At 38.6% G+C, this 60,948-nt stretch overlaps 2 long non-coding RNA genes and 1 pseudogene across 4 annotated transcripts; 1 reads left to right on the top strand and 2 right to left on the bottom strand.

Annotated features, from left to right (window-relative positions):
* Nucleotides 1–23,679: 23,679 nt before the first annotated feature.
* LOC120292491 lies at nucleotides 23,680–31,586 on the top strand (annotated as a pseudogene).
* A 2,098-nt stretch (nucleotides 31,587–33,684) lies between these two features.
* Nucleotides 33,685–53,886, bottom strand: LOC120292891. The gene is made up of 2 exons (XR_005550523.1): nucleotides 53,805–53,886; nucleotides 33,685–34,207 (listed from the first exon to the last, which is right to left on the bottom strand). It is a non-coding gene; the product is annotated as an uncharacterized LOC120292891 (long non-coding RNA).
* On the bottom strand, nucleotides 35,328–40,615 carry LOC104440953. 3 transcript variants are annotated; one of them, XR_005550519.1, is made up of 8 exons: nucleotides 40,320–40,615; nucleotides 39,313–39,491; nucleotides 38,860–38,960; nucleotides 38,696–38,737; nucleotides 37,833–38,240; nucleotides 36,726–37,723; nucleotides 36,467–36,615; nucleotides 35,328–35,530 (listed from the first exon to the last, which is right to left on the bottom strand). It is a non-coding gene; the product is annotated as an uncharacterized LOC104440953 (long non-coding RNA). The 3 variants fall into 3 exon arrangements; XR_005550520.1 differs by having other exon boundaries at nucleotides 36,467–36,621; nucleotides 37,833–38,111; nucleotides 40,320–40,452; XR_005550518.1 differs by having other exon boundaries at nucleotides 37,833–38,111; nucleotides 40,320–40,452.
* Nucleotides 53,887–60,948: the final 7,062 nt, after the last annotated feature.

Genomic DNA, 60,948 nt, shown 5'->3' with positions numbered 1-60,948 from the left:
AGGGAAAAAATAATGGAAGATAAGCCTAACACTACATGTATCACCCAATGAATGGATTGGTGATTTGTTGAGTTAGCCTCCCTAGTATACCCAATATTTTCTCAAGTCAAAGGGGACTCTCAATGCATGCACATTTGAGAGGCTTGGTCAAGCCTGATTATATTTGTTTCATGGCAATTGGTAAGGATTCGAAACTTTTATTTATCTAATGGAACGGGGTTTTTGTAGTTAATCTATAAATTAGGTTTTGTATGGATTCTACGTTGCTGGGTTGATTTTAGAGGTTTTCAAGTTGTGAAATTATGTTGTAAAAAAAAATTAGGGTGTTGCATAGCAAGACTTCATGAAAGTTGATTTAGGTTTATGGTTTGGTCATGATAAATTTTTAAAATTTTGCATGCTGTTAGAAACAATTTCCCAATTACTGTGTTTAGCAATGGACTTTGCCCTTCTCGGGCCATCTTTTGGCTTTATGGTCTCTTAATAATTCGAAAGAGCTTTTTGTTGAAAGTAAGCTCGCTTGAATTAGAGTTCTAAAATGAGGTTGACTCTATTTGCAAGGCAGTTATTAAGAGCTCTTTTGTCAAGTGAACGATTTGACTTAAGAATATGGCATCACCTACTGAAGTTTTAGTCAAGGTTAGTTGACACGTAAGTTTGAATATGGCATCGCCTTCAATAGGATTTTGAAACTTTTTGATTGGTGTAACTTTCGATTTGGATTTTGGTTAAGGGTAAGTTGTGATATTCTATAAATTTGTAAAAACTCATGTTTTAAAAGTAATATATTATATGTTAAGAAAGGCATTGCATGATATGATTTTGTTAAAAAAAAAAGTACAATTTAAAACAAATTTATCGCATAAAGCCGGATGGAGTGTATACTACCCTTTTGGTATTTGAAATTTGAATGAATATTTCCAATCAGTATAAAACCGAGTTGAAGTGATATCGCTCATATTTGGATTTTACTATACATTATATATTGGATTTGGATAAATGAGTCTATGGTAGTACTTTATAATATGCATGACGGATGCCCATTTGCTTAGAAGAGATTTGTGTTAGTCACTGAATTGTGGTTGCTCACATTATCTATATCAAATCTTTTTCAAATTCTTCAACTAAGGTAGGATGTGAGATTTATCGGCAAGAAAATTTTATAGTTGGATTTTGATGTGAGTTTAGATACTCGTATATGTCTAAAATGATATTTGTGGGGTTTAATTGAGTTGTCTTTTCTTTTTTTGGACAAGGGGTTTAATTGAGTTTGGAAATACATATAGATGAAGACATATTTTGATAACATGTTTACGTTGGTTTATGTTTAAGGCTATCTTTTTCCCTATTTTTATAGAGTTGGGGATGACAAATGTCAATGACAGGTCTTATTCACAAAATCAACAAAATAAAAAAATCCAATAATATATAGTTATTGTTTCTCCATTTCAATATAATCTTATCTATTTTATACTGCAATAATAGCTGCTCATCCCTTTCTTTAAATACCCATCTATAGTGCAACATATTTAAAGCACGAACGCACCTTTTTTTGTAATTGTTGGATGTACTAAATCCTGTCAAAATACTTTCAAAACAGTTGAACATTTCCTTTTTTGGTGAAATATTACAAAAATAGGTTTCCATCTTGACAAGAGATCGCATTTTCTTCGATTTGAGATATCTTGGACTGTTGATGGAATCATGAATTTTTATGGGTTAATTCCCTAAAAAAAATTCCAACTTTACAATTTCAGTTCTATCTTGAACTTTTTTTGTCCCAACTTTCACTATGGTCCCACATATATCCATATGGTAAGGGTCATCACGTGACTCCCCATGGTCCCATTGCAATGTTAACATCGAAGCCTCTTGGAAACTTACTCAGAGAGAGAGAGATGGAATCGTTGTCATGGAAATTACCCAGTGCTTGCGTCTATATATATATATATGTATGAGAGAGAGAGAGAGAGAGAGAGAGAGAGAGAGAGAGAGGGGGTTTGGTCTGGTTTTGTCTGGTCAATAAAGGAGACTAAAGGAAACTGAGAAGTTGTTGAAGAGAGGTCTAGTGGGAGAGAATAAATATGACATAAAAAAAAAAAAAGAATTCTATCTCCTTCTTCTTTCTTCCCAAAAAAGGTATGTGACCCGGTTCAAATGAGGGTCAGACCCTGATTAGTATAATGTATTTGAATTTTAGCATAAGGAATATACAAATGTCATCTTTTTGAGAAAGAGGAAAAAAAAAGTTACTAAGGAGGAATATTTGTGGAAACTTTTAAAGAGGAGAGAGATATGGAAAAGGGCATGTGAAAGGGACAACGACTGATTGACCGATGAGAAATTAGTGAAAAAGGGAAGGAACGAGAAGGGCATAAGTGGAAACATCTGATGACTAAAAGTCTTGTTACAAATAAATTACATTAACTAGGTCATTGTCGTTACAAATTATTTCCGAATGATACTTTCCTCCATTATTTTTAAGGAAAAATATCAAAAAAATTTAAATTTATTACACTTTTACTAATTCAACCCTAAACTTTATAGGCCAAAAAAAAAATCTAAACCTTTCAATTTTACTTATTTAGTCCTCAAACTTAAGACAATTTATCAAATAATCTTTTTAGTCAATTTTGATTGGAAAACACTAGTCCCAACTAGTCGTCCTGTGGTGTACTGGCGCTAATGTTGACAACATTTTAATTTTTTTTTTGAATTTTTCATCCTTTTTTTTTTCTTTTTTTTTTCCTTTTTCTGCTTTTTTTGTTTTTTTTTGCTTTTGTTTCCTTTCACCAGTGGTGGGTCTTAGGCGATGGCTAACAAACTTGTCATGACCCAAGAAAATATGTGTCCTCACCAGTCTAGTAATGTATATTCCAATCAATATTTCGCTTTTATATATGAAAATTTTCTCGTCATTTGGACACGTCGATTGTTGCACAGCCCTATATAGCTTCATCTGCCTTGTCACAACTAAGTCTCGATGAGGACTCCCAGAGTGTGACCATCCAACAAATGCTCAAGAGTTGCACAGCCTACGAACAAGCGATCATGGGGCAAGTCTATGGATGCCATGCGTGCATATTCTTTCTCCACAAAAGCTGCATCGAGTCTGCCATAGAGATGGAACACCCGTCTCTCCATGATCACCCTCTCTCTCTCACTTTTGATTAATTGGCGGAGCTAAATGTAATGCTTACTAGGGCTGTCAAATAGGTAGGTCAGGAGTCAAAAAATGGTTCGATTCAAATCGACCCATTTAATCTGTTTTGACTCATTTATATGCAGTATAAATCCAGTGACCCAAACTTGACCTGTACCTAAATTATTAAAACACGTCTATATTTAACTAAATCTATGAAAATTCATATCCACTCATTTAAAGCTCATTAGTAGCCATTATCTACAATGCATATACGTATAACTAATTTTTGTTTTCCTATATTTGCTTTACTCTTTTTAATTTTCTACGTGGATCGCCATTTTTTGATATTTTTACGAGGTGAAGGATGACGAATCTTACTCGATGACAAGCTATATCCTTGCTCTCATCAACCAGTGCGCTTCCAAACCCATATTCAACCTCCACTAGATCCAACCCAACGTAACCCAACCCAACCCAACTCGCTTTGCTGACATATATATTTTTCTTTTTGGGGTAATTTCGGCCATATCGATAACAAGGAACAGCCCATCGGTATTTTTTATTGGGCTTAGAATTGAGGCTTGAGACAAATTGGGTCTCAAATGAACGAGCTACCTCTTTAATTCTCAATAATAGTTCGACTTCAAGGCTCTCTCTTAACACAATACAGAGAGACTGAGAAGTGAAGGAAGATCTAGAAGTGCAAAGCGTGCAGAGAAGCGGAGTAGATCTAGAAGCACAAGGACAGGAGAGAAACAAGGTGGTGTTGTTCACATTGATTGGAGGCCTGACCATCAACCAGTTACTGTGTTGAGAGCAGGAAGATGAGTACTCTACCTCGTTGCATGTCCAACTCAGTCGATACAGTCTCACCTCTGTCCCAGTCCCACAACGCCACCGTCGAGGCCCCAAATTTTGTCGTCGCGCCAAACTTTAAGTCTTTTTAAATCCATTTAGGCCTGGCCCTTAAAAGTTTGAATAAATTGTATGACCCACTTCTCAGAATATGAGTCAAAAAATGGGTGATGGACCCATTTTGACACTCTCTAATGCTTACCATGGTCTCCTACTGTAGCGATTACAAAATTCAGCCTTGACATGGACACAGCATTAACTCGATGTTCGCAAGACCTGGATGGCAAGGACTCGGTTTTCTACCACTTCGACAATCAGCATCCACTGGTCTTCATCACGAAGCTCGAAAGCAGAATCAGGTGCAAAGCTTGTGAAAAGAACATACCAGGTGAGGTCCATGGTTGGCTTGATGGCCTCTTCTTTCTCCTCTGCCCGGTCATCCTCTGCTGCTGGAACCGTCATATGAAGGATGGCGCGTGCAAGGCTCGTAGTGCGTGCATCTATCGCTGGCTGAACCAGGGCTGCTCTTTTTTGCTCCATAAATCATGTGCTGAATCGCCCTCACTCATGCAACAAACTGTTCACCCCGCACGTCCTTTTTTTTCTTGCATCAGGAAGGAGCGCTGTTGACATATGCCGTGAAGAGTGTTGACGCTCTGTCTTTCGCTTCATGGACAGTGACTATGACTTCAACATTCCATGCACTTTTGAAAGGCCCACTTTGAAACATCACCTGCACGAGCATGTACTCTTTCTTAATTTAGATCTTCCGAACTGTGCTTCCTATGCAGTGTCTGTAGTAAATTTTGCAGGTTTGACTTTTACGGTTGTGTGCATTGCAACCTTAATCATCACAGATTGCCTTCAACTACACTAAAGATTGCCATTAACTTCCATCAACTCACACTTTATGCTTCGTTCATCGAAGATGATACCAGTGAGTCTATTGTGACCTTCAAGAGAAGATAACCTGAATCTGGGTGCTTACCCTCGCCCATTGATAACTAATATCAAATGAGTTTTACCCACGGTGCACTTTCATCACAGAAGTGCTCTCTTACTAAACAGACTTATTGCCAACAAATTGAGACAAGATGCTGCCATGTAATGTGGTGAATAGCCATATTCCTTTTTAACATCATATATATAGACTCATCGTCCGCAATCAGTAATAATTAAAACAAAATGCACTAATAGCAAACATTTCTACTACAGGTTGCTGGAATAGTGGAAGTACCTGAAGACCCTGCTATTGCTGAACTAGATGAAAAAAATTGCAAATCTGCAGAAAAAGAAAATGGAAAGAATGAGTACATAGTTGCAGGTACTCAAGAAAAGACATGAAATGCTGGTCTCGAAAAGCCGCAAGTAACGTGCATGTAGTTGCAGAGTTGGGGAGGCACTTAGCAAGATGAAAAGAATTTGGGAGTCAGGAGGACACGTTTCTGTTTGATGTTTCAACTTGCGTTCTTATGCAAGTCAATTAAACTCAGAGCTACAGTTGACATCCAAGATTGTCGTTCTCTGCAGTAAAAGCAGAAAAAAACATATTTCTGAAGTGCAAGACTTGTGTGCTCCATGTTATGAATCAGAGTAGTAAAATATGGGATGCATAATTTGATGATCAATCAACCTGTCAGGAAGTTTGCTGGTCTAATTACTTCCACATATAAGCACAACAGATATGTGTTGTTTGTACAGACTTGTCTCGAGCATCAGCATACTATCTGTCTAGCTTTGCATACATAAACTGTAAATTCTTTAGCACATGAAGATGGGAAAAGTTCGGTTCTAAAATCTACAGTCAACCAAAATTCAGTTAAATTGAACTAAAGCCTGCTGACGAAAAATCTACTTTTCAGCATTCTTTTCTCACCTTGGCCCCAGCTACTTGAATGTCCGACTGAAGCAACAATTCAAGCTCCTGGCCTAAAACCAATCAGCCAGTGAGACAACTTAGTCTTACATTGCAAGTTGACACATTTGCCACAGTAAAGATCTAGTTGTCACCTCTCAGAGGTAAAATGAAGACTATGTGATGTAACAACTCTCATTCCGCAAAGACAAACTAAAACTATATTATCATTGGTGTATAGGGGATAGAGATGCAAAGGCTGACAACTTTCACTTTGATTTGGATCACTCAGTGATAGAACAAAGCTTTTGAAATTGCAGCTGTGCTCATGTATCCAAGGCATCTATTATCCCAGTTCATATGGATAAATGAGCAAAACCATAATACACCAGCAAAGAATGTAAAATGACACATATCCATCCGCTGGCCAAACTGAAAGCTACAAAGAATGTCCTTTTTTGTTAACCAATGAAATCTTATAATGTCAATTAAGAGGACAAGTGCCAGACAAGACAAGAGACAAAGAGTTGATATACAAATACAGGTTGAATCAATATCACAACCAGCTGCAGTTGAACTTCTAGTTAAAGCAATAGGCCCATCAAGAAAGAAGAAAAATATGGAGAGGAAGCAACTCCAACGTACAAGAAAAAGTAATAGGAAGTAGTGTTGTGGCTGTGTTTTTGTTTGTCGCTGATAAGTTCAATGAAGTGGCATCATCGCCCATGTTGTTTGTCGATGATAGGTTGGTTCAGTGAAGTAGTGTTGTGGGTTTGTTTTTCTTTTTTTGGCTCGATGAAGGCTCATTGGGTTGAAGGATCGATATACTGTCAGCACTAATATATTGTCATCAGCAACAAACTTAGTTGCTTTCTTTTTGTTGGGGGATCAATATACTGTTAGCACAAATATAGTGTTGTTTTTCGGGACGGATTGCTCGAGGACAAGAAATACAATTTACCATCAGTAAAGATTGCTCTAGATTTTACATAATTCTTCCTTGTGTATCTTCCACATTCGAGCTATTAAGAATACATTTGTATATCAGATTTCATGGGCGAAAAAGAAGAACAATCTTGAATGAGATTTTTTCTCTTCAGCATCAACAACAAAGCTATGAGAGGTGCAGAAAAGAATTGACTTAATTAAATCCCCAATTCCATACTTTCCATTGAGGTTGTAGAAACCTTTTTTTAAACAAGGCTATAACCCTTTGAACTATTAAAAACCCCAACATCATAAAGAACATTGCACAAACATATGTGCTTTTTAGATTGCAAAAAGCCTTCACTTCATTTATGCCACAAACAGTGTACATACATGTAAAAACATGTCGATGAATACAAAACATGTTCAATATAACACACTATGGCAAACTTCGAATGAATTATTACTATAAATATCAACACTTCCAGGTTTGCCGAATCTTGTTTCACATGTTTTAGTTGTGCCTTGAGAGATTTGACTTTAGTGTCCATCAAACAACCATCATCGTCATTATGGGTCGACATTGGCTCTTGTTCAACATTGCTCCGGTGAATTTTGGACAAACTCCTTGCCCATTGGGCATGCTGGAATTTCCTTTTTGTGATTTTACCATCTACAAGGGAAAAAGTGAGGATAGCATAAGATTAAAGAGAATCCAGAGGGACACTTCCAAAAGGCAAGACAGCAAGCAAAACCGATGAATAGACGAATAGATGCTATCAGATGAATGCTTCCAGTAGGAGCGCTTCCAATGGGAACATATGCTATAAGAGAATTCAAATGCATTCACAATAAGAAAGTGCACACTTCAAGTATTTTCCTTAGTGATTGTTGGGAGCATCTACTCACTCATAACACGGTGAAGCAAGTTCCAACACTAAAAAAAGAGAAAGCAATTAAGGCAAAAAAAGAAAAAATAAAAAATTCATCCACTCCTACACCCTTTCCCAAAACGTGACTCCTTGTTGGGGAGAACTCAGGTACAATAATTCACCATGAGCGAAACGTAATCCAGGATCAATTTCTCCTCCGAAACTAAATCAACTGAAATTCTTTTAACTCCCAGTAACAACCAGCAATATATAACCTCATAATATGCTGATAAGTAGACAAAACAAATAATGACACTAAAGATTTAATTTATAAAATTCGATGCGGGAAAAAACCACAGATTGCCAAAAACATTCACTAATCACCAAAAATAGCCGGATACATAAAGTATTCTTCTTTAGTCACACATTAAAGACACATCAACATTATAACCTCATTTCATTGTAAATGAATAAATAAATTCGTAATAAGAAAATTCTAACCATAACTGGAGAATTCGGAAGTGGTTCTCGACGAATGAAAACCATCAATTCGTAACCTTCGGTCTTATGAACAACATACTCAAATTTGAACTGATTCCGTCAATATTTGGCCTTTAAAACTGGATCACAAAAAATTTGGTGCTCTCTCCTTCATGCGCTTTCTCTCGGTGGGTCTCTCTTTTTCTACTTTTTATTTTCTCTCTCTTCTAGTCTGCACAAAGCAACACTCCTTTTCTTTTTTTCTTTCTCTCTCCTCACTTTGGGCACACGCGCACACACGCACGAAGGCACCATTTTCTTTTCAACTTCTCTCTCTCTCTCTTGTTTTTATTTTTTAATGCTAGCTGGGCCCACATGAAGGTGGACCCAGCCAACACTTCTCTACGGTAAACCTTGGGCACTTGTCAAAGTAAAATAACTAGAGTATCATCTATGATTTACACTTCTAAACCTTTAAAACCAAGCATCACTATCGTTCACTTACGCTCATTATCAATCCACCGCCAGAGTCACCAGTCACCACCACCTTCCACCACGACAGATTTCCAACCATTCAACACAACACAACAGGTCATATGTCAACACAACACACGGTGCATGAACATAAAAGAAGTCGGGGTGGTACCAGCGTGAAGTTCACCAGAAAATCACCACGCGTATCAAAGATTCCAGACCATCTCTCCGAGCGGAAACCACCATATAAGGCCACAAAACATAGCACATTAAACAGAGAAACAAACATCCTTAGGTTGTTCTCACTTCCGGATTCAAATATCATAAAACGAGAGTAAATGAATGAATCAAAAGCGTTCATTATGATTTGGATACGTGATGTACGTTCAGAAGATATCTAGATCCAGAGGGCAAATTTTTACAAAAGTTCGATTGGGCATTTTAACAGACGGCTAGCAGACCACTTCAACCAAGCGATATTACAAGTGAGAGTGAAACAACCATTTGTCCCCAACTAATGAACAAGTCGTCAAAACACAATTTACATCGGCAGCAAGGCTTCCATTGCGAATGATTCTTTAATACAAATCATGTTTAGAGCCGTTTCAAGTCCAAGCTATAAAGCAGCTTCCACTGTAATTCGCGGTTTGAGTTGAGGTTGTTCAGTAAAACAAACATCTGCGGTTTCTCTTAAATGTGGAAAATAACGATCCGGGCTTAAGCAAGAATCGTTCGATTTGATTTGAGATTGAACGAGATCTCAGTTGATTTCAGGTTAGAGTTCTTTGGACTGGGGCAGCGTTCGAGGATTTGGGCAAGACAAGAGCACAGTGACGATTTCTTTTTTTTCTTTTTTTTTTTAATTGTGAAAAATGCTGCCGTTTTGATCTTCGAAGACCACGTCAGCACGGGCTTCCGGCTGGTCTGGCCGCGCAGAACGGCACCAGCAGGTGCTAATTGTACATTCATGTAGCCAGATGGAAAAATAAAATTAGCAAATTGTTAAAAAAATTAAGATTTTTTTGGGTAATATTCCCAAGAAATTCACCAAAAAGAAGAAGGAATTCTGTAACACTCGCAATGTTTTACAAAAAGATTAGAAGCTTCGACGTCAAAAATAACATTACTTAATATAGCTACTAGAATTAACCAATCTTCTCGTAGTAATAATTGTTGAGGTTATCTCTTCGATAACAAAAGATTACAATTTCTTTTGAGGGCTTAGCCTATCTTAATCAGATTTAGTTGCTCCAAGGTGCATGACCATTCAAGGCTAGGACTTGGAAAGACACAGGTGGTTTTATACCCGTTCCCTGTTCTCTTTTCTTATTATCGTCGGGAGATAATTTGATGCAAACTCTTGGGGACTCCTTTTAGCTTCAGATAAAGAGAAGAAAGCCCCAAGCGCCTCTTCTACAAAACTAGCACAGTTTCCTGAAGTACTAATCACTTGTTTTAAAGTGGTCTAACTAGTTTTTCCAAGCAAGGAATAGCAGAACGTTTAGGGCACTCAGATTTCCCACCTGAAATGCAGATCCACGATCGCGTGCGGCAAAAGTGGCCACGCTCTTCCACCACGCCATACACGAGACCACGCCCCATGGATAATCATGAGAACGAGTTTGTGGTAAAACCACAGACAAAGTTTTTGAATGGGGCCACGCAACGATTCACAAAAAGCAACAGAATGAACAGCACAAACCAGAGGACGGAGTGAAGCAGTCGTGGAGCAGCAACCACGCGAGCGAAAACACCGATGTCGACCGTGAAGTGGAAGAGGAGGTGCACTGCTCCATCACAAGAAGGAGCACGGCCGCTGGATAGTGGTGCCCAATTAGCGACATGCCCGAAAAAGAAATGTAGGAGCAGGCTGCAGATGGCGATGCGGGTGGCAACTGGGTGGGTTTCGAAGGGTGAAATCGACTTCCCCTGGTAATCCACTTGGATGATGTTGACCAGGATAGAGACGATAGAGGTAAGATCCTTGGCGTGGTGAGGGATGAAAAGACAGGGACGTCATTTATACTTTCTATTCCCCTGGTGATCCACCCCGGACATCAATTTGATACTCTTTCTTTTGAACCTTTGGAAACCCTTTCGCAGTCTGATACTCCTTTTGAACCAATGGTTCGGAAGCTTGCTGTCCGATACTCTTTGAACCGATGGTTCGGAAGCAACCAAAGGTTCAAAAGAAAGAGTATCGGATCGATGTCAACCAAAGGTTCAAAAGGAAGAGTATCAGATTGATGTCCGTGCCACTTTCCATGAAAAAACAAATATCAAATGATGTCCCTATTCTTAACCCTCACCACGCCATGGAGTGGACGAACGCCTTGAACTGTCCGATTTATATTTTATTTGGTTATATTAGAAGGGGAGAAAAGTGTCAAAAAGAAGAAGAAGCCATAAGCCTATTGTATTTGTGCAAATTTAATCCTAAACCTTATCATTATGTCAATTTAGTCATTCTAGTTAAGTTTGGTGGATCTTGCTTCTTTGGATAGTTGTGAAAAATTTTCTAATAATTATTTAATACTTTTCGATTTTTTCTAATTTTTTTTTCCTTTCTTCTTCCTTTTGCCATACATAGACAATGGCCAAGCAGGCTGGCCTCCCCCTTGACGAGGGCGAGGGAGAGGGCGAGGTCCCTCCCTTAGTTCAAGGCAGCCTTGCTAGGGATCACTCTTGCCTAGTCGAGCCTCGCCTATGGTGGGCGATAAAGACCCTCACCCAAGTGAGGCCATCGGCTGATTATTGGCAAAAAGAAGAAGAAAGGGAAAAAAAATAAAGAAATGAAAAACAATAAAAAATGAAAAATACTAGAATATTATTGAAATATTTTATGTTATCTCGGGTTTGCCACATTGGATAGTCAATGTCTATGTCAATAATTTTCGATCAAAATTAGTCCGAAAGATTGAATTAGCAATATGTCAAAAGTTTATGACTAAATTATCACAATTAAAAGGTTTAAGATTGATTGATACAAATGTAATATATTTAAAACTTTTCTAATATTTTTCCCATTAAAGAGGCCTTGATTTGGCCAACATTTTTTTTCCCTTAGTGACCTATTATCGCCCCTAGCATAGTTTGCATCAATGCGTAATAACCCAAAAGATTTATCTCCGTGATTAATGTTGGGCAAAAGTACATCCAAGTATCAAAATTTAGCATGGATGGATATTTTAGTGCTAAAACTTTCAAAAGGTATACTTAAGTGACAATTCTAACGAGGCTCATCAGATTTTCAATGTGGCATTATTTCAATAATAAAACTAGTCTACATGGCTCGTTGGCATGTCTCAATGCTTGTCTCTAAACGACGTCATTTTGCCCCTAATATGATTTTTAATATAAATATTAATTAAATTAAATTAAAAACCTAAAAGAGAGAGAGAATAGGGGCAGCAAATTAGCGAGGGTCTTCACAGCTCTCGTCACTATTGCCCCACCATCGTCAGAAAGGGTTAGCAACAGTGGGGCGATGGTTTGCAAAGGTCATCGGGCCTTGGCCAAGGTCGCACAACCTTGGTCGACAGCAGGCGAGACCCTTGCCCCACAGTTGTCGGCCCTTTCCGACAATGGTGGGGCAGCGATGGCAAGGGCCTCCCATGTTCTCTCTTTTTTAAAAAAAAAAAAAAAAGATAATTTTGGACGGTGGCCATAATTTGACCTGTTTTAAAGGTAATTTTCATGTGTATATTCCACGTGTCCTTTTTTATTTTATATTCAATGCACTTTTCAAAGGCCCACTCTGAAACGTTGTGAGCAGATGCCGATGGGTGAAATGGTAAAGAGTTATAGCTGCGCGGTCCATGTCAAGACTGAAATTGCATTCGCTGCAGCGGGAAACCATATGGCAGGCATCACATTGGAGGTCTACCGATTGATCGAAAGCAAGAGAGGGGGTGATCATGGAGAGACGGGCATTGCATCTCTGCGGGGAGATTCGGCGCAGCTCTCATGGAGAAAGAATACACAAGTGTAGCATCGATAAACCTCCTCACAGGCTTCGCATTTGACTCTACTTTTCGTCACGAGATGATGGGATCTGAGCGGATGCTAATGAGCAAAATGTCGGATGGTCACATCCTCAGAATCCTCATCAGGCTTAGCGTTATGACTGGGCAGGCAAAGCAATATCGGGCTGTGCGGTAACACTTGACCATCCGAATGGCAAGAAGGAAGCCTGCTCACACGCATGGCAACTATGACGATCCTCCTCATCGTTCGCCTATTAGGTGTTCAAGCAGGGGGCAGCACGTGAAACGGGTGCTCTTGGGGGACAGCATGCTAAATTCGGCACATGACTCGTGAAAGAAGATTCGACACGATTCACAGCAGTAGGGATGAGCTGCAGATCGGGGACCAGCACGCGAGACATTCCAAGCAAGTACGACCTTCCACTCAGGTTCTGGAGATTCGATGCATGATCACCGAGGCAAATTAAGAAGCAAAAAGGCGTTGTGAATGGAGTTATAGTTGCTGAGTGATATCAACGCGAAGCAAATGGGGTGAAATGAGATGTACCTCACTCCCGCATTATTTGATGTTGTATTTCATTGCTAATTCTTAAACGCTAGGTTGGCGTTGCCTAGCGGTGGCCCGCGAGCTCGGCAAGCTCGGCCTCGTCGAGATTTGGGCCAGCTCGAGCTCACCCAACCTAGGCAAGGCTGACCTCACATAGCCTGAGTGAGGTCAAGCCTCGCTTGGCCACCGAGGCCACCAGGCCAGCTCGCCGGACCTCGCCCAGCCATCGCCGGCCACTGCCATGGCTGGCGACCGGCCACAAAGGAGAGAGAAGGAAAAGAAAAAGAAAAAAGAAAAAGGAAAGAAGAAAAAAAAAGGAAAAATATAATAAAAATTAAAAGAAACAACAAAATTATATAAGTTTATCAAACACATTTTTATTCCTGAAATATAAAGTTTTTACATTACTAAACTCGTTCTTATGCTCATAATTTTTCTCGGGAATAGAAATAGAAAACTATTACAATTCAAAAATTGTTCCCGGAACGGAAACATTAACAAACGCGCTCTTATCTAATAGTTGCAGCAAAACGAATTGTACCAGTTGAATTTGGTTCACAATATGACTGTTCTAGTTCCTAGTAAAGTAAAGTTAGAATAGAACGGCTTCCAAGAACCTACGATATAAGCCCTACACAGCTCTGGTTTTCCTTTTTTCAAATGTAGTTCATTCTACCATTTGGACAGGTCTACTTATAATTACTTGGAAGAGTAGCTCTCTGTTTTGTTTGTTCTTTCTAGAAATGTTCAAGTTAGTTAGAACAGAACGGCTTCCAAGAACCTATCGATATAAGCCCTACACAACTTTGATTTTCCTTTTTCCAAATGTATTTCATTCTATTATTTGGATAGGTTTACTTACAATTACTCGGAATAGTACCTCTCTCTTTTATTTGTTCTTTCTAGAAATGTTCTCCTGAGTCTTGGTCTTCATAGTTTTACCAACGCCAACTTTTTTCCTGTGGATCTAAATTCAGTTTAACTAGTTGAAGTCCTAGGTTGTACAATATGAAGTGGGTTTGTAACCACTTCAATATATATTTTGTTTTTCAAGGATAACCAATGCGGATAATTATGTAGTTTTTACAAATGAAATTGAGTTCTATTCAAAGATTTTAACAGAAATTCAGGTTTAATTACAATTATTGCTTTGGTGAACCTTGTCATCATCGCTTCTGAAGCATCATAGTATACGTAACTCTTTTTTTAATAATGTGGAATTCAAGATTGCTACAGAACATATGCATTTATAGATGAATTGATAACTAGAAAAAAGTAGATATGGCTCATACTAGTTGTACGAATTGTATTTTAATAACAAATGTAAGCGTTACTTTTACATATAAGGTGACTTTAGTTTTATAAACTATTAAGTTATGTCAAGTTACATCCACTTTAGTAATTTATAAAAAGTCATCGCAATATTGTCTTAAGTAGCATTCATAGTAAGTCGGATGAGAATTTCTAATAAATGTATAGAGTAGCTCAAGGTGACGAACCTTTATGGCCTTATACCAATGTTTGGAGTTTTATTTATTGGTTAATTTATGGAAAATTAAATTATAGTTGCAGCTGATTTTTATTTTTTGGTCGGACTGCAGCTGACTTAAAATGAGCAAGATATGAAACTTTTCCTTGGCTACTTTAGTTTCATTAACCATTGCATTAAAGCATAAAAAAAAAAAAAAAAAATCGTACAAATTAGTACTGAAACACAACATCAAATGATGCGGGAGTGGGGTAAAATTAATTTCACCACGTTTACTTCGTGTTGATAACACTCAACAACTATAACTACATACAAAACTCATTTTTATTTCCTAATTTGCCTTGGTGATCATGTATTGATATCTCCGAAACCTGAGCGAAGAAGCCTGTACTTGCTTGGAATGTCATGCGTGCTGATCTCCATTGCGCAGCTCAGCTCACCACTGTGAATCGTGTCGTTTCTTCTTGAGTCATGCCGAATTTAGCATGCTGTCCGCACTAATACACCAGTCTCACCCGCTGCCCCGACTTGACTGCCTAGCGGCCAACGATGAGGAGGATCATCGGAGTTGCCATGCGTGTGAGCAGGCTTCCTTCTTGCCATTCGGACGGTTGAGTGTTAGTGCACGGCCGGACATTGCTTCGTCTGCCTAGTCACAACTAAGCCTGATGAGGATTCTGAGAATCCATCCTGCATTTTCCACATTAGCATCTGCTCACATCCCTCCATTTTGGGACTAAAGGTAGAATCAAATGCAAAGCCTGCGAGGAGGTCTATGGATGCTACACGGCGCATGTTCCTAGTTCACGAGAGCTGCACCGAATCTACCCCAGAGAAGCGACGCCCCTCTCTCCATAATCAACCCTTTTTCTTGCTTTCGATCAATCAGTAGACCTCCAATGTAATGCCTGCCATCTGGTTTCCCCCTGCAGCGATTGCAATTTCAGCCTTGACATGGACCGCCGCGTGGCTATAACTCTATGTTCACAAGATCTGGAGGGCGAGAAAAGTCTCTTTTTTTCTTTTTTCTTTTTTTTTGACCATTTCGCCCATCAGCATCTACTGGTGTCCTTCCACGTGAAGCTTGAAACCAGAATCTGGGTGTAAAGCTGATAATAGAGCAGCATACTAGGTGGGGTCTATGCTCGTCTGGATTGCCTCTTCTATCACCAATTCACTATCATCCGCTGCCGCTGGAGCTGGGTCGAATGAAGGATGGTGCGAGCAAGGCTCATGATTAATATGTTAAAGGTTTAGCCCATGCCTGCCTGGAGCAGAGCTGCTCTTTTCTGCTCCGTAAATCATGTGCTGAATCGCCCTCAGTTATGCAACACCCTGTTCCCCCTGGCGCATCCACTTCTTCCCGTATCAGAAAGGAAGGCTCACTGACAAATGTCATGAAGAGCGTCGATGCTGTCCTTCGCTACGCAGAATGCGACTTCGACTTCAACATTCCATGCACTTTTGAAAGGCTCACTTTGAAACATCACCTCCTCGAGCATATACTCTTTCTTATATTAGATCTACCGATCCATGCTTCCGACCCATGCTTCCTATGGTGTCTGGTAAATTTTGCACATTCGACTTTCATGTTCTTGTGCAGTGCAATCTTTATGTCAACAATGATTGCCTTCCGCGGTTAACACCAACAATAAAGATCGCCATCACCTCCATCAACTCACACTCTACTCTACGTGCATTGAAGATGATGCCAGTGAGTACTATTGTAACCTTTGAGAGAAACGGACCTGAAACTGGGTGCTTCCGTCTCTGATGAATGCCCTTGTCCATTGATTTACTCATATCAAATGCGTTTTACCCAGGGTTTGGTTTCACCACAGAAATGCTCTCTCCCTCAACTGACTTTAGCCAACATATGGCCACGAGATGCTGCCACGTGATGTGGTGAATAGCCCTGTTCTTTTTTCTTTTGTTAGATCATATACAGACTCAATCTCCACAATAAGTTACAATCAACAGAAAATGTGGCAATACCAATTTTTTTTTTTTTTTAAAGTAATGGAAGTACCTGAAGCCTGGATTTTGCTGAACTAGATGCATTTCTGCAGGAAAAAGTGGACAGAATGAGCCCACAATTGGAGGTACTCAAAAGAAGACCTGGAATGCTGGTCTCAAAAAGCTGCCAGCGAAGTGCATGTAGTTGAAGAGTTGGGGAGGCTCTTATCCAGAAGGAAAGAATTGGGGAGGCGGAAGACCGCCTTTTCGATTGATGTTTCAACTTACGCTCTTACGCAAGTCAATTGGAATCCCTGCCAACACTTGATATTTGATATTGTCATCTTCTGAGCAAAAGCAGATAAATATCATATTTTTGAGTGTGAGACCTGTGTGCTCTTGTTATGAATAGGAGTATTAACATTGGGATGCATAATTTGATTATGAATAAACTTGTTAGGAAGCTTGCCGGTCTCATTAATTCCTTGAAAATGAATATAAGGTTTATGTAGTTCGTGCAGACTAGCCACGAGCTTTTGGATACTATCTACCGAGCTTTGCATTCATTAATGGTAAATTCTTTTCTAGGACATGAAGATGGGAAAAGTTTGGTTCTAAAATCTGCAGTCTACCAAAATTCAGTTATATTGAACTAAAGCCTCCCAAAAAAGAAATCAAGTGTTCCTTTCGCACCTTGGCCCTAAATTGCATCTCCCCCTGAAGCAACAATTCATCCTCCTGGCCAAAAACCAATTTAGCCAGGGAGACAACATAGTCATTGCATTATTCAGATCCAAGAGCTTCTTGATACATGCAGTATACACCACTAAAGAAGTTTGTCCTTATAAATCTTATTTGCTGAAGCAAGTTGATGCATTTGCCGTGACAAAGATCTAGTTGTCACCTCTCAGAGGTAAAATGCTGACTATATGATGTAACCACTGTGTGGTTCTGCAACGACATACTCAAAAAATGCTATCATCAGAATAGTTAGTAAGCATTACCCGTGCATACAGGATAGAGATGAAAAAACTGACATTGTTCATTTTGATTCTGCTAACTCTCTGACGATAGAAGAAAGCTGTGATATTGCAGCAGTGCTCCTGTCTCCAAGGCATCTATTTATCCTAGTTCATATGGATAAATGAGCAAAACCATTGTATAATAGCAAATAGTCTGTAAAATAACACATATAGATCCCCTGGCCAAGCAGAAAGTCACGAAGAGATTTGCCGGAAAAAGAAAAGCAAAACTGTGACGCTCGCGATATTTTCAAAGAATTCAGAAGCTTTAACCTCAAGAACAATTTTGACTTTATTTTGGCAACTAGTAACGACCATATGACAACGTCTGACATGTGGCAATGTGATAATAAGGTGCTGCTATCTGACAATGCTAGTAGAAGTGCCATTTTTCATTAACATACCTCTTTTTCTCTCTTCACTAAAGAAAAAACTTCCAAAACTTTTGGTCTAGTAGGATCTTAGGTAACCTTGAAACAACCAATGAAACATCTCCCCATTCTACTCGTCGCAATAATAGTCGAAGTACTTTTGGTCTTTTCAATAACATTTGCCCTTCCATTGATGGTAATGATTTTAAGTATCTGCCACCGAATTAGCAGAAGCATTTGATAGTGCTGCCATCTTAAGTTATTGAGCCGATCACCTACTTAGCTTCATTATTTGACTTATTATCATGATACTCTCCTGGGAATCGTTTTTACAATAAGCATTTAGGCTTGTAAATAAATAAGAAGAAAACCAACTTCCAAGGTCAAATCAAATGATGAACGAACCGCATGAAAATTAAAATAGATATAATTTGGACCACATACAGGAATCTGTAGGGATTTGTGTGTGAGACCGCTATCCACAAACTGACACATGGGACTCACCCTTGACTATGGAATGCAGAGGGGAAAGATAGCATGTCACAAAACCGAGGCAAGGTTGACCACCCTACTGTCAGTGGGATGCCAAGCCAGCGAGGCTTCTAGAGAAGAGAAGTTTTGGCGAAGCCAAGTCGATTTTGGGCAACCAAACCCTGCAACTGATGAGAAGTTCCTATGAATTAAAGGATAGCATGCACAATTGATGAAGTAGATAGAGACAATTGCCCGACAAGGAAGAATAGTCAACCAAGAAGAGAAAGATAATGTTGTCTGTGACACATGCTTTCACTGAAGATGAATCATCTATTGCTCTTTCCAGTTTCCATGGCCAACAACATTTATCACACATTTTGCTTTCATTGGAGATGACGGTACTAAATTTTTTGCTAACGTAATTTGATTTGCTTTATGATACCTGCAATCCTGCATGTCTCATACAAAATGGCTAACCTTCAGAGTCCAGAGAAGAATTTATTACCATCTGCATCTAAATCATTGGTTCAGTCCTCAAATCACATCGCATATTTCTCTTTAGCTCTTCAAATAATGACATATGTGATTATGCTCCGAGGTTATATGCTTTCTCTGATCTGTTCTTGAGAAATTGCTCGTTTTGAGCACTCTATAATCACTAAGAGGTATCTATAAATACTCATCTTGAAGCTAAGCAAACATTTTATGTCCTGACAAACTTAGTCACTCATTGTCAGGAACGCTAAGTCTAATATGGTAGAAGTAAGACGTGATCGATGGATGGACCCAAGAGGGAATGGCTTATCAAGGCTCGTCCATATTCCTAACAAACTTGGTCACAAGGAAATACGTGACGTCACTAGTCTAGTGATATATGCATTTCAATCAATATTTGGCATTTATATATGACAACCTTCCAAGATTGCTTGTCCTCTCAATGAGGACTCTCAGAATGTGGCCATCCAACAAATGCTCATGAGCATCCGCTCACATCCCATCATCTCGGGATGAAAAATAGAATCAAATGCAAAGCCTGCGAGCAAGCAATCTTGGGGGAGGTCTATGGATGCTATATGCATGCATATTGTTTCTCCACGAAAGCTGCACCGAATCTCCCCCAGAGATGCGACACCCGTCTCTCCATGATCACCCTCTCTCTCTCTTTTTCTTTCGATCAATTGGAGGAGCTAAATGTAACGCCTGCCATGATTTCCTACTGCAGTGAATGCAAATTCAGCCTCATTATGGACTGCACAGCTTTAACTCTATGTTCACAAGACCTAGAGGGCAAGAAGGACTTGGTTTTTTACAGTTTTGACCATCCGCATTCACTGGTCTTCTACATGAAACTCGAAAGCAGAATCAGGTGCAAAGCTTGTGAAGAGAACATACCGGGCGAGGTCCATGGTTGTCTTGATTGCATCTTCTTTCTTCCCTGCACGATCATCCTCTGCTGCTGGAACTGTCATATGAAGGATGGTCCATGCGAGGCTTGTGATGAATCCGTCAGATGTTTAACCTATCGCAGGCTGGAGCAGAGCTGCTCCTTTCTGCTCTATAAATCATGTGCTGAATTGCCCTCAGTTATGCAACAACCTGTTCGCGCCACACATCCTTTCTCTTCTCATATTAGGAAGGAGCGTTGTTGACATACGTCGTGAAGAGTGTTGATGCTCTGTCTTTCACTGCATGAAATTTGACTACGACTTCAACATTTCATGCACTTTTGGAAGGCCCACTTTGAAAAATCACCTACACGAGCATACACTCTTTCTTATTTTAGTCTACAGAACTGTGCTTCCTATGCAGTGTCTCTGGTAAAATTTGCAGGTTAGACTTTTATGGTTGTGTGCAGTGCAATCTTAGTGATCACAGATTGCCTTCCGCTACAGTAAAAGATTGCCATTAACTTTCATCAACCCACACTTTACGCTTCGTTCGTCAAAGAAGATACCTGTGAGTACTATTGTGACCTTTGTGAGAAGATAAGGAACCTGAATCTGGGTGCCTATGTCTGCAACGAATGCCCCTATCCATTGACAACTCATATCAAATGTGTATTGCCCACTGTGCACTCTCGTCACGAGTGCTATCTTACTAAACAGACTTTAGGCAACAAATGGAGACAATACCATGTGATGTGGTGAACAGCCATGTTCCTTTTTAACATCATATATATAGACTCATACTCCATAATAAGTAATAATCGACAGAAAATGCTCCAATACCAAACATTTTTTAAAACAGGTTGCTGGAATAGTGTAAGTACCTCTAGACCTGCTACTCTGAACTCGATGAAAATATTGCATTTCTGTAGGAAAAAGTGGAAAGAATGAAGCACACAATTGGAGGTACTCAAGAAAAGACGGGCAATGTTGGTCTCCAAAAGCCGCAAACGTAAGTGCATTTAGTTGCGGAGTTTGGGAGGCACTTACCAAGACAAGAAGAATCTCCTTTCTGTTTGATGGTTGAACTTACGCTCCCATGCAAGTCAATTGGACTCACTGCCACAGTCGACATCCAAGATTGTAGCTCTCTGCAGTAAAAGCAGACGGATATCATATTTTTTAAGTGCCAGACTTGAGTGCTCTATGTAATGAAACGAAGTGTTGACACTGGGATGCATAATTTGATTGCGAATCAACTTGGCAGGAAGCTTGCCGGTCGAATTATTTCCTCAGATACCAACATCAGATGGGTGTAGTTTATACAGACTTGTCTCGTGCATCTGCATACTATCTATCTAGCTTTGCATACATGAACTGTAAATTCTTCAGCACATGAAGAGTGGGAAAAGTTCGGTTCTAACATCTACAGTCAACCAGAAGTCAGTAATCTAGAGCTAAAGCCTGCCAGAGAAAGAAAATCTACATTTCAGCATTCTTTTCTCACCTTGGCCCCAGAAACTTGAATGTCCAACTGAAGCAACAATTCAAGCTCCTGGCCAAAAACCAATCCGCCAGCGAGACAACATAGTCTTAGATTGCGAGTTAACGCATTTGCCACAGCAAAGATCTAGTTGTCACCTCTGGGAGGTCAAATAGAGACTATGGTGTAATGATTCCCACATTCTGCAATGACAAACTACAACTATATTATCGTCGGAATAGCTAGAACGCAGTAATGGTGTATATGGAACAGAGATGAAAAAGCTGAGATCTTTCATTTTGATTTGGATCACTCAATGATGTTAGTATTAGATCAAAGCTTTTGAAATTGTAGCTGTGCCCACGTTGCCAAGGGCATCTATTTGCCCAGTTCATATGGATAAATGAGCAAAACCATAGTACACCGACAAAGAATGTAAAATGACATGTATGGATCCACTGGCCAAACAGAAAGGTACAAAGACATTCACCAAAAAAAGAAGGAAATCTGCAAGCAACGCTTTCAAAGAGGTCAGAAGCTATAACCTCAAGAACAATTAGTACCCTTCATATGGCCACTACAAAAGACCATTCTACTTGCCATAACAATTGTTGACGTATCTTCAATCTCTTCGATAGCAATAGATCAGAATTTCTTTTGAGGGCTAGCTTAGCTTAAACAGATCTAGTCGCTACAAGGTCCATCTGTTCATGGCTAGGAATAGGAAAGATACATAGGTGGTTTTTACTTGTTCCCTGCTCTCCTTTCTTATGGTCCGGAGATAATTCGATGCCAAAGGCTTGCGATTTTCTTATGGACTCAGATATAGTGGCAAGAAGCCCCAAGCGCCTCCTAAACAAAATTGGTTAGCTTCCTAAAGTACTTATTCTTTCGTTTTAAAGTGGTCGAACAACTATGCCCTTCAGACTTCCGGCTGGGAAGGCGTCTCCCCGACCCGGGGCTGCGAACGTGGCTGGCCTCCTCCAAGCAACACGAGAGACTGCGCCGCCGGACAGTTGATCATGCCGACGTATTTGCGACATAGCCACAACCAAAATTTTTGGATGATGTCGCTGTCGCTGTCGCTGTAAAGCCACAGCCAAAATTTTTGAATGAGGCGGCGCAACAAACTCACCGAAAGCAACAGGAGCAGCACCAATAACCAGGGCACAGAGTGGGCAGTGTCGTGGAATAGCAACCACGCGAGCGAAGCCACCGAGATCGAACCAGTGAAGTCGATGAGGAGGTGCGATAATTTTCCATCACAAGGAGGAGCGCGGCCGTCTAGCGGGGGTGCCCCACTAGCGACCTGCAGCAATAAGAAATGCACGAGTAGGGTGCAGATGGCGATGCCGGTGGCCATTTGATGAGCTTCGAAGGGCGAAGTCAACTTTCCCTCTCATTTCACTTGGACAAAATTCACCAGGATAGAGATGATGACGATAAAATTCATGTCGCCGTTGAAGACGACGCAGGGGGAGTATATTTAGCTTTGGACAAAGTATACAGAAATCGGCGCCAAAAACTTACACTCTTAACTAACTACAGCTACCGGAAAAGTGCAAGGGAGCCGAATAAAATAAAGGGCCACAAGGGCAACAAGAAGAAAAAACTAGACAGCCACGGCTCAAACAAGCCACAGAACGAGACCCAACAAACCTAGACCAGCAAACCGAAAAAGGCAAAAGAACGGAGAGCCTAGGTAAGAAAGATAAAGACGAAGGCACAGAGGCCGAAAACACGGCTTTTTTGTTTATATAGGGAAGAAGAAGAAGAAAGAAAATAATGGGTGTTTTTTGCCGTGGACAAGGTGAGAGAGAATTCAGAAAAATGAAGAAATGTAAAAATAATTAAGAAAGAAAATAATGGGTGTTTTTTGCCGTGGACAAGGTGAGAGAGAGAATTCAGAAAAAAATGAAGAAATGTAAAAAATAATTAAGAAAGTGCAAAGATTAAAACAGAGTCTGGCCAAGAAGAACACGAAAAAAAAAAGAAGAAGAGAGAGAAGGAAAGCAGAGTCCGGATAAACTGAGAAAAAGACGGAGGAGACAAAAGGGGCTCTTGCTGCATGCACTGGATTAATTCTATTTCTTGGCAATCGGTAAGATTTCGAAACTTTTATTTATCTAATTGAAGGCGTTTTCATAATTAAATCGTAAAATTAGGTTTTGTATGGATTCTATGTTGCTAGATTGATTCTAGAGATTATTAAGCTATGAAATTATGTTGCAAAGAAATTTTAGGGTATTGCAGAGCAGGAATTCGGGAAACTCAATATAGGTTTATGATTTGATTGGGATAAATTTTTAAACTTTTGCACATTGATAGAAACAGTTTTCAAAATTGCTGTATTTGGCAATGGATTTCACCCTTTCTCTGACCATCTTTTGGCTTTATGGTCTCTTAGTAATTCGCAAGAATTTTCTCTTGAAAGTAAGCTCGCTTGAATTGGAGTTTTAACATGTCATTCACTCTATTTGCAAAGTAATTGATCAAAGGTTTTTTTTTTTTTTTTTTTGTCTGGTGTGGGTGTGTCTGTGTCGGTTCTTGCATAATGTGGAGGACTATCAGGGGATCATCGACCCCGCGAAGTCGAGCATCAAGGCGAAGCAGCTGGCGCCACAGCTGATTCCGAGGTTCTTCAAGTTCTTCCCCGACCTGCGGGACGCGGCTGTCGAGTGCCTCGTGGATTTGCTCGAGGAAGAAGATCTCGGGGTGGGTGGTTTGACTACTTAAGCGTCGACTCGATTGTTGATGTGCTTACGTTTTGCTGGAGTCTGTTGTGGAGCGGCATTCGGTTGCTAAGATGTCGGGGTGGGTGTAGGGGAGTTAGAGGAGGAAACATGTTGATATCGAATGGAATTATTTCCTCCAATTAGTTAAGTGAGCCTGGAAATAAATGTCCAGTTTGTTATGAGGAGTCTCGAATTTTTGGATTTTCTAGTTTTGTGTCGGCAAAGTCATGCTGTTTCATTCATGCTAAACTGACTGGAATACGATTCTGTTGTGTCGTGTGGACATGGACTGCCCTTTCCTGTATTGGGGATGATATGAGGTTTGATGACTAGCACGTTGTGCAGGTCCGAGTGCAAGCCATTCGGGGGCTTCCACTTTTTTGCAAGGATACGCCCGAGTACATTCCTAAGATTGTTTACCTTCTCGTGCAACTCCTCGCCGCTGGTAAGTCTAGATTTCTTTCTGATTTGCTTATTTGTACATTGAGTGATCTCAGTGGTTAACAACAGACCTGCTTTTTTATAGATAAACCTCGAACTAAGCTGAAGTCTCTGGTTTTATATTGTAGAGGATTTTGTCGAGCGTGATGCGGTGCACGAGGCTCTCATGTCATTGTTGAGACAGGATGTGAAAGGTGATAATCCACATACCTGAACTCAATGTTGAAGTCTCCTATTCCATGCTCTTGAGCCTCAGGATGATGGTGTTTTTCCATAGATTCGTGTGTTGTCTGAGGTTAATGAATGTATTAGAAGGGCATAGCGACGTTTGACTTCTTATGTATGAATTTTGCGACTTTGTTAGTGGATAATGTTTTGCCAGGATTAAGTTGTGCACGGTTGTTGTCTATTAGGATGCTTTTCTTGCTCGAATCTTTCTTGTCCGTCACTTGAGAACTTCGGTTAAACTTGACCATCTAATGGTAATATGGATGTTGCTCAGATGTCGAGGAGTGTATTATTATTGCAGTAGGAGAAACTATAGAATATCATAATTAGTATATACCTTTTCCCAAAAACTAAGTGTTCGTCCATTTGGAATTTTATACAGTATATAATCAAAGTTAATGACGGTGGGAGTTATAATTATATATACTGAACATACGTTCGTTTCGGGAAGTAAATAAAAACGGTCATAGATTATGTCAACCTCGATTTTGCAAACATGAAGGTGCCTTTTGAACCTCAAGCCAAGTATATAGTTAGTCCATGATTTTGTGTCCTGCTACCCTGCATTTACGAAAGAAAAGGAGTGAGCATCTCGTGTTATGAAGAACAAACAACATGGATCGGATTCTGATCTACATTTCCCTTATAGTTTCAATCGGTACTTGCATGTCTTCTGCTAATTCTTATCAGTTTCGAGTGCAAAATTTGGTGCATGAGAATCGAGATCTTCGGTAGCATCTCAGGACTAGTGGTCGGGCTTGTAATCATATGCATAGGCCTCGCTCCTGTTTTCTTATAATTTACTTGGGCCATTCTGACATTGAATTAAATGTTTGTGTTCTTTTATAGATAGCAATTGGAAATGCTCTATTTTAAACTCGTGGACTTGTTTGTTTTCTTTTCTCTTTCATGAAGATCATTCTTGCAGGATGAGCAGCATGAGCCTGTTTTGACTTGCCCGTTTGAGAACATTTTGAATCTGATTGATTAGCAGAGGTAAGCTAATGCTTGACATGTGCTGCTTTTTGTCAAACTTTTGCTTGGTGCAGCCTCCTTGTCAGCCTCGTTTGGCCACATTGCGAATGTCGATGAACCAAGTGCAGATGACTTGATTCGGGAGAAGATATTAAACTACATCAAAGATAAGGTCGGAAGACTTGTTGAAAAAGAAAAAATTTGACAGTTTTTGACGTCCACTTCCACCATACATTGGGACCTTCTCGTGTTATTGAAAGGTTATTTAGGACTAATGGACTGGATTTGCAGGTGTTCCCAATAAAGGCAGAACTTTTGAAACCTCAGGAGGAGATGGAAAGACATATAACGGATTTAATTAAAAGTATGCTTTTCTGCTCTTTTTTATTTTTATAGTCCCTTCACTGATGTTTATTTCTTAATTGAGTGAATGTGCCTTAATAGAATTAGCCCAGACTTTTCTTATTGCCATGTCTCATTTGATGTGGCTGACTCATATTTCAGTGTTTGGAAGATGTAACTGGAGCAGAATTTAGAATGTTTATGGACTTTCTGAAAAGCCTAACTATATTTGGGGACAAAGCACCTCCGGAGCGCATGAAAGAACTTGTGGGGCTTATCGAAGCGCAGGCAGATTTAGATGCACAATTCACGGTATGTGCCTGATTATGAACAAATTCTTGAGTGGTATCTTTGTTAGAAAGATAACTCTCTATTAATGGTTCTGTTACTGGCAACTTTAGTGGAGATGGTCTGCTTCTTTATCATCAATTATAGCTTTTTTGTTTTTCCATTTGTTGTTTTTCCATGTACTTGAATCCTTCTTAGAGAGCAACAACTCATCCATCTTATGATGGTTGCTATTGACTTAAAAAGGGAGAAAAAACACCAGAATGAAAACTGCTACAATCAGTAAATTCTGATTAGCCATATCAGTCTGATATGCTTTGCACACAATTTAGTGGCCTATGGCTGTGTATGGGAGGATTATAATATGCCTTATGAGCTAAACTCTTGGTTAGAGATATGGCTTCTCGCTGGTGACCATGTATCCACTATTTATGTCACTTCTATCAAGTAAAATGTTGCTAAGTGCCCTATCTCAGATCGGTATCAGTAATAATCCGAATGTGCATGCATTGAATAGATTGGTGACTTATTATTGTCCTCTTAGAATTGATGAAGTCTAAGTGTCAGATTATATTGAGTTGTTAAGGAGCCGAAAAAGTAAGTGTATGTGGTTGAGCATTCAAACATTGCTTATAGATATAAATAACTGCCCGAATAATGCAATTTCACATCAATAGAAAACCTAGGAATTTCCCTCCTTTTCCAAGGATTGGGAGGAAAGGGTTGGGAGAAAAAGAAAGCAAAAAAGGGGGTGGGTGGCTAGTTGGAAGGGTGCACTAGTGGAAATATTAGGGGTCATACAAGGGCCTGCAAAGGACTAGTACCCATGTGGTGATATTTTTTAATGGAAAAGAAACAGAATGTATAACCTTCTGTAGCAATCTAATCCGGCTGTTTTCTGTGTTCCTAAGACCTTTATTTCGTGAATTTATCTGTTTCTGAATATTTAATGAGAAAGTTCTTTTCCATTCTTTTATTTTCTAGTAGCTATGTGAACTCTTGTTAAGGACATGCGTATTTGTTCTAGATAACAACTAAAAAAGACCATGGCAGTCATGGTAAGAGAGGTGACAAAGATAACTACTAAGCCCTTACTCTGTGGTGTTGACTGCATGGATTTTAGAGCCCATTGTGCTTTTTATTTTGATCATATCCATTCCTCAATAAGAACAAAAAAGTCGAGATTTTTCACTATACTAGTAAAGTCCATGATTGTGTCCTTTTTTTTTTCTTTTTGTTTTTTTGTTGGGGGGGTGTTCAGAAATGATTGTGTCCTAACATTTTCATATTTATGGATGAGTAGAGAAAGGTTGGGGTGGAAGAGGTTGCCGAATCACTTCAAAGAGAATTTCTTCTCTATAGACACTGGAGAATCAGTAGCCATTTTGGAGTGTATAGAAAAAATCATAGTACAGCAAAAGAGTGGCAGATTGGGGTTTGTCCATCTCACCAGCGTCCCTTGGAGGAGTCGGTTGTGGGCTAAGAGAGCACTCATGAAATTTCATTTGAGGGAAGTAAAAGATATTGTTTTTGGGTGTTAATTATGAGAAATAGCTGAAGGCTGATCTCCGAAGCTTCTGACTAATGGAATTAGGTTAAATTAAGAGGTTATTCATTCTCTACCCTGATGGCTATCTACCCATCCCTAACATTTTTGAATTTCTGACAAAATTGTTTATTCTCATGCATTAAATTTTAATGCTTTATAACAACCTTATCTTGCTTAGTAGGATAAGGCTCTGTTTGTTCTTATTGTGATTTCATGGCATGATCTACAATGTTCAAAATGCAGGTCTCAGATACAGACCACATAGACAGATTGATATCATGTTTGTTCATGGCCATTCCTTTTTTTGTGGTAAGCTTTGTACTTTTGGTTGTTGTTTTGAGTACTGTCCATATTTAATCAGATTATGCCAACTTATAATGAACTTCAATGACAGAGGGGTGCGTCAAGTAGCAAGTTCTTCAATTATCTTAATAAGGAGGTCCTGCCTCTTTTTGATGAGGTATTGGTTAACTAACATCTGGTTGATCTTGCCTGCATGGCTTTGAAAATAAAGATGATCGGCTGCACATGATTTACTTGTGTACCTAGTCTTGTAACATGTTTTGTTCTTTTCCTTTGCACTTGGTTTCACATCCTTATTTTGTTAACCTTTTGGGTTTTTTTTTTTCTCCTAAATGTTTAACATCGGCCTTAGTTTTTTGGCTTGGAGGTCATATATTTCATGATCGACTATGGCTCAGTGTGGATTCTTATATTGTACAACTCAAAATTTTGAAATCTTGGCATTTCATGATTGACTAAGTCATTCAAATGTTTTATATTTCTGAAAAAAAACAATGTTTCTAACTAATAGGCATAAGCCTTCTCCAAACAAACACAGTACATCATTGGCCCCCATAAGTGTGGGCCTCTTGAACCTAGTTTTCTCTTTGTAACAATAAGGAACCATTTGGAAGGTAATATTTGACAGAGCTTTTCCTGGCAGCTTCCTGAGGAACGAAAGCTAGATCTGCTCAAAGCTCTTGCTGAGATTTCGCCTTACACGATGCCACAGGATTCACGCCAAACTCTTCCTTCAATTGTTCAGCTTCTAAAGGTACTTATATTATGCTTTAAGAAACTGATGTAGGTCGATGAGTTTCAAAGTAGTGAGCCTAATTTGATTGAGAACTTGAAGAGAACTGATGGAGAACAATGTCTTCAAACGATCATATTTTCTTTAGGCTTCATATAATAAAGATTCCTAAGCTTAACACCAGTCACTGTGGGGAAATGAATACTAAACTCTTACTTGAATAGAGAAAACATCTCCAGTCACTGTCTAATCATTAATTCTCATTTAAACACCCGTTCCCTAGGTCTTCGAACGATGTGTCAGACATTTGGTATCAGAGACATGTAACATCATAGGCTCCAGTGGAAATATGTTTTTCTTCCCGTCTTTGTAATTTCCAGTTTATGTTGAAAATGCATTGGATAAGTTAGTTATCTTGATGCAATATAGACTAGACAGAACACTGGCATTTTGTTTGTAACATAGGTTTTATGTGTATATCTTGGATCTTACTTTTCATGTTTTTCTTTCAGAAGTACATGCCTCAAGAAAGACAGGAGAAGAAATGAATTTTACTTATGTGGAATGCTTGTTGTATGCATTTCACCATTTGGCACACAAGGTTAGTTGGACTTTCCCATCCTGCTTTGCCAACTTACAGCCAAAGTATATGCAGGTTTTATTCTGATAATGTTGCATTATAGGCACCAAATGCAACCAATAGTCTGTGTGGTTACAAGATAGTGACTGGCCAACCATCTGACAGGCTTGGGGAGGACTTCAGAACATTATAAAGACTTCACTGAGAGGTAATGATTCCTTATCATCTCCAGTTTAATTTAGTCTTAGGTTTCTTCTAATGCCAGGCTGCTTTTCCTTTCCTGTCCAATGGATGTCACGCATGCATTGGGTATGGTTAATTGATTTTACGTTTTCAACAATGTTTGGTAGATTGCGATGCTATACAGCTTCTATGATAGCTTCTATATTAGTTGAAGGATTGACTTTTCCCTGAAACTAGCTGAAAGTACTGCAACATTTATGCCAAGTTGCTCTTGCATGTTCCTTGTTAGCTTGTTATCTTGCAATTAGTTTTGCTATGGCCACATAGCATTTTTTATTCTCCTCTTGCCTTTCATTTCCTCATGAATGATAAGTCGGAGGGAATAATTTGATCCGGGAGTTCTGATATTCATTGCAATTTACTTGTTTTGGGTAAGTTGGTGTTATGAAGTGTGTAATTTGCCTCCTGATCTTTCCATTGCTTTTTTGCTGCAGATTAACTACTGTTGAGGAGTTAACTAGGGTCACCATGAAAAAGCTAACTCAGGGAATGGCTGGGCACAATAAAGCAATGTCAGCTGCCAAGACCGATGAGGAGAAGAATACCATTGTCCGTTTGTCATCATAATGCTTGCATCTTTTATTGTTAAATGGTTCTGCTCCATGCAACTGACACCACGTACTTTATGCAGAAAACTCAGAAGCAGAACACTACATCTGGACTGCGAACCTGCAATAATATCCTTGCCATGACTAAGGTGAATAAGTCAACTTATTACTGACTGTTTTTGTCTTCATGGCATGTGAGGACTAACATGTGAGGACTAACATGTGAGGACTAACTCATTGTGGTTTATTGATTTAGCCATTGCATTCAAAGACACCTTCATTTATTGGAGACAAGAGCATCAGCCTCCCTGGAAAGAGGCAGTCAAAGCTTCTGCACCTGCAACAAATACGGGGACTGGGTAGGAGAAATACTGATCCTTATGTTTTTTTTATTCCTCAGCGAGTTTGTTATTGGATTTGTTTGTGGTGGGTTATATATCGATTCTAGTTGCTGATACTTTAGCTACTTCCCTCGTTAGTGACAGGTCTACATATACACTAGGAAATCGCTGTAATTATGTTGGTCACTGTCGAATCTGTTCATGGAAAATTGATGTGAATGTCTTCATATTTTGGTTATCAAAATTTGACTGATTGTTCCAATTAACAGCATTGGTGACAAGTCCAGGAGGAGCAGAAAGATTGTTGAGAATGACTTGCATATCTTAGCTTTATCTTCTGTTGTGATGATCAATGGGGTCTCTTCTCGCATATCATCTTATTGATATCATCATTTATGCAGAGGAAAACGACCCGCTAGTGCTGTGAATGGTTCCGGTAATGCGGCATCAAAAAAGGGACGTGGAGCGGGCGGTATGCAAAACCAGCTTGTTAATAGAGCATTTGAAGGTTTGTCCCAGGGTGGGCGTGGTGGTGGGAGAGGAAGAGGAAGGGGTTGGGGTGGACGTGGAAGAGGAAGAAATTATCGGTAGATTGCGGCCATGCCTGATGCGACAGATGCGGAACTTTGTATTAGATATGAGGTCAGTAAGAGAAATTGTTACTGGTGAGAACGAAGTTTTGGATGTGCGCCAAAATATTTAGCTGGTAGCTTTGACCTGGACTCACATTACTGATTGTAATTTATTCAAAGCTAGTCGACATAGTTTGGTTTGAGCTACCTGCAGCCTTCAGTTCTACATTCACCTCCCATTAGTCAAATGAAGTAGATGGGTGCTCATGTAACTTGGGGACGTTTGCCTCGCTTGTAGAGTGACATTGTTTGATTTAAGCTTGAATACCAACTAGTCTGATTGCATGATCAACAGACTGTGTGACCTATATCATTTGAACCCTTTAATTATGTTGTTGGTTTAGACCTTAGAATATTTTCCGGTTGTCTGATTTTGCCTGCTTTCCAGTTGTTACCAACCTGAAGAATTACTTTGTTGCTGTACCTTATTCAGATGGTTGTGCATTCTGGATGACTTAGGCGACAGTTGCAGCAAAACGAATTGTACTAGTTGAATTTGGTTCACAATCTGACCGTTCTAGTTCCTAGTAAAGTTAAGTTAGAATAGAACGGCTTCCAAGAACCTAAGATATAAGCCCTACACAGCTCTGGTTTTCCTTTTTCAAATATAATTCATTCGACCATTTGGACAGATTTACTTATAATTACTTGGAAGAGTACCTCTCTGTTTTGTTTGTTCTTTCTAGAAATGTTCAAGTTAGGTTGGAATAGAATGGCTTCCAAGAACCTATCGATATAAGCCCACACAGCTCTGATTTTCCTTTTTGCAAATGTAGTACTACTGTTTGGACAGGTTTACTTAGAATTACTCGGAATAGTACCTCTCTTTTGTTTGTTCTTTCTAGAAATGTTCTCCTGGGTCTTAGTTTTCATAGTTTATACGAACGCCAACTTTTTCCGTGTGGATCTAAATTCAGTTTAGCTAGTTGAAGTCCTAGGTTGTATAATATGAAGTGGGTTTGTAACCACTTCAATCTATATTTTTGTTTTTCAAGGATAACCAATGCGGACAATTGAGTTCTATTCAAAGATTTTAACAGAAAATTACAGGTTTAATTACAATTATTGCTTTGGTGAACCTTATCATCATTGCTTACGAAGCATCATGGTATACGTAACTCTTTTTTTATTTTATTTATTATAATGTGGAATTCAAGATTGCTGCAGAACATGTGCATTTATAGATAAATTGGTAACTAGAAAAAAAGTAGATATGGCTCATACTAGCTGTACGAATTGCATTTTAATAGCAAATGTAAGCTTTACTTTTACATATAAGGTGAATTTAGTTTTATAAGCAATTAAGTTATGTGCATCTACTTTAGTAATTTATAAAAAAGTCATCGCACTATTGTCTTAAGTAGCATTCATAGTAAGTTGGATAAGAAATTCTAATATATGTATGGACTAGCCCAAGGTGATGCACCTTTATGACCTTAACCAATGTTTGGAGTTTGTTTTATTGGTTATGGAAAATTAAATGATAGTTGCAGCTGATTTTTATTTTTTGGTCGGATTGCAGCTGACTTTAAATGAACAAGATATGAAACTTTTTCATGGGCTACTTTAGTTTCATTAACCATTGCGTTATAGCATAAAAAAAAATAAAAAAGAATTGTACAAATTAGCACTGAAACACAACATCAAATGATGCGGGAGTGGGGTAAAATTAATTTCACCACATTTACTTCATGTTGATAACAATCAAACAACTGTAACTCCATACAAAACGCATTTTTATTTCCTAATTTGCTTTGGTGATCATGTATTGATATCTCCGAAACCTGAGCGAAGAAGCCTGTACTTGCTTGGAATGTCATGCGTGCTGATCTCCAATGCGCAGCTCAGCTCACCACTGTGAATCGTGCCGTTTCTTCTTTTACGAGTCATGCCGAATTTAGCATGCTGTCTGCACTAGGACACCAGTCTCACCCGCTGCCCCGACTTGACTGCCTAGCGGCCAACGATGAGGAGGATCATCGGAGGTGCCATGCGTGTGAGCAGGCTTCCTTCTTGCCATTCGGACGATTGAGCATTAGTGCACGGCCGGATACTGCTTCGTCTGCCTAGTCACAACTAAGCCTGATGAGGATTCTGAGAATCCATCCTGCATTTTGCTCGTTAGCATCTGCTCACCTCCCTCCATTTGGGACGAAAAGTATAATCAAATGCAAAGCCTGCAAGGTCTATGGATGCTACACGGTGCATATTCTTAGTTCACGAGAGCTGCACCGAATCTACCCCAGAGAAGCGACGCCCCTCTCTCCATAATCAACCCTCTTTCTTGCTTTCGATCAATAGGTAGACCTCCAATGTAATGTCTTCCATCTGGTTTCCCCCTGCAGCGAATGCAATTTCAGCCTTGACGTGGACTGCGTGGCTATAACTCTATGTTCACAAGATCTGGAGGGCGAGAAAGGCTCAGTTTTTTTTTTTTTTTTAACCATTTCACCCATCAGCATCTACTGGTGTCCTTCCACGTGAAGCTTGAAACCAGAATCTGGGTGTAAAGCTGAGAATAGAGCAGCCTACTAGGTGGGGTCTATGCTTGTCTGGATTGCCTCTTCTATCTCCCATTCACTATCATCCGCTGCCGCTGGAGCTGGGTCGAATGAAGGATGGTGCGAGCAAGGCTCGTGATTAATATGTCAAAGGTTTAGCCCATGCCTGCCTGGAGCAGAACTGCTCTTTTCTAAATCATGTGCTGAATTGCCCTCAGTTATGCAACACCCCGTTCACCCTGGCACATCCACTTCTTCCCGTATTAGGAAGGCTGGCTCACTGATGCATGTCCTGAAGAGCGATGATGCCGTCTTTCACTACGCAGAATGCGACTTCGACTTCAACATTCCATGCACTTTTGAAAGGCCCACTTTGAAACATCAGCTTCTTGAGCATATACTCTTTTCTTATATTAGATCTGCCGACCCATGCTTCCTATGCAGTGTCTGGTAAATTTTGCACATTTGACTTTCACGTTCTTGTGTAGTGCAATCTTTATGTCAACCATGATTGCCTTCCACGGTAAACACCAACAATAAAGATCGCCATCACCTCCATCAACTCACACTCTACGCTATGTTAATTGAAGACGATGCCAGTGAGTACTATTGTAACCTTTGAGAGAAACGGACCTGAAACTGGGTGCTTCTGTCTGTGATGAATGCCCTTGCCCATTGATTACACATATCAAATGCGTCTTACCCACAGTATGCTTTCATCACAGAAATGTTCTCTCACTAAACTGACTTTAGCCAACAAACGGCCACAAAATACTGCCATGTGATGTGGTGAATAACCCTGTTCTTTTTTCTTTTGTTATATCATATACAGACTCAATCTCCACAATAAGTTATAATCAATAGAAAATATGGCAATAACAAAATTTTTTTAAAGTAGATGCATTTGAAGCCCCGATTTTGCTGAACTAGATGCATTTCTGCAGGAAAAGGTCGATAGATCGAGCAAACAATTGGAGGTACTCAAAAAAACACTTGCAATGCTAGTCTCAAAAGCTGCAAGCGAAGTGCATGAAGTTAAAGAGTTGGGGAAGGCAAGAATTAGGAGGCATGAGACCACCTTTTGTTTGATGTTTCAACTAACGCTCTTATGCAAGTCAATTGGAATCACTGCCAACACTTGACATCTGATATTGTTATCTTCTGCAGCAAAAGCAGATAAATATCATATTTTTGAGTGTAAGAGTTGTGTGCTCTGTGTTATGAATAGAAGTATTAACATTTTGATGCATAATTTGATTATGAATAAACTTGTTAGGAAGCTTGCCGGTCTTATTAATTCCTTGAAAAAGAATATCAGGATTGTGTAGTTTGTTCACACTAGCCTCGAGCTTTTGCATACTATCTATCTAACTTTGCATTCATGAACTTTAAATTCTTTTCTAGCACAAGAAGATAGGAAAAGTTCTGTTCTAACATCTGCAGTCTACCAAAATTCAGTTATATTGAACTAAAGCTTCCCACAAAAGAAATCAAGGGTTCTTTTCTCACCTTGGCCCCTGCAACTTGAATCTCCAACTGAAGCAACAATTCATGCTCCTGCCTGAAAACCAAATTAGCCAGGGAGAGAACATAGTCATTGCATTATTCAGATCCAAGAGCTTCTGGATACATGCAGGATACACCACAGAAGAAGTTTGTCTTTATAAATCTTATTTGCTGAAGCAAGTTGACGCATTTGCCGCGAGAAGGATCTAGTTGTCACCTCTCGGAGGTAAAATGCTGACTATATGATGCAATCACCGTGTCGTTCTGCAATGACATACTTAAAAATTGTTATCATCAGAACAGTTAGTAAGCATTACCTGTGCACACAAGACAGAGATGAAAAAACTGACATTGCTCATTTTGATTCTGCTAACTCTATGACGATAGAAGAAAGCTCTGGTATTGCAGCGGTGCTCCCATCTCCAAGGCATCTATTTATCCTAGTTCTTATGGATAAATAAGCTAAACCATTGTATAACAGCAAAGAGTCTGTAAAAAAACACATATAGATCCACTGGCCAAACAGAAAGTCACCAAGAGATTCGCCAGAAAAAGAAAAGCAAAACTGTGACGCACGCAATATTTTCAAAGAATTCAGAAGCTTTTAACCTCAAGAACAATTTTGACTTTATTTTGGCAACTAGTAACGACCATATGACAACGTTTGACATGTGGCAATGTGATAATAAGGTGCTGGTATCTGAAAATGCTAGTAAAAGTGCCATTTTTCATGAATATCCCTCTTTTTCTCTCTTCAGTAAAGAAAAAACTTCCAAATCTTTTGGTCTAGTAGGATCTTAAGTAACCTTGAAACGAACAATGAAACATCTCCCCATTCTTCTCATCACAATAATTGTCGACGTATTTTCGGTCTTTTCAATAACATTTTCCCTTTCATTGAAAGTATCTGCCACCAAATTAGCAGAAGCATTTGACAGTCCTGCCATCTTAAGTTATTTAGTTGATCACCTACTTAGCTTCATTATTTGACTTAGTATCATGATACTCTCCTGGGAATCGCTTTTCACAGTAAGTATTTAGGTTTGTAAATAAATAAGAAGAAAATCAACTTCCAAGGTCAAATCAAATGATGAATGAACCCACATGAAAATTAAAATAGATATAATTTGGACCTCCTACAGGAATCTGTAGGGATTTGTGCGTGAGACCGTGATCCACAAACTGACACATGGAACTCACCCTTGACTATGTAATGCAGAGGGGCCAGACAGCATGTCACAAAAGCAAGGCGAGGTTGAGCAACCTATTGCCAGTGGGACGCCTTGCCAGCCAGTCTTCTAGAGAAGAGGAGTTTTGGTGAAGCCAAGTCGCTTTTGGGCAACCAAACCCTGCAACTTATGAGAAGTTCCTATGGATTAAAGGGTAGCATACATAATTGATGAAGTAGATAGAAACAATTTCCCTAAGGAAGAATGGTTAACCGAGAAGAGAAAGATACCGTTGTCTGTGACATATGCTTTCACTGAAGATAAATCTCTATTGCTCTTTCCAGTATCCATGGCCCACAACATTTATCACACATTTTGCTTTCATTGGAGATGACGGTACCACATTTTTTGCCAACATAATTTTATTTGCTTTATGATAACTGCGATCCTGCACATCTCATACAAAATGGCTAACCTTCAGAGTCCAGAGAAAATAATTTATTACCATCTGCATCTAAATCATCGGTTAAGTCCTCAAATCACATCCCACATTTCTGTTTAGCTCTTCGAATAATGACATATGATTATGCTCCAAGGTTATATGCTTTCTCTGATCTGTTCTTGAGAAATTGCTCGTTTTACGCACTCTAAATCAATAAAAGGTATCTACAAATACTCATCTTGAAGCTGCACTATCATTTTATTTCCTAACAAACTTAGTCACTCATTGTTTGGAACACTAGGTCTAATACTTGTGATCGATGGATGGACACAAGAGGGAATGGCTTATCAAGGCTTGTCCATATTCCTAACAAACTTGGTCACAAGGAAATACGTGACCTCACCAGTCTAGTGATAAATATATTTCAATCAATATATTGCATTTATATATAAAAACCTTCTCTTGCCAGTCGGATCCGTCAATTCTTACTGCACGGCCCAATATTGCTTGTCCTCCCAATGAGGATTCTCAGAATGTGGCCATCCAACAAATGCTGATGAGCATCTGCTCACATCCCATCATCTCGGGATGAGAAGTAGAATCAAATGCAAAGCCTGCGAGCAAGCAATCTTGGGGGACGTCTATGGATGCTATGCATGCAAATACTTTCTCCACAAAAGCTGCACCAAATCTCCCCCAGAGATGCAACACCTGTCTCCCCATGATCACCCTCTCGCTTTTGATCAATTGGAGGAGCTAAATGTAACGTCTGCCATGGTTTCCTACTGCAATGAATGCAAATTCAGCCTCAACATGGACTGCACAGCTTTAACATATTCGGAATACCTGGAGGGCAAGGACTTCGCTTTTTACAATTTTGACCATCAGCATTAACTGGTCTTCCATACGAAACTCAAAAGCAGAATCAGGTGCAAAGCTTGTGAAGAAGACATACCAGGTAAGGTCTATGGTTGTCTTGATTGCCTCTTTTTTCTCCCCTGGACGATCATCTTCTGCTGCCGGAACTGTCATATGAAGGATGGTCCATGCAAGGCTTGTGATGAAAGTGTCAGATGTTTAACCTGATGCTGGCTGGAGCAGAGCTGCTCTTTTCTGGTCCATTTTGCCCTCAGTTATGCAACAACCTGTCCAGCCCACACATCCTTTTTCTTCTCATATTAGGAAGGAGCGTTGTTGACATATCTCGTGAAGAGTGTCAATGCTCTGTCTTTCACTGCATGGAATGTGACAACGACTTCAACATTTCATGCACTTTTGAAAGGCCCACTTTGAATCATCACCTCCACGAGCATATACTCTTTCTTATTTTAGTCTCCAGAACTGTGCTTCCTATGCAGCGTCTCTGGTAAATTTTGCAGGTTAGATTTTTACGGTTGTGTGCAGTGCAATCTTAGTGATCACAGATTGCCTTCCACTACAGTAAAAGATTGCCATTAACTTTCATCAACTCACACTTTACGCTTTGTTCATCAAAGATGATACCAGTGAGTACTATTGTGACCTTTGTGAGAAGATAAGGAACCTGAATCTGGGCGCTCATGTCTGCAATGAATGCCCCTGCCAGTTGACTACTCATATCAAATGTGTAGTGCCCACTGTGCGCCTCCATCACAAGTGCTATCTTACTAAACAGACTTTAGGCAAAAAATGGATACAATACCATGTGATGTGGTGAATAGCCATGTTCCTTTTTAACATCATATATATAGACTCATCCTCCATAATAAGTAATAATCAACAGAAAATGCTCCAATACCAAACATTTTTTAATACAGGTTGCTGGAATAGTGTAAGTACCTGAAGACCTGCTACTCTGAACTCGATGAAAATATTGCATTTCTGTAGGAAAAAGTGGAAGAATGAGCACACAATTGGAGGTACTCAAGAAAAGAAGGGCAATGTTGGTCTCCAAAAGCCGCAAATGTAAGTACATTTAGTTGCAGAGTTTGGGAGGCACTTACCAAGACAAAAAGAATTTCCTTTCTGTTTGACGTTTCAACTTACGCTCCCATGCAAGTCAATTGGACTCACTGCCACAGTCGACATCCAAGATTGTAGCTCTCTGCAGTAAAAACAGACGAATATCATATTATTTAAGTGCCAGACTTGAGTGCTCTATGTAATGAAATGAAGTGTTGACACTGGAATGCATAATTTGATTGTGAATCAACTTGGCAGGAAGCTTGCCGGTCTAATTATTTCCTCAGATACCAACATCAGATGGGTGTAGTTTATACAGACTTGTCTCGTGCATCTGCATACTACCTATCTAGCTTTGCATACATGAAGTGTAAATTCTTTAGCACATGAAGAGTGGGAAAAGTTCAGTTCTAACATCTACAGTCAACCAGAATTTAGTAATCTTGAGCTAAAGCCATCTGAAAAAACTCAACATTTTAGCATTCTTTTCTCACCTTGGCCCCAGAAACTTGAATGTCCAACTGAAGCAACAATTCAAGCTCCCGGTCAAAAACCAATCCGCCAGCGAGACAACGTAGTCTTAGATTGCAAGTTAACGCATTTGCCACGGCAAAGATCTAGTTGTCACCTCTCAAAGGTCAAATAGAGACTATGATGTAACGATTCCCACATTCTGCAATGACAAACTACAACTATATTATCATCGGAATAGCTAGTAAGCAGTAATGGTGTATATGGAACAGAGATGAAAAAGCTGACATCTTTCATTTTGGTTTGATCACTCAATGATGTTAGTGTTAGATCAAAGCTTTTGAAATTGTAGCTGTGTCCATGTTGCCAAGGCATCTATATATCCCAGTTCATACGGATATATGAGCAAAACCATAGTACACCAGCAAAGAATGTAAAATGACACATATATGGATCCACTGGCCAAACAGAAAGCTACAAAGAGATTCATAAAAAACAGAAGGAAATCTGCAACACTCAGCAATGCTTTGAAAGAGGTCAGAAGCTTCAACCTCAAGAACAATTACTCCCCCGTATATGGCTATAGAAACGACTATTCTTCCCTTGGTAACAATTGTTGAGGTTGTCTTTGATCTCTTCGATAACAATTGGTTTTTACTTGTTCCCTGCTCTCCTTTCTTATGGTCTGGAGATAATTCGATGCTGAAGGCTTGCGATTTTCTTATGGATTCAGATATAGTCGCAACAAGCCCCAAGCGCCTCCTAAACAAAACTAGCTAGCTTCCTAAAGTACTTATTCATTCGTTTTAAAGTGGTTAGATTACTTTATCCAAGCAGGGAACAGTCAGTCGAACAACTAGGGCACTCAGACTTCCAGCAACAAACGCCGATCCACGACCGGGTGTGGCGGATGTGGCTGCGCTCTTCCACCATGCCATAGACGAAACGGCGCCGCACGGAAAATCATGGCCAAGATTTTATTGTAAAACCAAAACCAAAGGTTTTGAAAGAGGCCGCGTAATAGACTCACGGAAAGCAACAGGAGCAGCACGAACAACCAGAGGACGGAGTGGGAGGAGTCGTGGAACAGCAACCACGCAAGCGAAGCCACTGATATCGAACCAGTGAAGTCGATGAGGAGGTGCGATGATGCTCCATCACAAGGACAAGCGCAGCCGCTGGACGGGGGTGCCTGATTAGCGAGACGCAGCAACAAGAAATGCAGGAGCAGGCTGCAGATGGCAACGCCGGTGGCAATGGGGTGAGTTTCGAAGGGCGAAATCGACTTCCCCTGGAATTTCACTTGGATGAGGTCGATCAGGATAGGGATGATGGAGGAAAAACCCATGGTGCTGGGTGAGGTGAAGGCAGAGACATCCTTCGTGATTTTTTTAATGCACGAGGGTCGGAGGGTCGGGGGAAATAAGTACCGTTACATTTATCCATGGGATATTTTGATCTTTCTACTTTTTCTTTTTTTTTTCACTGCCTGCCTTGACGGAACCGGTGGAAGCCGGCGTCCGGCGAGGGCCTCCCTCACGCCCTTGCCCAGATCTGGCACATGAATCTTCTTTATTATTTTGCTCTTATTTAATGAGACACTTGGGCTTGGGCTTACTGTTTTGCTCTTATGTATTATTTTTTGCCAGCCCGGTTATTGGAACTTTACTCTTGCACATGAATCTTCCTGGTTATTACGTATTGATGTGCAGACCCACTGCCGAGAAAATAGAAAGGAGAACTCAATCAGCACCGAACAAAGTCTTTTTTTCTAACACGTGATAAAGTTAATAGGAAAGTTCGAAGTCCTTCCTCCAATCCAGTGGTGGGACACCATTCGTGTTTGCTAATACATTAAAAGAAAAAAGAAAAGATTATCAAAACCTCAAATTTTACTTAAAGTGATAAATATATCTTAAACCTTTTTTTGTGATGTGAAAAACTTCAAATTATTCAAATTGTGACACATTTACCTCATCAATGGTATTTTTATCTTATTTTTTTATTTTTCTTATTTTTTTTTTCTTTTTTTCTTCTTCTTCCTCCGGCCATGGTGGAGCCGGCGGCAAGATCAGATAGTGAGAAACACAATTTCAGTTCCAAAACAAAGATGAAAAGATCAGGCGAAAAAGAAATGGGTTTGTGCGAAATATGATCGAGAAGTGTATTCCCATAGTGAATAGCGTAGAAAGTTTTCAGTGAAAATGTGCCGTTCGCTATGGGAATACACTTCTCGATCATATTTCGCACAAACCCATTTCTTTTTCACCTGATCTTTTTTTTTTTTTTTTGTAAAGAAAGTAGGAAAGATGAATATCTTTTCATCTTTGTTTTGGAACTGAAATTGTGTTTCTCACTATTTGATCTTGCCGCCGGCTCCACCATGACCGGAGGGAAGAAGAAGAAAAAAAGAATAAAAAAAAGAAAAACAGAAAAAATAAGATAAAAATGCCATTGATGAGGTAAATGTGTCACAATTTGAATAATTTGAAGTTTTTCACATCACAAAAAAAAGTTTAGGATAAATTTATCACTTTAAGTAAAATTTGAGGTTTTTGATAATCTTTTCTCTTTTTCTTTTAATGTATTAGCAAACACGAACGATGTCCCACCACTGGATTGGAGGAAGGACTTTGAACTTTCCTATTTACTTTATCACGTGTGTTGACACCTAAATTTTGGTGACCCTTTTAATTATTAATTGCATTAAAAATTATGGATTAATTTTAACCCCTAAAAAATATTAGTTAATTAATTAATTGCATAGCATATAGTTTTAGGTGCATTTATTTTGCATTTACACATTGGGCCAGGTGACAAATGGGTTCAAATTGATGGTTCGAATATTAATTTGGTGAATTGGACTAAGCCCACGAAGGGAGTAAATTGGCCCAAGCCCGTATCCTGAAAAGATTTTACGGATTGATTTGTGTGAGATTTCAAACTTTGGAAGAATCCTTTGCAATCCTAAATCGTATCAAAAGCAAATATTGCATTTGGAAAAAGGAATTTTTGTGGATACGGATTTGAAAAATTAAAACCCTAACCGTGGCTTATAAATAGATTAAATGCGTAGGGTTTGAGAGAGAGGCCACACGACTGAGAATACACGGCCATTAGAGTTATTGGGTTGCATCTCACGTTGCTGGCCTAGGCGCCTTCATCAGGACGTTCTTGATTGGCACGCCATCACTTTGCAAAAGACAATCCAGAAAGAGAAAGAGAGCAACCAAAAGCACACAGAAAAAAGGTTGAAGACTTTGAAGCGGTGTTCCTTGGCTGGATTGGTTCAACCCGAGAAAGAGATAGCGGAAGCTTTCGCAAAGAGAGAAGAAGGGGGAGTCGCGATATCCTAACGTGCACACTACCCTCGTGTCGCACCCTTGCGTTGCCAATCTGTCGTTGTCCACTGGCGAATCTTTTGCAACGGCACTCTTCTTCGTCATCATGTCAAGTTGAGTCCACACCGTGCAGCAAATCTCCAACAGCATTGACGTTTTTTTTTTCTCAGTGAAACCCGCGATCTCGGTGGTCCTTTTAACATCAACGACGAAGCAGCCACGCCTTGCACAAAGCACGCTAGTCTTTCCTTGGAGGTTGAAAATTTAAGTGTGGGTTTTAGAAGGTCAAAGTTTGACAATCAGTGGGATTGTCAGAAGACTAGTGGATTTCTTTGCGTCACCAAATTCCACAAAACCAACAGTGGGAGACCAAGATACGCTGTCCATTGACGAGTCCCTTGCCGAGCTTACAAATTTTTGTTTCGCAGGTCTCGTGGAGCCCATCGGGTGATCTTCGAGCAACCGAGCACCGCCACGTTGCATCGTGAGTAGCCGTTTGAGGATCGGAATTCGAAGCCAATATTCGAATTAGGTAAAAATCTTATCTATTTTGATTTTCGAAAATTCCGTTTCCTAATTTGATATTCGTTGATGCCCATGATGGAAATTTCTGATATGCTAAGATATGTGAAATCTCGAGTAGCCTTCTAAATTAGGAAATCTTCCTAATTTCGCAACGTGCATATGATTGACGGTCCGATTTCATGCTCGAAATATGCCCCGTAATCGCACGGAAAATCATCAATCCGATCTCATGCTCGAGATACGATTCGTGATTTTGTCTAAAATTGGCCAATCCGATCTCATGTGCGAGATATGATTTGTCAATTTATTTCCAAAATTAAATGGACATGGATGATATTTTGCTGGATTTGTTGCCGTGTTGTTCTTGATGCCTTTATTTGTTTGCTCCCATAAAAGAAAAAAAAAACATTTGAGTTAGATTAGATGCATCTTAGGATATTACTTGTTTTAGGGTTATTTTGCATGTCTAGAATAAGAGATTTACTTATTTCGTATTTCAAAAATCAAAAAAATCAAAAAAAATCAAAATAAAAAATCAAATCAATCAATTGAGGTTGCTAGTTTTTTTACTTAGGTTGCATGTTTAATAATTTGACAATTCTTAATTTCGAAATTAATAAAACAAAAACAAAAAGGGTTATCATGCATATGTCATGTAGAATAAATGCATTCTTTGCACGTCATTGCATATTAGGATAAAATTTCATGTTTCATTTTAAGTTTAGATATTAGATAGATTGCATTTTAGGATTATTTGGGTTAAGATAATATTTTAGTTTAAATTAGGATTTGGCTTAACCTAATTCCTAATGCAAATTAAATAGAATCTTAATCTAGTTAGACAATTTTCACATTTTTCCTAATTCCGAATTTCATGAAAAATAAAAAAAAAAAAATGTCTTAGAATAAATTAGTTCCATTCTTTAGAATAAATTGCATGCTTATTAGGAAAATAAAAACCATGTGCACATCATATAGAATTAGGTTCATACAATGCACGTCATTTAGTGATTTTTGTTAGGTTCATTTAATTAGAAATTACATGTCATTGGAATTAGGTCATTTAGTTAATATTGCATTGCATATTTAAATGTTGCATTTCTTTAATTTCGAATCCCATAGAAAATACAAAAAAATTATTTAGAATAAATCATCTCATGCTTAGAATAGACTACATGCTTATTTATGTCATATCGCTTAGGTCATGTAGCTAAGTCATGTTGCTATGTCATATCATTTCATGTTAAATTAGTGGCATGCATTGCATAAAGCATGATTCTCATTAATTAAGTGAAAACAAAACAAAAATTGCGTGTTAATTAGAAACCATATCTAGAGTTGTTGATGTGGATTTTAATTTAACATTGCAGATGCTTTCGTTGCTTTGAGGTAAATCCTGCAATTTATTTTCTGCTTTACTTGAGTGTTAAATTGGTGGTTTGCGCACCTGCATGAACACCTCACATGTTAGGGAATTAGTTTAAAATCAATCCAAACTCCTTGCCAAACATTTTTCAAAATTAAAAGAATGGTACCGAAAAGGCATTAGAGAAATCTAGTGTAACTAAATCCCCGTACCCATAATCTCTGGTTCATAGAAGTAAAATAATTCTCCCATTATTTTACTTAGGTATCTAATCGACCTACCATAAATTGATTAGTGGCGACTCCTAATTGAAAATCAATTGCATGTTAAAAACTTGAATCTAAGTCGCGAATTGGTATGGGCTTGGGAGAGCCCGCGTTAAGTCTAGGCTTAACAATCCATTAGCCAAACCCTAGGTGGTTCACACCCCGAAAAAAATTGGTCGCGACAACGTGTTAGAAAAAAAGACTTTGTTCGCTGCTGATTGAGTTCTCCTTTCTGTTTTCTCGGCAGTGGGTCTGCACATCAATATGTAATAACCTAGAAGATTCATGTGTAAGAGTAAGGGCATGCATGTTTGTATTTTTTTTTTTTTCTGTTCAAGAACATATTTTCTGTTTTTTTGTTCCGGGAACAAAAAAGAACACAAACGTGTTTGTTTGCGTTTTTGTTCAAAATTTGTTTTTTTGTTCCCGGAACAAAATTGAATGGAAATAAAAAACAAAAAAAAAATTTATTTTTTTGTTCCAAAAACACTTATGAAGAACAAATTTTCTCTCTCCTCTCTCTTTTTTTTCTTTTTTTTTTCATCTTCTTTTCTTCTTCTTTTTTCTTTGGCCGATCGCCGGCCTCAACCATAGCCGGCGACCGGCCTTCAAGGGCCCATGACCTCGCCAGAGCATCGGCAGCCCCCGGCGAGGGCCGAGCCTCGCCGCGCCGGCGACGCTCGGCCTCGCCTTGGTTGGGCGAGCTCAAGCTCGCCCGGATCCGGCGAGGCCGAGCTCGCCCGGACCACTGCGAGCCTCGCCGTAGCCGGGCGAGGCCGCCAACCCCCATCAGCCCGGTCGCAGGCCTCGCATGGCCGGCAACCAACCAAAAGAAGAAAAATAAAAAAAAAAAAAGAAAGAAAAAAGGAAAAAGAAAATAAAAATATTAAAAAATTAAAAGAAACAGAAAAAGAATATAAATTTACTAAACGTGTTTCTATTCATTTTTTATTCCTAGAACAAGTTTACCAAATGCGTCTTTCTGTAAAAATTTTTCTATTCATTTACTAACTATTTTTTTCTATTTCTGTTCCTCGGAACAATTTTTTAATAGAAACATAAACAAACGCACCCTAAGTTCCAATAATCGAGCTGGCAAAAAATAATAAATAAGAGCAAAATAGTAAGCCCAAGCCCAAGTGTCTCATTAAAGTCCTTTCTTTGGTCTTTGCCTCGTTGATGCCGTGGTGCGAATCACTAGAGCGAAAAGAGAGAAAAATATGAAAACAAAGTCTGCCAAGAGGAACACGGAAAGAGAGAGAGAGAGAGAGAGAGAGAGAGAGAGAGAGAGAAGGAAAGCAAAGCCTGGAGAAACCGAGAAAAGACATAGGAAACAAAAGGGGCTCTTGCTGCATGCACTAGATTAATTTTGTTTCTTGGCAATCGGTAAGGATTCGAAAATTTTATTTATCTAATTGAAGGAGTTTTCATAATTAAATCATAAATTAGGTTTTGTATGGATTCTATGTTGCTAGGTCGATTCTAGAGATCTTTAAGCTATGAAATTATCTTGTAAAGAAATTCTAGGGTATTGCATAATAGGACTTTAGAAAAGTTAATGTAGGTTTATGATTTGATTGGGATAAATTTTTAAAATTTTGCACATTGCTTAAAACCGTTTTCGAATTGCTATGTTTGGCAATGGATTTCACCCTTCTCCAATCATCTTTTGGCTTTATGATCTCTTAGTAATTCGAAAGAGTTTTCTATTGAAAATAAGCTCGCTTGAATTGGAGTTTTAAGATGCCGTCGACTCTATTTGCAAAGTAATTGTTCAAGGTCTTTTGTCAAGTGGACGATTTGACTCAAGAATATGGTATTGCCTACTAAAGTTTTAGTTGAGGTTAGTTCACACGTAATTTTGAAATTTAGATAAACTTTGATAGGACTTTGAGACTCTTCGAACGGTGTAACTTTCGATTTGCATTTTATTTGGGGGTGGTTGTTATCTTCTACAAATTTGTAAGCTCATGTCTTGAAAGTGATAGGGATTTGATATATTATAAGTTGTGAAAAGCATTGCACAAGATGATTTTTTTTTAAATGAAAAAGTAATGTTTGAAACATATTTGTCGCATAAAATCAAATGGAGTATTCACTACCCTTTTGGTATATAATTTATTAGTATAAATTTGCATTAAAGCGACATTATTCATATTTTGATTTTATTGTACATTATATATTGGATTTCGACAAATGAATCTCTATATTGCTTTATCATAGCGGATTCTTGATCTATTTAGGAGAGATTTGGATTAGTCATTAAGCTGTGGTTACTCATACTATTTATTCCAAAGCTTTTTTTGGTAAGCTAAAGTAGGACATGAGCATTATCGGCAGAAAATTATTTACAGTTGGATTTGGAAGTGAGTTTTTAGATACTTATATATGTTTGGGATGATATTTGTGGGGTTTAATCGAGTTTGGAGATTCATTCATACTTTTATTTTTAATGAATTTTAGAACTCTTGAGTTTGTAACCAACTCACTATTTATCAAGTATATAGATGAATATATATTTTGATAATTTTATGTTGCATCCTTTGGGTAAGAGCATGGTGGTGTCGTTTTCCTCATTTTATAGAGTTGGGTTGTGACAATAGATAAAAGAGAAATCTTATTCACAAAGTCAACAAAATGAAAACATACATCAATATATCATTATTGTTTTTTCTATATCATTATAATCTTACCAATTTCATACTGTAATAACAGCCACTCCTCTCTCTCTAATTATCCATCTATTGTGCAAATAATATATCACAACATGAGCATTCTCGTGTTCCCATGTTTTATGCACGAACTCACCTATTTCTATAATTGTTGGATATACGAAATCCTACTAAAGTACTTTTGAAGCAGCAGGCATTTTTTATTGGTGAAATATTGCTAAAAATGGTTTCCATCTTAACAAAAGATTGCATTTTCTTCAGTTTGAGACACTTTGGATTGTTGATGGAAGTATGAACTTTTATGGGCTAATCTCCTTAAAAAATCTCAAATTTTAATTTTAATCGTAATTCTACCTCAATTTGAAAAAAAAAAAAAAAAAAGAATTCCCAACTTTCTTGAAGGCCCCACTTCTGCCCATGAGTGGCCATTGGATCATCATGTAACATCGCATAGTCCAACCTTTGCAATGTGAACACCGAAGCTTCCCCTAGGACCCATTGGAAACTCTCTTAGAGAGAGAGAGAGAGAGAGAGAGAGAGAGAGAGAGAGAGAGAGAGTCATTAAAGGAGATTGAAAAGTGGTTGAAAAGAGGTTTATATATACATGCAAACACCTTAGCATGATACAATAAATATGATAAAAAAGAGAGCATTCTGTCTTCTTTTTTTGTTGCCTCAGAAACAGGATGTGACCCGGTTCAAAATCAAGGTCGGACCAATCATTACTTTGATTAGTATAATAAATTCAAAGTTCCAGCAAAAAAAGCGTGCAAATTAGTGAAAGGAACGGTCGAACAACTACAGCACTTAAACTTCCAGCATAAAACGTGGATCCACAACCGGGGGCGGCAAATGTGGCGGTGCTCTTCCACCATGCCATAGACGAGACGGCACCACACGGAAAATCATGGCACATATTTTGTCGTAAAACCAAAGCCAAAGTTTTTGAATGAGGCCGCACGAACAAACTCACAAAAAGCAACAGGAGTAGCACGAACAACTAGGGGATGGAGTGGGAGGAGTCATGGAGCAGCAACCACGCGAGCGAAGCCACCAATATTGAATCGGCGAAGTTGGTGGGAGGTGCCGTGCTATTGACTATTGACTCTCTCTCTCTCTCTCTCTCTCTCTCTCTCTCTCTCTCTCTCTCTCTCTCTCTCTCTCTCTCTCTCTCTCTCTCTCTCTACTAGGGTGTTTATGTGTATATATAAACCTCTTTTCAATCTCTCTCTCTTCTCTCTCTCTCTCTCTCACTCTCTCTCTCATAGAGAGTTACCAAAGGGTCTTAGGGAAACCTTTGGTGTTCACATTGCAATGGTTGGACTATGCTGTGTTATATGATGATTGTATGGCCACTCATGGGTAGAAATGTGGCCTTCATGAAACTTGGGAACCTTTTTTAAAAAAAAACTAGTTCGAGTAGAATCATGATTAGAAATTAAAATTTGAGATTTTTTTAGGAAATTAGCAAAATTCATACTTCCATCAACGATTCAAGGTGTCTTAAACCAAAGAAAATGCAATCTTTTGTAAGATAAAAACCTATATTTGCAATATTTCACCAAGAAAAAATCCCCACTGCTTCAAAAGTATTTTAGTAGGATTTCGTATATCCAACAATTATAGAAATAGGTGAGTTCATGCATAAAACATGGCGACATGAGGATGCTCATGTCGCAATATATTATTTGCACAATAAATGTGTAATTATAGAAAGGGAGAGACGACTATTATTGCAATATGAAATTAGTAAGATTATAATGATATTGAGAAACAATAATGATATATCGATGTATGTTTTCATTTTATTGACTTTGTGAATAAGATTTCCTTTATCTATTGTCACACCCCAACTCTATAAAATAAGGAAAACGACAACACCATGGTCTTGCCCAAAGGATGCAACTTCAAATTATCAAAACATATATATTCATCTATATACTTGATAAATAGTGAGTTGGTTACAAAATCAAGAATTCTGAAATTTATTAGTATTTTTTTTTTTTAAAGTGTGAGTGTATTTCCAAACTCAATTAAACTCCACAAATATCATCCTAGACATATATGAGTATCTAAACTAACATCTAAATCCAAATGCAAATGCAAAAAATTTCTCGCCAATAATGCTCATGTCCTATTTTAGCTTACCTGAAAAAATTTGGAATGAATAGTGTGAGTAACCACAGCTTAGTGACTATTCCAAATCTCTTCTAAGTAGATCAAGCATCTGCTGTGATAAAGCAATAACAAAGATTCCTCTATCCAAATCCAATATATAATGTACAATAAATTCAAAATATGAGGAATATCACTTTAACGCAACTTTATACTAATCAATTATATTCATTTAAATTCCAAATACCAAAAGGGCGGTACACGCTCCATCCGGTTGTATGCAGCAAATATGTTTTAAACATTACTTTTTTGTTTAAAAAAAATCATATGGTGCAGTGCTTTTCACAACTTAAACTATATCAATTCCCAATCACTTTCAAGACATGAGCTTACAAATTTGTAGAGGATAACAACCACCCCTAAATAAAATCCCAATTGAAAGTTACGCCACTTAAAAAGTTTCAAAGTCATATCAAAGATTAACTAAATGTCAAACTTACATGTGAACTAACCTCAACGAAAACTTTAGTAGGCAATACCATATTCTTGAGTCAAATCGTCCACTTGACAAAAGATCTTCGAACAATTACTTTGCAAATAGAGTCAACCTCATCTTAAAACTCCAATTCGAGCGAGCTTACTTTTAGTAGAAAACTCTTTTGAATTACTAAGATACCACAAAGCCAAAAGATGATTGGAGAAGGGCGAAATCCATTGCCAAATACAGTAATTCGAAAACTATTTTAGCAACATGCAAAATTTTAAAAAATTATCCCAATTAAATCACAAACCTAAATTGACTTTCCTGAAGTCCTACTTTGCACTACCCTAAAATTTCTTTACAACATAATTTCATAGCTTAAAAACCTCTAAAATCAACCTAGCAACATAGAATCCATACCAAACTTAATTTATAGTTTAATTATGAAAGCTCCCTCAATTAGATGATAAAAGTTTCAAATCCTTATCCATTGCTAAGAAACAGAATTAATCCGTGCATACAGCAAAAGCTCCCTTTGTCTCCTCTGTCTTTTTCTCGGTTTCTCTAGGCTCTGCTTTCCTTCTCTCTCTCTCTCTCTCTCTCTTTTTTTTTAAATGTTCTTTTTACTTACCACTGCATCAACTGAAGCAAGACCAAAGAAAGGGCTTTAACGAGACACTTGGGCTTGGGTTTCGTGTTTTGCTCTTATTTATTATTTTTTGCCAGTCCGGTTATTGAAACTTTATTCTTGTACATGAATCTTCCAGGTTATTTCCTATTGATGTAACTATGTGGACACACTATACCGAGGAAAGGGAAAGGGGAATTCAATTGGCACTAGACAAAGGTTTTTATTTTATTTTTATTTTTTGGAAAAGACCACTAAAAACCAAAAACTTTGTCCAAAGTGAAAAATTTATCCCAATTTTTTTTTTGTGACATAAAAAACCCCAAACTTTGTCAACCGTGACACATTTATCTTAAAATTTTTTCATGACATAAAAATCCTTAATTTGTATTTGTATGACATATTTATTCTAGAGCATTTTGGTCTTTTACCTTTCTTTTTTCTTCTTCTTAGAAAAAGAAAAATGACAGAAAAGAAAAAGAAAAGAAAAAGAAAAGAAAAAGGAAGAACAGAAAAAAAAAAAATAAGACGAAAATGTCCTTGATGGGAATGTGTCACGATTAGTAAAATTTGGAGTTTCGTGGTCTTTCCCTTTTTTTTCCTAACAGAAGAAAAATAAATAGGAAAGTTCAGGGACATCTTTCGAAGAGCGAAACCAAGAATGATAGCCACGTGGTTCTTTTATGGAGAGTGGTATTATTGTTATTAGGTGAACGCTTATGAACTAGACAGGGGAAACGCCTTTAAACTTTCCTATTTATTTTTTACTGTGTTTCAGCAGTGTGTGCAATTGACCTGGAAGATTCATGTGCAAGAATAAAGTTTCAATAACCGGGCTGGCAAAAAATAATAAATAAGAGCATAACAGTAAGCCCAAGCCCAAGTATCTCGTTAAAGCCGTTTCTTTGGTCTTGCTTCAGTTGACGTCGTGGTAAGGGAATTATTAGAGCAAAAAGGGAGAAAAAAAAAATGAAAACAGAGTCTGGCGGAGAGGAGCATGAAAAGAAAAATAAAAAAAGATCACACTCCCTTCGATGTGAGACACTTTGGATTGTTTTGATGGAAGCATGAATCTTTATGGGCTAATTTAGATGCACAACTTTAATTCTAATCTCAATTTTACTTCAATTTTTTTTTTTTGTTAAAAAAAATCTCCAACTTCAATTTAGATCTCATATGTGCCCCATGGGGACATAGAATCATCATGTGACGCTGCATGTTCCAACCTTGTGTGATTCGTCGAACCCTAAATAGCATAATAAATTCAAATTTTAGCAAAAACAATCATACAAACTAATGAAATGAAGATGATCGCCGCAGATGAAAAATGCCTATACATCATAATCTTTATTTCATCCAAATTGCATCATAAATGTCATCTTTTGTGACAGAGAACGAATGAGGAATTGAGGAGGAATATTTGTGGAAACTTTTAGAGAGGAGAGGGAAATGGGGGGAGGCCACGTCAAAAGGACAAACTGAGTAAAAGAAGGGAGGAATGAGAAGGGCATTACGTCGTCACCGCTTGTGTGTCGTCTTTCAGAGATGCTTTTCATCCATTTATGTTGCCGCTTTGATTCACCCAACCGTAACGCGCAAACATATACAGTATCATTTTATTTTCCTAGCAAAGTTGATCATGACACGATGAAATACACGACCTCACCGGTCTAGAGATATAGATATAGATACTATATATTATTCCTATGGATATTTCGCTTTTTATATATGAAAACCTTCTCTTGCCATTCGAACGGGTCGATTGTTATTGCAGCCCAATATAGCTTCGTCTGCCTAGTCACAACTAAGCCTCTGATGAGGATTCTCAGAATATGGCCATCCAACATATGCTCAAAAGCCGCTCACATCCCATCATCTCAGGATGAAAAGTAGAAATAAATGCAAAACCTGCGAGCAAGCGTCTTGGGGGAGGTCTATTGAGGCCATGCGTGCATATTCTTTCTCCACAAAAGCTGCGCCGAATCCCCCACAGAGATGCAACACCCATCTCTCCATGATCACCCTCTCTCTCTTGCTTTCGATCAATTGGAGGAGCTAAATGTAATGCTTACCATGGTTTTCCTACAGCAGCGAATGCAAATTCAGCCTCGACATGGACTGCATGGCTACGTTCACAAGATCTGGAGCCAATAAGGACTCGGTTTTTAACCATTTCAACAATCAGCATCAACTGGTCTTACACACAAAGCTCGAGAGCAGAATCCAGTGCAAAGCTTGCGAAGAGAACATACCAGGTGAGGTCTCTGCTTGTCTTGATTGCCTCTTCTTTCTCACGTTCATCCTCTGCCGCTGTTATTGTCATATGAAGGATGGTCCGTGCAAGACTCATGATGAATGCGTCAAATGTTTAGCCTATCACTGGCTGGAGCAGAGCAGCTCTTTTCAGCTCCATAATTCTTGTGATGAATTGCCCTCTGTTATGCAATAACCTGTTCACCCCGCACATGCTTTTTCTTTTAGTATCAGGAAGGAGCATTGTTGAAATATGTCGTAAAGATTGTCGACATTCTTTCACTGCACGGAAAGTGACTACGGCTTCAATATTCCATGCACTTTTGACAGGCCCACTTTGAAACATCACCTCCACAACCAAATACTCTTTCTTAATTTAGACCTACCGAACTGCTTCCTATGCAATGTCTGTGGTAAATTTTGCCGGTTCGACTTCTACAGTTGTGTGCATTGCACTCATAATCATCACAGATTGCCTACCACTACAGTAAAGGATTCCCATTAACTTCCATCAACTCACACTCTATGCTTCATTCATCGAAGATGATACTGGTGAGTACTATTGTGACCTTTGCAAGAAGATAAGGGACTTGAGTCCGGGTGCTTACAAGTGCAATGATTGCCCTTGCCCATTGATTCCTCATATCAAACGCGTTTTACCCACAGTGCATTTTCATCCCAGAAGTGCTCTCTTACTAAACAGACTCTAGCCATCTAATGGATATAAGATGCCGCCAGTGCCATTTGCTGCAGTGAATAGCTTAGTTCCTTTTTAACACCACATATATAGACTCATCCTCCACAATAAGTAATAATTAACAGAAAACTTGCTAGTACCAAATACAGGTTGCTGGAATAGTGGAAGTACCTGAAGACCCTGCTATGGCTGAAATAGGTGAAACAATTGCAACTCTGCAGGAAAAAGAGGACAGAGCGAGCACACGACTGGGGGTACTCAGCCTGTGAGACAACATAGTCTTAGATTGCATCACCCAGATCCAAGAGCTTCCAGATACAAACAGGATATGTCACAAAAGAAGTCGCTGCCTTTATAAATATTATTTGCCAAAGCAAGTTGACACATTCGCAGCAACAAAGATCTAGTTGTCACCTCTGAGAGATAGTGCTGACTACATGACATAACCACTCTTGTCATTCTGCAATGACAAACTCAAACAAAATTATCATCAGAATAGCTAAGAAGCGGTACCCGTGCATAAGGGACAGAGATGAAAAACTGACATTTTTCATTTTGATATGGATAACTCTGTCACGATAGAACAAAACTTCTATATTGCAGCTGTGCTCGCGTCTCCAAGGCATCTTATTTATCCTAGTTCATAACTCTATTTTGGCAACTAGAAATGACCATATGACAACATTTGACACGTGCCAATGTGTTAGTAAAGAGTCAATATCTAAAAATGCTAGTAAAAGCACCATTTTTCATGAACGTGCCTCTTTTTCTCTTTTCAGTAAAGAAAAAAACTTCCAAATCTTTTGGTCTAGTAGGATCTTCAGTAACCTTGAAACAAAGAATGAAACATATCCCCAACCTCCTCGTTGTTATGATTGTCAAAGTATTTTTGGTCTCTTCAGTAACATTCACACTCCAGTTAAAGGTTACAATTTTTAAGTATCTGCCATTGAATTAGCAGAAGCATTTGACAGTCCTGCAGTCTTAAGTTCTTCTGTAGATCATGTACTTAGCTTCATTATTTGACTTAGGATGATGATAACTCTCCTGGGAATTGTTTTCCACAATATGCATTCAGGCTTTTATAAACCTGAGAAGAAGATTAACTTCCAAGTTCATATCAAATGATAAAGGAACCTGCTGAAAATTCAAATCAATAGGATTTGGTCCTCCCACAGGAATCTGTAGGGATTAGTGTGTGAAAGCGCGATCCACAAACTGATGCATGGGACTCACCCTTGCCCGTGGAATGCAGAGGGGACAGAACCATGCTTATATTAGATCTACCAAACCATGCTTCCTATGGAGCATCTGTGGTAAATTTTGCAGGTTTGACTTTTACGGTAGTGTGCAGTGCAATCTTAATCATCACAGATTAACCTCCACTGCAGTAAAAGATTGCCCTCAACTTCCTTCAACTCATATTTTACACTTTGTCCATCAAAGATGATACCAGTGAGTACTTATATGACCTTCGCAAGATGATAAGGGACTTAGGACTCCAATGAATTCCCTTGCCCATTGATTACTCATATCAAATGTGTTTGACCCACGATGCACTTCCATCACACAAGGGCTCTCTTACTAAACAGACTTTAGCCAACAAATGGATACAAGATGCTGCCATATAATGTGGTAAATAGCCATATTCCTTTTTGAACGTCATATGTATGGACTCATCCTCCACAATACCAAATTTTTTTTTTAATAATCAACATTTTTTAATACAGGTTGCTGAAATAGTGGAAGTACCTGAAAACCCTGCTATAGCTGAATTAGATGAAAAAAATTGCAACTCTACAGGAAAAAGCAGAAAGAACGAGCACATAATTGGAGGTACTCAAGAAAAGACTTGCAATGCTGGTCTCTAAAAGCTGCAAGTGAAGTGCATGCAGTTGTAGTGTTGGGGAGGCACTTACCAAGAAGAAAAAAAATTCGGGAGTCAGGAGAACCTACCTTTTTTGTTTGATGTTTCAAGTCACGTTCTTATGCAAGTCAATTGGACTCACTGCTACAGTCAACATCCAAGATCATTGTTCTCTGCAGAAAAAGCAGATAAATATCACATTTTTGAAGTGCAAGACTTGTGTGCTCTGTCATATTTCAAAGTACTAACATTGGAATGCATGATTTGATTATGAATCAACTTGTCAAGAAGCTTGCTGGTCTAATTATTTCCTCAGATACGAACATCAAATGTGTGTAGTTTGTACAGACTTGTCTCAAGCATCTGCACACTATCTATCTAGCTTTGCGTACATGAACTGTAAATTCTTAGCACATGCAGGGTGGGAAAATTTCGGTTCTAACATCTGTAGTCAACCGAAATTCAGTTATCTTGAAATAAAGCCTCCTGAAAAATAATCTACATTTCAGCATTCTTTTCTCACCTTGGCCCCAGCAACTTGAATGTCAATGAGCCAGCGAGATGGCGTAATCTTAAATTGCAAGTTAATGCATTTGCCACAGCAAAGATCTAGTTGTCACCTCTCAAGAGGTAAAATAAAGATTATATGATGTAACCACTCCCACATTCTGCAATGACAAAGTACAATTATATTATCATCAGAATAGCTAGTAAGCAGTAATGGTGTATATGCGAGAGAGATGGAAAAAGCTGGCATCTTTCATTTTGATTTGGATCACTCAATGATGTTAGTGTTAGATCAAAGCTTTTGAAATTGTAGCTGTGCCCACGTTGTCAAGGCATCTATTTATCTTAGTTCATATGGATATATGAGCAAAACCATAGTACACCAGCAAAGAATGTAAAACGACACATATGGATCCACTGGCCAAACAGAAAGGTACAAAGAGATTCACCAAAAAAAGAAGGAAATCTGCAACACTCAGCAATGCTTTCAAAGAGAGGTCAGAAGCTTAAACCTCAAGAACAATTACTATCCCTTATATGGCTACTAGAAATGACTATTCTTCTCTTGGTAACAATTGTTGAGGTCGTCTTCGATCTCTTTGGTAACAATAGATTGCAATTTCCATTGAGGGCTTAGCCTATCTTAATCTGATTTAGTTGGCCCAGGGTGCATGACCATTCATGGCCAGGAATAGGTAAGATACACAGGTGGTTTTTACTTGTTCCCTGCTCTCCTTTCTTATGGTCCGAAGATAATTCGATGCCAAAGACTTGGCTTGCGATTTTCTTATGGATTCAGATATCGTCGCAAGAAGCCCAAGCGCCTCCTAAACAAAACTAGCTAGCTTCCTAAAGTACTTATTAATTCGTTTTAAAGTGGTTAGACTACTTTATCCAAGCAGGGAACAGTCAGTCGAACAACTAGGGCGCTCAGACTTCCAGCAATAAACGCCGATCCACGACCGGGCGCAGCGGATGTGGCTGCGCTCTTCCACCATGCCATACACGGGAGTGCGCCGCACGGATAATCACGAGAACCATTCTGCGGTAAAGCCACAGACAAAGTTTTTGAATGAGGCTGCGCAAGAGACTCGGGGAAAGCAGCAGGAGCAGCACGAACAACCAGAGGATGGAGTGGGAGGAGTCGTGGAGCAGCAACCACGCGAGCGAAGCCACCGATATCGAACCGGTGAAGTGGATGAGGAGCTGCGATGCTCCATCGGCGAGATGCAGCAACAAGAAATGCAGGAGCAGGCTGCAGATGGCAATGCCGGTGGCAACGGGGTGAGTTTCGAAGGGCGAAATCAACTTCCCCTGGTATTTCACTTGGATGAGGTTGATCAGGATAGAGACGATGGAGGTAAAATCCATGGCGCCGGTTGGGTGAAGGGAGGGACATCGTTCGTGGTTCTTTTATAGAGATCTCATGGTACATGTCAGCAATCTCAAAGTCCACGTCACAAAACGATGTCCCTACCTTCACCTTAAAATAATAATGCCACTCTCCAGTCTCCAGAGCGATGTCCCTGCCTTTGCCCCACCACTGGAGAGGAGGAAGGGCCTGTGAACTTTCCTATTTTTGCTATAAAAAAAAAAAACTTTCCTATTTATTTTTTCTTGTTTTAGGAAAAAAAATAAAAATTTGTTCGGTGCTCATTGGGCTGATTGAATTCTCCTTTGTCTTTTTCTCGGCAATGTGTCCGTATAGTTACATCAATACGTAATAACCAGGAAGATTCATGTGCAAAAGTTCCAATAACCGGGCTGGCAAAAAATAATAAATAAGAGCAAAGCAGTAAGCCCAAGCCCAAGCCCAAGTGTCTCGTTAAAGTCCTTTCTTTAGTCTCGCCTCAGTTGATGCCGTTGTAACTTGTAAGGGAATTACTAGAGCCAAAAGAGAGAAAAAAGATGAAAACAGAGTCTGCCAAGAAAAAGAAAAAAAAAACAGAGAGAGAGAAGGAAAGCAGAGTCCGGAGAAACCGAGAAAAAGACAGAGGAGATAAAAGGGGGCTCTTGCTGCATGCACCGGATTAATTATGTTTCTTGATAGGACTTTGAAACTTTTCAAGTAGTGTAACTTTTGATTTGGATTTTATTTAGGGGTGGTTGTTACCCTCTACAAATTTATAAGCTCATGTCTTGAAAGCGATTGGAATTTGATATATTATATGTTCTTAAAAGCATTGCACAATTAATTTTTTTAAATGAAAAAGTAATGTTTAAAACATATTTATTGCATAAAATCGGATGGAGCATTTACTACCCTTTTGGTATTTGAAATTTGAATGAATATAATTGATTAGTATAAAGTTGCATTATAGTGACATTACTCATATTTTGATTCTATTGTACATAATATATTGGATTTGGATTAATGAATCTTTGGTATTGCTTTATCATAGCAAATGCTTGATTTGCTTAGGTGAGATTTGGATTGGTCACTAAGCTATGGTTACTCACACTATTCATTATAAATCTTTTTCAGGTCAGCTAAAGTAGGACGTGAGCATTATCAATGAAAATTTTTTTATAGTTGGATTTGGATGTGAGTTTAGATACTTGTATATGTTTGGGATGAGATTTGTGGGGTTTAATTGAGTTTGGAGATACACTTTTTTTTTTCTTTTTAATGAATTTCAAAACTTTTGATTTTGTAACCAACTCACAATTTATTGAGTATATAGATGAATATATATTTTGATAATTTGAAGCTGCATCCTTTGGGCAAGATCATAGTACTATTGTTTTCCTTATTTTATAGAGTTGGGGTGTGACAATAGATAAATGACATATCTTATTCAAGTCAACAAAATGAAAACATGCATCAATATATCATTATTGTTTCTCTATATTATTATAATCTAACCAATTCCATACTCCAATAATAGCCGCCCCTCCCTTTCTAAAATTACCCATTTATTGTGCAAATAATATATCACGACATCAGCATCCTCGTGTCACCATGTTTTATGCACGAACTCACTTATTTCTATAATTGTTGAATATACAAAATCCTACTAGTATACTTTTGAAGCAGCAGGCATTTTTTTCTTGGTGAAATATTGCAAAAATAGGTTTTTATCTTACAAAAGATTTCATTTTCTTCAGTTAAGACACCTTGGATTGTTGATGGAAGTATGAATTTCGTTAATTTCCTAAAAAAAAATCTCAAATTTTAATTTTAATCGCGATTCTACTCAAATTGGTTTCTTGTTTTGAAAAAAGTTCCCAAGTTTTCCTTACCAAAAAAAATTTCCTTACCAAAAAAAAAATGTTCCCAAGTTTCATGAAGGCCCCATTTCTACCCACGAGTGGCCACAAGGTTATATCATGTAACGCCGCATACTCCAGCCATTGCAATGTGAACACCGAAAGTTCCCCTAAAGGAGATTGAAAAAGAGGCTTATATATACACACGTAAACACCATAGTAGGAGAGAATGAATATGACAAAAAAGAGAGTTTCTTGTCTTCTTTCTTTTTTGCCTCAGAAAAAGGATGTGACCCGGTTTAAAATCAAGGTTGGACCAACCGTTACTTTGATTAGTATAATAAATTCATAGTTTTAGCAAAAGGAGTAGATGATCACCATAGATGAAAAATATGCATGCATCATAATCTTTATTTCATCCAAATGTAGTTCATTCTATAATTTGGATAGGTTTACTTGTAATTACTCGGAAGAGCACCTCTCTACTTTGTTTTGCTCTTTCTAGAAATGTTCTTCTTGGTCTTAGTCTTCATAGCTTATACAAATGCCAAATTTTTATCTGTGGATCTAAATTCAATTTAATTAGTTGAAGTTGTAGGTTGTATATGTGAACTAGGTCTAAATAATTGCAATTTGTATTTTTTTAAATAATCAATGCAGATAATTATTTAGTTTTTGAAAATAAAATCGAGTTCTTTTCAAAGATTTAAAAGAAAATTACAAGTTTAATTACAATTGCTGCTTCAATGAGCAATATTGATATAGCTTACTGATCAAGGGTGCTGCAGAACATGTGCATTTATAGAGAAATTGATAACTAGAAAAAAGTAGATTCCGCTCATACTACTTGTTCGAATTGCATTTAATGGCAAATGCAAACATTACTTTTACATGTAAATGCAATCGACTAATAAATTAAAAAAATAACAGGTAAAATTAAAAATAGGTGAATTTGGTTTTTCAAACAATTACGACAAAACTGTTATTGCAAAATTGTCTTACATAAATTACTTTTAGAGTAAGTTGGATAAGAACTCTCTGATGAATGTATAGACTAGCCCAAGGTGAATGCACTTTTAAGACCTCATATAATTGCAGCTGACTTTAAATGAAGAAGATATAAAACTTTTCATGGGCCACTCTAGTTTTATTAACTATTGCGTTGAAGCATAAATAAAAGAAAATAAAAATGTAGAAATGAACACTGAAATACAACATCAAATAATACGGGAGTAGGGTACAATTCATGTCACCTCATTTACTTCGTGTTGACATCACTCAACTATAACTCCATTCAAAACGCTTTTTTAATCTCCTAATTTGCCTTGGCGATCATGCATTGAGTCTCCGGAACCTGAGCGGAAGTTGTAGTTGCTTGGAATGTCTCGCGTGCTGGTCTTCGCTCCGCGGCTCAGCCCACTGCCGTGAATCGTGTCAATTTTTCTTTCACCGGTTGCGCTGAATTTGGCATGCTGTCCGCCCTAGGACCTCCATTTCACCTGCTGCCCCGACTTGACCGCCCAGCAGGCGATGATGCGGAGGATTGTCGGAGTTGCCATGCGTGTGAACAGGCTTCCTTCTTGCTGTTCGGATGGTTAAGCGTTGCTGCACGGCCGATATTGCTTCGTCTACCTAGTCACAACTCTAAGCCTTATGAGGAATCTGAGAATGCGACCATCCAACATTTTGCTCATTCGCATCTGCTCACATCTCATCATCCGAGGACGAAAA

This window comes from Eucalyptus grandis, chromosome 4 (assembly GCF_016545825.1).
Source record: "Eucalyptus grandis isolate ANBG69807.140 chromosome 4, ASM1654582v1, whole genome shotgun sequence".
Classification (NCBI taxonomy): domain Eukaryota; kingdom Viridiplantae; phylum Streptophyta; class Magnoliopsida; order Myrtales; family Myrtaceae; genus Eucalyptus; species Eucalyptus grandis.
This window is presented reverse-complemented; position numbering and strand designations above follow the sequence as displayed.